We start from the raw sequence: 72,089 nt of genomic DNA, 5'->3' as shown, positions 1-72,089 counted from the left end.
AAACCTTGAAATCAGTGCCTAACTAGAAAAGAAAAAAAACTAGAGAAAATGTGACTGTTGTCTTCCCTTTTGTCAAAAAGGTAGGAAAACTTCAACACCCATAATCCACTGGCCAAACCCAGTCTGCTCTTGTTGGATAGGCGTGACAGCCTTGCTTGAGTAGGAAATACGACTTAGCAAACTTTTAGTCATAATGGTGTCGACTTGTAGGCTGCCGCTGTGTTTAGACTACCAGCAAAAATCTGAATTTTTGCATATCCCGAATATCTGATTCACATTTGGAGGTGGTTTGAAATGCGACTCCAGTCAAATTTTTACAAATTTATCTCAATCTGGATGCTCTGGCTGCTCAAATTGGATTTCAAGTTGTATTTTGCATCAATCTTACCACGACAGTGGCAGAAGTGCAGGGGACTCATTTATAAAGCGTGCGTACGCACAGATGTGATCTTAGAGCCAACACTTTATAAAAACCGTCTTTGACGTGGAAAAGTGCTTAGCGCAACGTCCATCCCGGTCTCACTCCCAACTCGTCACAAATTGATGCTTGGTCAGGACCCTTCGGCGTCACTTTTCAACGCACAGGGTGCCCTTTTAGCGTAATTTTTCTATGTGCAGTGTGCTCCATTGATTTATTTTATTTACGCTATACCAAACCCCGTCCCTAAACCTATCCATTTGTGTATTATATGATATAAAACACAGGCAGATCCAACTGCGCCATCCAGCTCGTCGGGAGCAGCTGGGGTTAGGTGTCTTGCTCATGGACACCTCGGCACTTGGTCAGGTGGAACCGGGGATCGAACCACCAACCTTCCAGTTTGTAGACAACCTACATAAGGTCCATGCACAGTGACTCAACAGTGCACTTATTTGGAAAGCTATTTTCAATTTCCTGTGAAGGATCCAGGTCGTTGTGGACAGTGGCTAAAGGCTGCAAAGAAACGTAAATATGGAGAGAACAATGCTGTGGAAAATCTACAATGTAAGCAGACCAAGCCTCAGAATCACCGCATACATGATCTTTGGTCAAGATCAATATCAAATTACATTTTAAACTGTGTCGTTGCTAATTCTGCAACGTTTCGTTATTAAATGAATCAGCTGCTTTGAACAAATTGGTTGAATAAATTATTCTGTGACTGTTAAATAATGTTAATGTTTTAATGTTAAATTAATCTGAACATTATTTATGCAGGTGTAATTGTACCAATTCAGATGCAACTACTGAGCCATGAATTTTATTGTTAGTGATTTGATTGGTAACAGCGCTAGTGCCTTACTATTCTAATTGTAATTATTTATTAAATAAAATACATTTCTCAGACAGTAGGTTTGAATCTTTTAGATGAATTTAAGGAGTGCGGGTCTGGTCTTGGTCTTATCTTGGTCTTGCCCTGCCTTACTCTTGCTCTTGTCTTGGTCTCAACCCCACAAAGTCTTGGTCTTGGCACACAATGGTCTTGGTCTCGACTTGGTCTCGTTTTAGGTGGTCTTGACTACAACACTAGTGTGATCTCTTGTTAAACCAACACAGAGCTAGGTTTTGGATAATGCTGCCAGGTCACACTAAAATACATGCTCAGCTGTGTTAAATTGTTTACATTTTATTAAACAAAGGTAACATGATTTCCCTAACTGCATGCCCTCTTTCTGTTTCTCTTTGTGTTTTCAGCATTTGAACAGAGTGTAGGGTTTATTTAACGGTACAAAATAATGTTTTCATTATCATATTCATATTCAAAACACAGGGAACTATGAGAAATAGTTTGGAAAGTTGCCCCCATTCCTCACATTCTTGAGGTCGTCCAGTGTACTGGTGTTATTGAGACAGATGACCTACACTCAATGGGCACTTTATTAGACACATCTTTCTGATACTGGGTATCAGCCTGATTTTTTTTGCTTGGCATGCATTCAACAAGGCAAGATTCCTTACATTCTGGCTCATGATAAACATCACAGAGTTACTGCAGATTTTTTGGCTGCACTTGTCAAAATAACAACAGGAACACAAGGAAAGGGAACAGAATGGAGTGAATTAGGATGCAATTCATATAACATTACACTGTGAATGTTTGTGATGTCCATTTGCTGTATCATATATCCGTGAGGATTCAGTGAGCAAAAAACTAAAAAACTAAAAAAAAAATGTTTTCAACCATGTTTGCGATATGGCTTTGCTCAGTTTGAAGCACATTGGTCACTTGCCACGGCATGAGACCCCACCTCACCCTCTGGATCCGAGGTTTTTTGTTTTGTTTTTTCCAAAAACTGTTAAACATTAACTCATGCAGGAAGGAAGCATGCACATCTACCAGCTTCCTCTGATTCTCCAGTGATGTATGTAATTGAGGCCAACAGCTGGACATTTTTAGGCTGAATTTTTTTTAGGCTGTTGCCTTCCTTCCTGCTTAAACCTGTCTGGTCATTCTCCTTTCAGACATTTCTCATTAACAAAGCATTTTCATCCACAGAAATGGAGCTCACTGTATATAATTGGTTTGTTTGTTAGTTATTGTGTTTTTCGCAGACTGATGTGCATGACAATTCCAGGAAGTCAGCACTACAATCACTGCAATATCAATTCAGTTGGATAATATTCTGTTTCTAAATCTGGTGTTAGGTTTTACCCCATCTGAACATCTTGACAATAGCTTGTTCCCTCATTCAATATTCCTTATATAGTAAACGCCCTATAAAATTTGAAGAATTCCAAAAGGTGGATCAATCTTTGAATTTTTACACATTTTTAGACGTTGACATAATTAGTGTGCACCAGAGAGGACTCTAAATGTTTGATCTGTTTGTCATGTTTGATATTATATAATAATAATTAATGTATGTACGTTAATTAGAAAACAACACATGAATAGATCATTTCATTTATTATGTTAGTATCTTGAAACAGTCTTTTCCAAGAGGTGTAGCATTTGAACAGAGAACATTAGACCATGAAGCACTTATAAAGTGACATAACATGATTCAACGATTAGACAAATATGTTACCTACAGATAATAACTGAATATTTACATAATCCACAAAACATCCAAAATATATTATCTCAGTAAATAAGTCAAGGAAAATAATGGTGAAATAAGTCAAGTCAAAGACTGCCAGTGTGAAATAAAGAGGTATATATATATATATATATATATATATATATATATATATATATATATATATATATATATATATATATATATATATATATATATATATATATATATATATATATATATATATATATATATATTAACTCATCTTTGCATTGTATTATAGGCAATACAGCATTGGCAAGTCTATATTTGTCGCATACCATAAATCAGAGTGCATTCTGAGTGTAAAAAGAATGAACAATATAGGGAATAAAACTGTTCCCTTGGAATTCGTACAGCACTACAAAATGGCTGACACCCAATATAGTGGGAAATAGGGAACAAATATGGATGCAGATTTAAAATATGCTTTAACAAACAAGTGCAGTGGCCACTAAGTGTCAACAGGAAGTTCTGTCTTATTCATTTCAACTGTAGACTAATGTTAGAATCATTGAACTTTAAGTTGCATGGATGTTCTCAAAGGTCCATTCTTAAAAGTACAAAGCACAAAGAGATACTACTGTGTTTTTGTTACATTCCATGACCAAGTGCCTCATCTTTATCCCTGAAACAGCCCCATTGTCTGGGACTCGACAAGATTCCCAAGATGAGCAGGTGAATAACAAGGTAGTGACAGCCGATTCAACTCATCACCTCATTATTGAGGCTCTGAAAGGTTCTTCTGGCTGTTGTTCATTGTGTTTCATACTAGACAACTCAACAAAGATGGCACAGTAAGTTAGTTCAGTGCATTTAAAAAAAACATTGAATATAGATACAAATACATTTGTAGTTTGTTATGGTTAATTAAAAAAAATACCCTGCAGCAGACACCAGTAGCACACTAATAAAAGTCTTAATAGAACATGAACTCATACATCATGTAAACACGTACTGAAATGCTTGCAAAAATATATTGAAACACTAAAGAGAATTTTTAATTATTAGTAATAACACTGTACTAATAACACCATTATCAATATACACACGGTTATGAACATACAGATGTGCTCATTAGTACTAATGTAATACTTGCAATTCTTCGAAACTGGTTGAAGAACCTGGGTATAGCAAAAGAGAGCACAGCAAACTAGGAAATACATTTGAATGGCAAAACAACAGAACTCACTGTACAGAAACACACATTGTCTTCTCTGCGTCATCACATTTTCTGTTCAAAAAGAGTGCGTTTGTTCACACGTAATCTCGTTTGTCAAAGCCACTGGGCGGTACAGAACGTGCAACGGAGTAAACCATCCTGCTGGGTGGACCGTACCTATTCTCCTCCTGTGGGGGACAGCTGCAGCAGAGAATGCCGCCGCCAAGGAGCAGAAGGGCACTAGATGCCCATCCCAGGTAAAGAGATGCACCTATCTCCCTTTTTTGTGCCTCCATGATCCCAGGGTTGTAGAAGGCTCTGATGATACTGTGAGCAGACCAACACACAGGGATCAAGTGCAGGACCGCAGCGCAGATGAAGGTGACTCCAGCGGTGATCATAACTCTGGATTTGGCACGCTCCTCTTCTAGGCATTTAGTGCACTTGGCCCCCAAAATAGAGAGCAGGAGTGCCAGGACTCCCATCAAAATGGCAATCACACACAGCGCCCGGGCTGCCTGCAGGTCTGAGCTGAGAGCCAGCATAGAGTCGTAGACTTTGCACTGCATCTGGCCAGTGCTTTGAACTACACAGCTCATCCAGATTCCTTCCCATATGGTCTGCGCCGTCACAATGTTCACCCCGATGAAAGCCGTGACCCTCCACATGGGTAAAGCGCAAGACACAATGCCCACAATCCAACCTAACACAGCTAGGGTGACCCCTAGTATCTCTAACCCCAGAGCTGCCATTCTGATCACTTAGTCTGGGAGAACGTGCTACGATATAAACTCACAAGCTCCATTCGCTAAGGAAAGGCTCTCGGCACAAGGAAGGCTTTATAATGACAACGATGAGGAAGGTGGAGTTATGCTGGAAAAAGTCTCGGGGGATTGGCTAAACTTTGTTGATTTTTGAGTGAGCTTAACCTTGGCTTGGAAACGAGTTTGTTTAATGATTTAGCTCTCTTCATCTGGTATTTCACACTCCGAGACCAAATGGTGGATAGATAACAAAAGCCCAGCGGGAACTAGTTAAAGGATAACCGACAAGACCACACGTTTGAACAAAAATTCCAATGGTATAAGATTAAAATGCGTGCTTGAAATGTGTAAGCAAGTATACCACAAGCATACGCTTTCTTCATTTTGGCAGAGGAAGTGAATTGATAATTCAACTTACAGGGAGCTGATTCATCAGGTTTCACTTGAGGAGGAGCAATAAAGTCAGCGAGAGTCAACAGCGACACAGGATCAGTGATGCATGAGAGCATGTCTTTAGTTGCTATCAGCAGTCCAGCATTCCTCAAGGCCACTCAATAACAGGGTCAATCTAATCTAAACAGCATCACAAATAGGCATATTCAACTCTCTCAAACACACGTTAAACACACACTCACACTCTAATCAGTCATGCATAGGTATGCAAAGTCTTGTGACCTTGCTTTAACCTTTGCAGTGGGTATTTATTTTGGAGCGTTTTACTAGGGAACAAGTGTGGGCATCTTTTTTGTGTGCAAAATTATGTCAATTCTATTACATCAAATGTGGGCTAAAATTGCTGTTGTTGCATGAAACAATAATTAATTCAGACATTTGTTTTACATCATCTATGTCAATGTCTCAACTTAAATGAGCAGGAAACAAAACACCATTATAGTACCTCGAATTATAATATTTAATGAGCTTCAAAAGAAGGTTAGCATAATAACCCACCGAATCTTTACATATTTTCCTAATTATCGAACACTTTGAGAAAGAATAATTATCTAGGCATCCTCTGAGCAATAAGGCAGGTGCTTTTATCTTTCCATAGCGGTCTCAGTTACGCTCTCCTGACTGAAGAATCAGGCACAAAGAGGTTTAGAGATTAACTAGAACAACCAGTGCATTGTGTCCATTCACAACTGGGCCGACATAGAGAGTATCATTTATATTGTGGTAGACCTTTAAGAGTAGGATTGATTTCAAATGATGATAAAGTGCAATCTTTTGCTAACATTCTTTGCTTCACTCACGTACTTTGTTTCTATAATTCCTCCATGATTTAATGTTATAAACTTTGATAGACTTTGAGGGAAGAAAGATAAAAAAGTAAAAAAAAACATGTATTGACGTTTTAGTATGGGGAACACATATTCACATATTTACTTTTAATTTCGACTTTTGCCTCAATAAGATCTAACTACCTTAATAGTTTTGTTTAGATATTGGGTAGGATTAAGGGATGTAGAATAAGTTATATGCAGAATAAAGCATTAATGTGTGCTTTATAAGTAGGCTACTAATAATCAGCCAATACGCAAGCTAATAAGCAACAAGTACAAAGTGAGAATTGTTCCCCATATCAAAGTGTTACCAAATTCTTTACTGTCAGATGTACACTTTAGTTTGTAGTCCAATTTAGCTAAATGGGCAAAATACTTTTTAATAAACAGATCAATGTCAGTCTGAATGGAAAAGCATCTATTCTAATGATTATTCACGTCTGGATCAAAAGACAAAATTACAAAATGAGTTCTTGCAACATTAATTAATACATTCAAGTGAAAACAAAACAATAATACAAATTTTGTATCTGCCATGCTGGTTATGCAAGATTCAGCATCAATCATGAATTTGTTGTTGACATTTGAATGCTTGTTGCTGTCATTTAGCAGACTTGTTGGCTTTTCTCTCAAAGTTCCTTCTTGTGCAAAGATTCAGACCCCTCAGACATAGTCTCTCCTGTCATATCCATTCACAGAGATGGATTTGACCCCTGAGTAGTCCACTCTTGCCGGCGTGGCATTGTTCTGTGCTTTTGAGGAGCAGGAACAAGACAAAATGGCTCCACCTAGGATCAGCAGGCAGGAGGCACCCCATCCGAAGTACAGCGAGTTCCCGAACTCCCTCTTTTGCGTCTCCTCTAGAAGCGGGTTGTGAAAATCCAGGATGATGCCATTAGCTGTCCAACAGACGGCCACTAGCAGCAGCAGCCCACATGTTATGAACGTGCCCCCAGCCGCCATCATGATGCGTGGCTTGCTTGCTGCATCTGATGCGCAGTTGGTGCACTTTGCCCCAGCCACTGCCAGAGCCATGCCCACCACACCGAGCAGAGTACTCACGACGGTGAGCGCGCGGCCAGCCTGCAGCTCATCTGGAAGCCCCAGCATGGAGTCGTACACTCGGCAGTGCATCTGTCCTGTGCTTTGCACCACGCAGCTCATCCACAAACCTTCCCACACAATCTGTGTGATGACGATGTTCTGGCCTATGTACGCCGCTACTCTCCACATGGGCAAACAGCAGGCAACCATAGCACCGAGCCACCCCGCCACGGTCAGGATCATCCCCAGGATCTCCAGGCCGGCTGAAGCCATTGTGCTTTGCTGCTCTGTGCAGTTTCACAGATTGTGCTGCTCAGTATCCAGGACTAAGCGTTGAAAATTAGCCCTGATATTAGAGCCGTCCTCGGACTTGAAGACTTGCTTCAATGAAGAAACGGTGAAAGAAAGAAAGGGGGAGAGAGAGAGAGAGAGAGAGAGAGGGAGAGAGAGAGAGAGAGAGAGAGATAAAGTTTCTACCTTCTTTATACTGCTAAGAGAAGATGGAAGGTGGAGTCTTAGATGGCATCATGTTTTGTGTGGTACAAGAGAGACTGGGGCTTTTAGCACTTTTCTTTTCTTGTAACGGCATTTGTATCAAATGCTTCATATCTGGGTTGTTCAATATTTCTGATCATGTTATGTAATTCTTTTGTCTTTAATGAAAGGAGAAATAGAAGAATATCAGCATGTAGCATGCCTGTCGTTAGTGAAAAAAGTCTTTGCTGCATTCAGTTGAAGATTCAAGATTCAAGATTCAAGAGTTTTATTTGTCACATACACAGTTATATACACAATATACAACTGGCAGTGTTGTTGAAGCAATAAGTATTGTATTCTTTATTAGAAATAAACTTTAAAACACACACACACACTCATGTTGGGTTTTCATGTTTTATGAGAACTTTCCATATAGACATAATGATTTTTATACCGTACAAACGGTTTATTATGTCCCCTTACACTAACCCTAACCATCACACAAAACTTTCTGTAGTTTTACATTCACTATAAACTCTTTTCCTCATTGGGATAAAAAAAATATATATATAAAAAAGACATAACATAACATATTTCTTTCTTGCTTACTTGTTCAGCCCCAGTAATTATATGGTTCAGGTTTCAGATTTTTTTTTGGTTCTTTTATCACCTGCATACCTTAAAAGTATACATTTTTGTCCCACATTAAAATGAAAGCACTATAGTGTCTCATGTGTCCATTTCTCCAGATAACCTTGAGATCTGCTGAATCACTGCTCTTTAAGAACGGACAATTCATCTCTTTGTCTTCAGGAGAAAGACACATAATCCAGCGGGATCTCAGAAGTAATCATAGGCATTCATACTGTACGTTGGGTTTTAGCACAGTTACATTTTTCATATATTGCTTAGACATGGAAAAATACATTATTAATGGACATTTACAGCATATATAATTTTGAGAGGACAGACAATGAGAGAAGCAATAGGGAAGTGGGATCAGATCAGGACCACAAGTGAGACATGGATAGTGCGCTATATGTGTGAGCACTGTCAACAAGGCTAAGGTCCTGACAAAAATATAACCATTTTATGTATCAACAACTTAGACACGTCAAGTCAAGTCACCTTTAGAGCACTTTATACTGCTTCAAAGCAGCTTAACAGTGATAATAGGAAATTAATGCAACAAAGTTTTGGCTGTTCATCAGCTCTAGAAGAAAGACATTGTCCAGCTAAAGCAAGTTTGTGATGGATTCATTTCTGTTGTAAATAATCATGTTATTAACTTAGGGGACGCTTTGACAAAACCGTTTTCAACTGAAAACAGAAAACTTTTAATGCATCCTGTCCATTATTTTACACAAAAACAGTGGCCTGAGAACACAAATAGGTTTCAAAGTGCAAGTTTGAAATGATACCGTTATCATCTCAGTGTAGACTTCAAAAACGTGAATCTGTGAAAACGGTGACAGCATGCTCATGCGTATTACATGCGTATTGAATGTGTATGTGCGGGCGCAGGCGTATAGTCTTTCTTTATTGGCAATTACTTGGCAGGCATGCATAATACAACATTTTTAGTCGTTTTTTAGTCATTTTTAGTCGTTTCCAATCATTGTGATAATGTTTTCATATCTACAGAGAAAAAACCTTTGTTGTGAAAAAAAAAAGAAACCTTTTGTTGTGTCGATGAGGCCTTCACAGGGTATACTGACATGGTCTCTGCTGATACTGCAGGGCTGCGTTGCAGTGATAAAGAGAAAAATAATGATTCAGTGATGCAAACAGTAGGGGTGAGCGGGGCACAACCTAACACAGCGTTAGTTGTAACACACATGGTTTAAAACTTTCCACACATGCCAGGATGAAGAAACGTAGTAAATTTACTAATTGCCACATTAACGCTATATATACAAAAAAAAATGCAAAAAATAAAAAAATCTTTGGAAGATTTCACTAAACATTTATTTAACCATAGCAAAAGTAAATTTCTTAAGTTTATTTTTCATCTCTGTTTTTTGTGTTTATTTAAAATAAGACAAATCTGATATTATTTTAATCTTAAATCTGTTATTTAACAGTTGAGATGGTTCTTTAATGCTGATCTAACAGCAGAAGACACAAGCCGCGGTTAAATCCCAGTTGCACAGGTGGAGTGTGTTGTCACACGGCGTTACAATGAGCCCCTATTAGAAATATGATATTATATTCTATACTTTTATGAATTCTTTTGAGAAACCCTGAGGAAAAAGGTGAACAAAGACTGAGAATCAATGTTCATAAATTATTAAGTATTATTATGTTTTTAACTATACAGCTGTATAGCTGTGTATTGAGATGTGTTTGTTGTCAAATTAAACAATTTCTTTATTTTAAATGATTAAAAAATGCCATTATTTTATATGAAAAAGTTAATCATTGTATTTTATTGAAAAAATATTGTACTTTTATTTTTTGATTAGATCAGATAATATTTTAAGCTGTCATTTGGTCATGTTACACATTGTGCCTCTCACATGTTACAATGTACCCCACCTATGGGGCATGTTGTCACATTTCACTTTCATTCTTTCGGGGTAAATCAAGAAAAAAGTATACACTAATGAAACAAAACCACATAATTGTACTAGATGTGTGAAATTAATGTGGGAAAAAATAAATACCCTGTGGATTTACACAAACTGAGAAAGTCAAAAAGTGTTAGGTCGTACCCTGCTCTCCCCTATTAAATTTTCGATGTAAAGCAGCTCTAAAAAGACAATAGTCATTATTCAGACATAAGACACTCTTAGCAATTCTCTGTGGCAGAATCAGAACATTCAGAGAAGAGAACAGGTCATTTTTTTACACTGTAGTCAATATACTGTAAAGTGGACTGGGGAAAAATTCACATTTATTTGTAAAGCGCTTTTCACAATACATATCGTTTCAAAGCAGCTTCACAGAAAATGCATGCGTCTACATTACTATTTAAAGTTATTTGTCCATGTTATGTATTTCAGAAATGCACATATACAAAGCACACAGATTACCTAAAAATCTATTATTGATCAATATAATAATCAAGGTTCAGAAATAAGTGAAATAAGAATACATGTTGTTAATGAGCAGGGTATAAAAGAAAACGAAATAAAGAAAAAACGTTCCTAACATATAGGGTGTGACGGTACACGTATTCGTACCGAACCGTTTCGTTACGGGGCTTTCGGTTCGGTGCACGCGTGTACCGAAACGGTTTCCGAATGCAATCTTTAACAGTTAACAGTCGGCTTGTTTTAAGCGCGGAACACACTTCAATCCTAGTTCCCACACCAACATATTAAGTAGTCAGTTAATTTGATCACGAAATTCAAATGATAAATGCCGCTTTGATGCTCTTTAATGTGATGTGACTGAATAGGCGCGTCAGTTCAAACGGCCTCGTTTAACACAAATTTAAAATGCTTGAACTTCTTTTACACACAAGCTCAACCAAGACCAAAACTATGAATTTTTACTGCCAAATTTACCAATGCTTTAACACTGTATGTCAGAACATATAACACCTTGTTCTAAACCTAACCTTATAGGCTAAAGCCAAGGTAATCAGCTGTTTATATTGAGAATTGAAACACAAATATATCCCCTGTATTTTATTCCATTGGTACTGATAAACAGCTGATTGAATTTGCGTAAATACGTATATAAATCCCATCTGATACCCATCTAGGAATTGTTCAGGTGTTGATGTTCTTTCAATCACATGACCATATGGTATACAGTAAAAGAAGACCTCTTTGGGCTTATCTTGTGTGAAAAAAGGAACAATATAAAGCAACACAAAGAAAGTCAGTAAAAGGCCTGCATGAGGGAGAGGAAGACGAGTACCAGGACAAGGGAGAGGAGTGGGACAAGGGCAAGGGAGAGGATTAGCAGGACAAGGGCAAGGTAGAATTAGGGTAACTGATGAAATAAGAGCTACTATCATAGACCATGTCATAAACCACAGGCTATAACACAGAGAGGCTGGTGAACGAGTACAGCCAAATCTCAGCCGGGACACAGTGGCATCCATTATCCAGATTTTTCAAGAAACCAACGGGTAGGACATTGTATAAGGGCTTCTCCTACTGCAAAATGTAAATACTTTTACCATGTATAACAGTGACTGTATGCCTCTGGTCCCTAACTGGATTTTGTCAATCTAAGGATTCAAATTCTACCTCCCTCAGGGGGCAGAGGAAAGCTCCTAAATGAAGAACAGGCATTCTATAAAGCTACTCTGAGATGGGTCATTCATTTTTTGTATTGAATTTCAGCAGCAAAAGAAACAAAATGCATGCATTTACTAAACCCAACAAAACAAAAATGTGGAGAGTCTTCAAAAGTCACACAATCTATGATCAATAAAATATACAGTCTATTGTATAAGGGCAGACCTGACACAAAAAATTATGCAGTTTCTGTAATTCCATCTAGTGTTAGTGTTTTATAACATTGCTATGATTGACTAAATGTTCCTGTTGGAAGAGAACATGTGTTAGGGTTTTGGTAGACATAGTGTGTTAGTTAATTATTGTATTTTGAAAATTAGTTTTGGAGTTTAGTTTACAATGTGTGATTTTGAGCATGAAATTAATCGTTTTGGCAGTGATGTAGGTGTGTTGGTGTGTTAAGAGTTTAGGAAATGTGTTAAAAGTATTGAAAAAATTGTCATAGCGATTGTAAAAAACTGTAAAACAGCTTGAGAATGTCATGCAGCATCACATGACCTCAGAAATCATTCAGTGTCCACAGCTGTTAGTTCACTAGCGAAATCAACTCTTTCACTAAACATATGACCTATATTAGCCTATATTTTCATTATATTTTACTTAACCTGTTACTCTTAACCTGTTACTGAAGTCTTGATTATTTAATCCATGTTCATGAAAATGACAGCCACTGTGTATAAATGATCATATTTCAACAACGAATTGGAGAAAAAACGTCTCGGTTATGTAAGGTAACCCTCGTTCCCTGAAGGAGGGAACGGAGACGTACGTCGGACGTACCGACGAATTGGGATCACTTCTGGGAGCCCCTATCAGCTTCGAGCTATCTAGAACCGGCCAATGAACAATTGCCGTGCGAGATTTGCATCTCGCGCTCCGCCCCGCGCCGCGGGTATAAACAGGAAGCGAGAGCGAATGCACGCTGTTTTTCACTGAGGAGCCAAACGTAGTGGCTCAACCTGCAGTGATGGTACAGCAACTGTGGCGACGGGACGTACGTCTCCGTTCCCTCCTTCAGGGAACGAGGGTTACCATACGTAACCGAGACGTTCCCGTTCAGTCGGTCACGTTCGACATATGTCGGACGTACCGATGAATAGGGATCCCCTATGGAAAACGCCATAGTTACTACCACTTCCAGCGCCCAGCGACGAGCCTCCGCGTCCCGTCCAGGGACCAGACATGGAGTTTCCAGAGGTCCGGACGCGGGTGCCATAGGGTGCCCCGTCTCTGAGTCAGGAGGTCCTGCCTCAGAGGAATGGGCCAGGGAGGTGCTGTCGCAAGGAGCACTAGTTCCGGGAACCAAGTCCGGTTGGGCCAATATGGAGCGACCAACAGGACCTGCTCCTCGTCCTCCCTGACTTTGAACAGTGTCTGCGCAAGAAGGCTCACTGGGGGAAACGCATACTTGCGTTCTTCCCGGGGCCAGCTGTGGGCCAGGGCATCCGACCCGAGGGTCCCCTCGGTCAAGGAATAAAACCACTGACAGTGGGTCGTCTCTGGGGAGGCAAACAGGTCTACCTGTGCGGCCCCGAAACGACTCCAGATTAGCTGGACCGCCTGGGGATGGAGTCGCCATTCTCCCGGAAGCACCTGCTTACGTGACAGCTCGTCGGCCGCACGATTGAGCAGGCCCGGAATGTGAACGGCACGAAGCGACCTCAGATGCTTCTGACTCCATAAGAGGAGATGGCGGGCGAGTTGCGACATGCGACGGGAGCGTAGACCACCCTGTTTGTTGATGTACGCTACGGCCGCAGTGTTGTCTGTCCGGACCAGAACGTGCTTGCCTCTGAGCGGCACTTTGAAGCGGCTGAGTGCAAGACGAACTGCTAACAACTCGAGGCAATTGATATGCCATTGCAGTTGAGGCCCCGTCCACAGACCCGAAACTGCAAGCCCGTTGTACGTGGCACCCCAACCCGTGGATGAGGCATCCGTGGAGACAACGGAGTGCCTGGACACTTGTTCTAGGGGAACTCCCGCCCGGAGAAACAGAGGATCCGGCCACGGGCCGAAGGTTTGGCGGCACCTCGGAGTCACTTGGACGCGGAGGGAACCGCTGTGCCACACCCATCTTGGGACTCGATCGTGTAGCCAGCATTGAAGCGGTCTCATATGAAGCAATCCGTGCGGCGTTACTGCGGCTGCGGATGCCATATGCCCCAGGAGCCTCTGAAAATGTTTCAGTGGTACCGCTGTCCTGCCTTTGAACGAATTCAAGCAGTTCAACACTGACTGGACGCGCTCCTCGGTGAGGCGCGCTGTCATGGCGACCGAGTCTATCTCCATACCGAGAAAAGAGATCCTCTGTGTGGGACAGAGTTTGCTCTTCTCCCAGTTGACCCGAAGTCCCAACTGGCTGAGGTGACTGGGCACCTTGTCCCTGTGTTCGCACAACTGCTCTCGCGACTGGGCAAGAATCAGCCAGTCGTCGAGATAGTTGAGGATGCGAACACCATGCTATCTCATGGGAGCAATGGCCGCCTCCGCAACCTTCGTAAAGACGCGGGGCGACAGGGACAGGCCGAAGGGTAAGACGCGGTACTGATATGCCCGTCCCTCGAACGCGAAGCGCAGAAAGGGCCGGTGTCGAGGGAGAATCGAGACATGAAAGTACGCGTCCTTCAGGTCGATCGCTGCAAACCAATCTCGGGGACGGATGCACCTGAAGATGCGCTTCTGCGTTAACATCGTGAACGGCAGCCTGTGAAGGGACCGGTTCAGGAATCGCAGGTCCAAGATCGGTCGTAACCCGCCGCCTTTCTTGGGTACAATGAAGTACGGGCTATAGAACCCGGACCTCATATCGGCTTGAGGGACCGGCTCTATCGCGTCCTTCGCCAGTAGGACAGCGATCTCCACCCTGAGCACGGGGGCGTTCGCCTCCACTACAGTCGTGAAGTGAACGCCCCTGAACTTGGGGGGACGCCGGGCGAACTGAATCGCATAGCCGAGTCTGATGGTATGAAGGAGCCACCGAGACGGGCTGGGAAGCGCTAGCCAGGCTCCCAGACTCCGAGCAAGGGGAATCATCGGCACCACAGACGTACCCGCAGCGAGGCGGAACGCATGGATCCGGCTCAGACGGCATGGGAGCGGCCCGAAGCGGGATCTGAGTGTGCTGTGCAACACTTACCTCCATCCGCGGAGGGGACGTGCGAGTGTGGGGAGGCCGCTTGTGTGCGTCCCGACAGCCGGCGTCCCCTGCTGGCGAAGGGAGAGGTACTTGAGGGTGGCGAGGCATGGGAGCGTCGACCACCGCCAAGCGTGCTCTCTTGGCACCCAGAGATATTGGAAACTGCTCTTTTATTGAAGTTTTGGGTGCCGCTGGCACTGGGGCCAGCGGCGGAACAGACAAACAAAAGATTTTCCCCCGGCCCTCCTCCGGGGGAAGGAGTGGTGCTGCAGCCATCTCCCTCAGAGCAGTTTCCTCCATCTCTGGGCGGCCCGTCTCAGGGTCGCTTGCGACGACGCTTGCCACCTGGCTTGGCAGCGGCCTGAGCGGGCTGGACATCCTTCCCACGGCCGGCCCCACGCCGCCGGCTGGTGGAAGGCTGCTGCGGTGCCTTGGCGGGGGCGGAGGCGGCGGAGGGTTGACGTCCTCGGCGACGAGTAGTCGGAGGCGCTGCCGCCGGCGGCGGGGTGGAGGCAGCAGTGGGCCGCCGGGGCAGGATGTGCTTTATCGCCTCCGTCTGCTTCTGGGCGGCCGAGAACTGTTGGGCAAAGCTCTCGACCGCGTCGCCGAATAACCCAGCTGACGAGATGGGGGAGTCCAGGAACCGATATTTATCGGTCTCCCTCATATCAGCCAGGTTAAGCCAGAGATGCCGCTCCTTGACCACAAGTGTGGACATCGCCTGACCGATGGAACAGGCGGTGACTTTCGTCGCCCGGAGGGCGAGGTCCGTCGCCGTCCGGAGCTCCCGGAGGAGCTCTGGGTCAGGCCTACCCTCGTGCATGTCAAGGAGTGCCTGGGCCTGGTGGACCTGCAGCAACGCCATGCCATGCAAGGCGGACGCAGGCTGTCCGCAAGCCTTGTAAGCCTTCCCGGTCAGACCGGAAGAGAACTTACAGGCCCGGGACGGGAGACGTGGGTCACCGCGCCAGTTAGAGGCGGTTCACTCTGCGGGTTTGCCCTAAACGTGATCCTCAGATCACCCTGGCCATCCAAAGAAGCAGGTCCACCCGGGTTAGGGGTAGACCTAGTTCGTGGGATGGGTAAGGGGACTCCCCCAGCCCGGAGGTAGGAGAGTCTCGATCTTAGCTCCGAGATAGTCATGTTCCCGCAGTGGGAACATGAACTATCCACAAACGCCGCCTCAGCGTGCTGTGTGCCCAAACACGTGAGACAGCGATTGTGACCGTCAGCAGGGGACAGGGAACGACCGCATCCAGAAACGCACGGGTGGTAAGACATCTTGAAAAAGACGGCACGTCACCCGTGAAGCTCTTTTGTGAGGAAAACGCTCTGTGCTGAAGCACTCAGGGGGAAACGCGACAGCGCACGGGATTATTAGTGCAGCCCGTGCCTGTACTCAGCAGGAAAAACGCCCTACCCAGACCAACAGGTGCTGTGATAACAGCAGTTTTTCTGCACTCAGAGGCAGCTCGATGAGTCCAGCGCGGATCCCGCTGAAACGTGCCGTTCCTCCAACACGCCTCCTCCTCTGGTTCTCCGGTGTCTGTAGACAGTCTTGCTGATAGCAGCGAAAAATACTCAGTCTTGAGTGAGTCCTTCATGTGCCGTTTGGCTCCGAAGTGAATGACAGCGTGCATTCGCTCTCGCTTCCTGTTTATACCCGCATGCGGGGCGGAGCGCGAGATGCAAATCTCGCACGCCAATTGTTCATTGGCCGGTTCTAGATAGCTCGAAGCTGATAGGGGCTCCCAGAAGTGATCCCAATTCGTCGGTACGTCCGACGTACGTCGAACGTGACCGACTGAATGGGAACTATTTTAGTTATTGCAAAAACTGCCTTATGTGAAGATGTTTGCGTACTGTGTTATTTGAGTGTGGATTATTAAATCTAAAAATTAATAGCAACTGAATTTAGACTAATAGTTTGGGCTCAGTTGTTAACATTTAATATTATAGTAATGTGCAAGTAAGGACTCCCTCTATAGTTTACCACATTATCTTCAATAACATTTTAGTTATAGTTTAATTCATTTAAGGACAGGCACTTTTTTTCAGTAAACTTCTGTTTCATAAAATAAATTAAAAGCAATTTTGTAAAACTGCTGTACCCAACCTGTACCGAACCTTGACTTCAAAACCGAGGTACGTAACGAACCGTCAATTTAGTGAACCGTTACACCCCTACTAAAATACAACATTTTATGTATAGAAGTAATTTCCATTACTATTTTTATATTTTGTAGAATTTCTGGACTACCACGTCCGGGTGGAAGAACTGCAAAATCAGTCCAGTTCAAAACAGTCAAGTCAATAATATTACTGAATAGACTGACTTTGTTAAATTACATATCGTTTGTTTTTACCCATTTACCTGAAATTACATTTTCAGGTAAACAGTTTCATTCTGTTCTGTTTGATTCATTTTGAGGGACTCCATCACAACCCAAGCCTAAAATTGAAAATCTTAAAATAAATTAAAATTTTGTCATAATTTAATCATTACTTAATCATTTAATTTAATTGTGCTTATGGGACAGAAAGTTACAAACACACCTTTAAAATCTCATGAACATAAACCATTCAATTTATGCATTATGCTTTAAGTATTCAGAAGTTGTAGCTCTGTGTGATAAAAAAAAAGACTGAACTCGGATTGCACGGATAATTGCATTTGCTGCAAACGCTGCATTCATTTAAACATTTAAAAATGACCAAGAGGGAGAATTTCAGCATTTAACATTTTATATTTGAGTTTTTTAAATATAATAAAATAGTGATTATACAAATATTTTTATTTGGAGTTAACAACATGAAAGCATGGATCCAGCAAGCTTTGTATAAACGGTTCTGGTGTAATGGTGTCATATTTACTTGGCACACTTTGGGCCCCTTAGTACCATTTGAGCATTGTGTGTAGTACCACAGTGCAAGTTAATTCACTTCTGGTCTTGAATGGCGTTCCCTTTCCGATGATGACTGTGTGACGGCTTGGGTTTGAATATCCTTAACCACTCCCCTCCAACCGTTAGTCTGCTGTGAGTGTGAGATGGAGAGGAGGAGCGCTGAAGTAAAACCCTGCCCTCTATTCAATATTACGTTTCGCTTGGAAATACGTCATAGCACTGAAATTAAATCAATTTTAACTTATGGTTCACTGGGACTTTAAACGCCCCAGTCTACCTGAGTATAGCTGCTGACCATGTCCTTTCCTTTATGACCACAGTATCATTCTGATGGCCTCATCCAGCAGGATAACGTGGCATGTAATAAAGCTCAAATCAACTCAAACTGGTTTCTTGAACATGATGATAAGTTCATTAAACTCAAATGACCCCCACAGTCTCCAGATCTCAATCCAATAGAGCGACTTGTGGATGTGGTTGGACGGAAGATTCACATCATGGGTGTGCATCCGCAGCAACTGAGTGATGCTATCATGTCAGAATGGACCAAAGTCTCTGAGGAATGTTTCCAGCATCTTGCTGAATCTATGCCATGAAGAATTAAGGCTGTTCAATTAAGGGTCCAACCCGGTACTAGCAAGGTGTACCTAATAAAGTGGCCGGTGAGTATACTGTAAATGCCATAGATAGAAACCCTATGGTTGCAAATTTATGTGGATATTTTCAAAACGTCACTGAAAAATATAATTTGAGAATCAATGTTGGAATTTATGGGCGGCCTAACATATGGAAATCATTTATGACCAAGATCCATGGCCATACAGTGCATTTAAAAAGCATTTCATACCTCATCTTAGCCAAACAGTTACAGTTTTTCTCAGTTGATTTGACACATTTCTCCAAACACAGTAATCTGAGCACTTTGTAATTGTCCTAAACAGGTTGTACATTTTCCTTAATTTCAAACAATTTACAATTCACATGCATCATTTTCTCAAAACACTGCACACAATTCTCAAATGTTTTCACAGTAGTCCATACAGCCAACCAAAACTTTACAGTAATATATCAGGGGAAAAATTGCAGCTCTTTTTATTGGTTTTACAAAAATCACAATCATTTGTGCCCCATTTTTCCAAACACAACAAACAAAACTTTGCACTTGGAATGTAGAGAACTGGTTGATCATTGGTTGAGCGAGCCCTTTACATTTCCCTTCATTACTGAAATTCTAAATTCTCCTCAGCAATTCATCAATTCAGGACACAAGTTTAATAGAAATGTACAGAAAATACCTGACGCATTTATGACAACTAGTTTAACCATTTTGCATTGAATGACTTATGCAAGGAACTAATGCCTATATGTTTTGAGATTAAGACTATTCAATGAGAACCCGTATAATACATTTTGATAAACATGAGATAAGCAATTGATAATGCAGAAAAAAGCAAAAAGTTGCACCTAATCATTGCATGAAATGAGAATTAGCTTTTATGATGTGACTTGATGATGTGGAGGTTGAACAAGTACTATTACTTGAAGAAAGTGTCTTCTAAAAACTGGCAGTAGGTTTGGGAGTTGATTTTGAGAATTTCCGTTGTGATCTGAGAAATGTACCAAAGCGACTGAGAAAAACTGTAAATATCTGCTGAGTTAGTAATACACACAACACAGGAAATGCAAATTTCCTAATTGTTTATCTCAATTAGAACCACTATAAAAGGGGAAAAGAAAAATGACAAAAAAGAGAAACTGAGAATGAGAATGGGAAAAGGAAGAGGTGTAAAGCTTGGAACATACTCTGCAAGAATAAAGAAATTTGTTCGTTTTCTCGAGGTGGCAAGAGCAAGAACAAAGTTCGTTCTGGCCAGGACATTCCATACCTCACGAGAAAAGCAGGTGCCGAACATCTCCGTTTCTCCGCATTAACCCCGCTCACTATAAAATTCTGACCAATCACACAATAGTTCTCGGACACCCACAAGAAAAAACTTCTGCTCAGACGATGTGTCGAGAACGAGCTGCGAGAACTCCCAAACCAGGGCTCCGAGAACAAAATGGCGTCATTTTGTTCTCGCAGCCCTGGGAGCGAGAACTTTTTTCTCTGTTCTCGTGGAGTATGTCGCAGCCTTAAGAGTGAGAGGTTTTGGAGAGGATAGAGGTAGGGTAATGGTGAGAGGGAGAGTAACAGTGGAAGAGGGGATGGAATAGATGAGGGGAAACGAATAGATGGTATAGGAAGAAGAGATGGAGCAAGAAGATCTGAGGATGTAGGAGAAGCAAGAAGAGCTGAGGATGTAGGAAGATGAGAAGAGGGAGAAGAGATGGCTGAGTGGAGGGCAATGGTTTTAGTGGAAAGAGCAAGAGAAGAAAATATAAGACATGGACAGAGAGGAAGGGGAGAGCAAGGTGAAAGAGGAGGGATGAGAGGACGGGTTTCAAATGAAATCAGAGCCACCCTAATAGACCATGTCATAAATGATGGTCTTTACTTGAGAGAAGCTGGACAGAGACTTCAGCCCAATAAAAATGAACAACGAGTGCTGCAATTTCAACTGCTGCTTTCTTGGGGCTGCACAACACAAAAAAAGCTCATACGTTGTTTTGTCTAATTCCACCATTCAGCACTGGTGCAAGAGTGGTTTGAGCATCACCCACATTTCAGGATGATGTTCCTTCCAGCATATTCTCCTCTTGGAGTTGGAAATGATTGCTGTAATATTCGTTCGTTTGCACACTGGCTAAACTAGCTTTCATTAAATGATTGACGCTCACACGAGGCATTCAGAACTTTTTGTTTATTTCGCCAACCTAGGTAATCCCAGTCTCGCGAGATCACCGGGATCTTGCCCGAGGGCTACGGTGTCCCTTTGGGGACATACAGTCAGTATGTTACATCTCCCTTCTTAAGAGAAAAATAGCATTAGCTAAACACACATAACATGAATTCAATGAACAGAACACTTATGCTTTATGCACGATAGAGAGTATGAAAAATACATTCTGTGGTCCTTAGTGCCATTGCTGTAATGTAAACAGGTACAGTCATCAGTTAAATGACATGAGCCATGGGTGTAAACAAGTCAATAGTGTTCTCATTATAAAGTAAGGCTTTCCTTTCTTGTAGGCTTTATGTGACTATTAGGTGGACTCTGTTTTCCCTTTTTTTTTTTTTTCAACAGTAAGTACTCAAATACAACAGTTTAACAAATTTTTTTTTTTCTTTTTTTTCAACAGTAAGTACTCAAATACAACAGTTTAACAAATTTTTTTTTTTTTTTTTTTTTTTTTTTGTGAGGGCAGCGATACGCCTACACCCTTTACATTATAAGTCGAGGACTTGTCTTGGCCTGGATATACGGCCAGACCTTGTTGTGTAGTTGGCCGGTTGTTGGTTTGTTGGTCGTGGGTGGTCTGCAATTTCAGGATGTGGTGATTGTGTGTTGTCGGTGTGTGTGTCTGTATGTTGTGTGTCTTTGGCGCCTTGGGCGTCTCTGCTTTCGCGGAGGTGCCAGCGGTTACGTCGGAGAGTCTGTCCGTCTCCTGTTTGTATGTGGTAGCTCTTGGGTGTGTGTGCATGTTGTGTTACCGTTGCAGGTCTCCAGGAGCCATCCTCCTGACGGAAACGGATGGGTGTGCCAACAGGTAGGTGGGGCAGTGGCTTGGTGCCTCTATTGAAGTAAACTTGTTGTCGGTGTTGGCATGCTTTTCGCCTGTCGTGAACGGCTTTCTGGGGCACTACCTGTGGTTGCAGATGCCTACTGGTCGCTGGAAGTATGGAGCGTAGTCGTCGGCTCATTAAAAGTTGTGCAGGTGATTGGTGGTTGTCCACTGGAGTGTTCCTGTATTCCAACAAGGCGAGGTAGTGGTCTGTGTTTCCGTCTTTTGCCTTGTCCAGGATGCGCTTCGCTGTCTGGACAGTTTTTTCAGCGAGGCCGTTACTCTGTGGGTAACGCGGACTTGTGGTGGTGTGGGTGAAGTGCCACGTGTTTGCGAAACGGCGGAACTCCTCAGAGCTGTAGCATGGTCCGTTGTCACTGATGACCGTCTCTGCGATGCCGTGACGAGCAAATGCAGACTTGAGTTTGGTGATTACTGCCAGTGAGGTGCAGCTCGTAAGCCGCTCCATTTCAAAGAATCTACTGTAGTAGTCTACAATAACGATGAAGTTTTGGGTGTTCCACGTGAAGAGGTCTGTACCCACGACTTGCCATGGTCTCTCAGGTATGTCGTGTGACCGCAAGGGTTCTTTGGGGTTGGCATCTCGTCGTTCCTGGCATATACTGCACTGCTCTACTGTCGCTTCTATCTGCTTGTCCATCCCGGGCCAGAACAGGAGGTCTCGCGCTCTGTGCTTGCTTTTCTCCACGCCCATGTGCCCTGCGTGTATGCGCTGAATCATGTCTCCTCTAAGGCTCTGTGGGACTATGATTTTCTCACCTTTGAATAGTATTCCTTCCATTTCGGAAATCTCATCTCTGTGATTCCAATATTCTTGGATGCTGGGCGGGCATTTCCTCCTTTCGTCAGGCCATCCGTTTTGTGTCGTTCTTCTGAGTTTGGTGAGCTGTATATCTTGTGCTGTAGCGTCTTTGATCTCCAGTAGTTTGCTGTCGCTTACTGGAACAGTACTTATGAGTGTGTGTACTTGGGCCTCCATGCTCTCCATGAGGCTGCTGTCTTGGTGCTCGATGGACTTCCGGGACAAGGTGTCGGCCACTGGGATGTCCTTTCCGGGGCGGTGGATGATGTGGATGTTGTACTTCTGTAGCTGTAATATCATCCTCTGTAGCCGCGGTGGTGCTGCAGCCACCGGTTTTCGGAGGATTGCTTCTAGAGGTTTGTGGTCCGATTCTACGATCACTTTTCGGCCGTACATGTACTCGTGGAAGCGCTTACATCCGAATAAAACTGCATACAGCTCCTTTTCTATCTGAGCGTAGTTCACTTCGGTGCTGTTGAGTGACTTGGACGCGTAGGCAATGGGTTTTTCATCCTGGAGCATGACAGCGCCGAGGCCACATTTTGATGCGTCTACTTGGAGTCTCAGTTCTTTCTGGGGGTCAAAGTACGCGAGCACGGGGTTGTGTTATCAGTTTTTTCGTCTGCGCGAATGCTTCGTCGTGGTTTTTGTCCCATAGGAATTCACTGTCCTGTTTCAGTAGTTGACGTAGTGGTGCATTTATCTCAGAGAGCCGTGGTGCGAATCTGGCCAAATAGTTAATCATCCCGAGGATGGTTTCCAACTCCCCTTTACTTGTGGGTGGCTGCATTTCTTGTATTGCTTTCACCTTCGCCGGGTCCGGCTTGACGCCTTCACTCGAGAGTGTGTGTCCGAAGTAACTGACCTCTGATACACTTATTTGGCATTTGTCGGGATTTAACCTTACCCCTCTTTCTCTTGTGCGTCGCAGCATGGCCCTGAGGTTATTGTCATGTTCAAGCTTTGTTTTGCCGAAGACAAGTATGTCATCGACAATGGCGGCTACCCCTGGGAGGCCTTCGTAAGTCTCGTCAACGCGCCTTTGGAATTCGTCTTGAGCTGAATTGATTCCGAACGGCAGCCTCAAGAACCTGTATCTGCCAAAGGGGGTGTTAAACGTTGTTAGCAGGGATGACTCTGTGCTCAGCTTTATGGCCCAATAGCCTGATCTGGCGTCAAGGACGCTGAAGTACTTTGCTCCAGCGAGCTTTGTGGTGACATCTTCTAAAGTTGGTAAGGGGTAGTGGGGCCTTTGTATTGCCTTATTGAGGTCTCTGGGATCCAGGCAGACTCTCAGCTTGCCAGTCTGGGGTTTTTCTACAACTACGAGGGCATTGACCCATTCTGTGGGCTCTGTCACTTTGCAGATCACGTTGCTCTCTTCCATCTTGTCAAGCTCCTTTTTTAGTCTGTCTCGCAGGGCGATTGGTACTCGTCGTGGGGGGTATACTACCGGTGTGGCGTACGGGTCGACATGGAGGTTGCACTCCCCTGGGAACTCTCCTATGCCCTGGAACACATCTGTGTATTCTCTAAGAAGGCTGTCTGTGTCTGTGCATGGCTTCATTTCATCCTCGGCCACAGCCAGTATCAGCTTAATTAGCTTAAGGTCTAGGCTAGCTCTCATTCCTAGAATGGGCGGTGCTTTAGTGTCTACTATGTAAAATTCCAGCACGATGGAGGTATTTTTGTACTTGCACTTCAGATGACAGGTGCCCTTCACTTTTAGGAACTCACCACCATAGCCGGAGATCTTTTGAGTGGCTTGTTTTATGGCAGTATCTCTAAACAGTCTTTCAAATACGTGTACAGGAATTGCATTGGTCTGTGCACCAGTGTCAATTTTGAATTTAATTTTCTGAGTTCCGATTTCGATATCAGCATAAGCTTGTTCGTTGCATTTTCCTGTATTTTCAGTTGTAAGACCATCAATAAAAAGTTCTACCTGCTCATCTTCGGTGTCTTCATCCACAGCGTGTATCACCTTTCTTGTATGGGTGTTTGTGTGTTGTTTTGATTTGCAGACTTTTGCAAAGTGGTTGAGTTTTCTGCATTTCATGCACTGCTTGCCTTTGGCTGGACAGGCGCCGTCTTTAGTAGTGTGCGGGCCTCCACATCGGTCACAATCTCTGTGTGCAGTGGCGAATTCTCTCGGCCTGGCTTTGTAGCTCGTGTGTGTTCGTCTGTGCTCCGGTTTTCTATTTATGGCGTGTACAGCGTCAGTATTGAGGTCTCTGCCTCCAATCATATCTTTGAGTTGGACTTGTGCTATCTCGTGTGAGCGCGCGATGTCGATGGCTTGATCTAACGTTAGCTCCGCGCCGTGGCTAAGCAACTTCTCCCGCACTCGCGGCGAGTTTGTAGCAAACACAATGCGGTCTCGTACCATCTCGTCGCTGTTGGGGTACCCACAGTCCTTAACTAACAGCTTTAGCTCCGTGACGAAGTGTTCAAAAGTTTCTCCATCTCCTTGCGTTTTCTCATGGAAACGATATCTTGCGTAGATCGGGTTAGACTTTGGTGTGAGATATGCGGTGTACTTATCGTAGTATGTTTTCAGTTTCTTTGCGTCTTCATCTGTTAGTGTCCATGTGTTGAAAACGTCCCGTCCTTTCTCCCCGATCCATAAAAGGAGGTAGCTGCATTTTTCTTGTTCTTGTTTTTCCCGTAAGGGTCCGGAAAATATTAGCTCTGCGTGCTGTTTGAAACGCCGCCATGCTTCCGGTAAATTAGCTGAATCCCAATCCATCTTGGGTGCTGGGACGCCGAAACTATCCATATTTGCGTATTAAATCCTCTACTCTGACACCATGTAATATTCGTTCGTTTGCACACTGGCTAAACTAGCTTTCATTAAATGATTGACGCTCACACGAGGCATTCAGAACTTTTTGTTTATTTCGCCAACCTAGGTAATCCCAGTCTCGCGAGATCACCGGGATCTTGCCCGAGGGCTACGGTGTCCCTTTGGGGACATACAGTCAGTATGTTACAATCGCAACGCTTACAACCAAGTAAGTCTTCTTCAAGTGATGGAAGAGGTCTGTGGAAAAGTTGAGGCACAAGGATGGATCCAGCATTCACAGCTTTTTCCCCCACGATGGATGACTTGTGAAAATATATGCTGAGATTCTTTGACCAGATGTAAATAAGAGGCAAGATCAATAAAGTTAATTGATTCAATGATTGCAGTAGATTTCTCTATTTATTTGGGGGAAGGGGCATGAAAACTCACCTAAACTGTCATGATCCTGCCGCCTTCTCCCTCTGCTGGACATTCTTAGACTCACGCCCTTCCTCCGGGCACACACACGCACACACTCACTAGGATTCACCTGCCCCTCATTACCTGTTGACATCACGCTCATTCTTTCCACACCTGTTCCCCTTTTCCTCCTGATTGGTTTCTCTACTTCTAGTCCTTGTTGATCCTTTGTTCTCCGGCAGATTATTAACTCTGTTTACAGATGTGTCAGAGCTGTTTTCACCTTCCCCTATTTTGTCTTGTCCTGTCTGGTCTTCTAGACCTTTATGTCTACAAGACCAGTTCATTTCGCTTGTGCTTAATTTGTGCTCTGCCCAGCTCGCCTGCCACTGATTACTACCATAATAATGAATACAAAAAACCTGCTCGACGATGACTTGGGCTGTATCCTTACGCCTGCTCATTACCGCCGCTTTGCATCTCCGGACCGGTCTGCCTATCCGGGTCTACAGCATCTTGAGTTGTTATTTGATGAAAGACTTTATGTTCATCGGCTTCAGCGGCCTTTTACTTATTTTCTATTAAAGAGACTAATTTACCTGCTTTCGCCTTTGGGTCCTCTCTCTCATCCCTGACAGATTAATATGGCCAACATGGACCCAGCAAAGGAGAACCCTTTTCAGACTGCTCTCAAGATGCAGGGGGCTATGCTGGGCAAGCACGAGGAGGAGTTGAACGCCGCCCGTCACACCGTTGAGACATTGGCCGTCCAGGTGACTGATCTGATCCCATTTCATCCCTTTACCTAAGCTTCCCTCCGCCAAGGAGACCGCCCAAGTCGTCGTCGAGAAGGTTTTTTGTATTCACGGTCTCCCCTCTGACATGGTCTCCGACCGGGGTCCCCAGTTTGCGTCGCAATTTTGGAAGGAGTTTTGTCGACTCATCGGTGCGTCCGCTAGCCTTTCCTCGGGTTTTCATCCCCAAACTAACGGCCAGGCCGAGTGGGCTAACCAGAATATCGGCCGCATCCTTCGCAGTCTTGCCTTCCGTAATCCTACTTGGGCCGAGCAGCTTCCTTGGGCTGAATACGCCCACAATTCGGCTCCATCCTCCGCCACCGGTCTTTCCCCGTTTCACTGCTGCTTAGGTTACCAGCCTCCCCTTTTTTCTGCTCAGGATTCTGAGTCAAACGTTCCAGCCGAATCCTTTATCCAACGCTGTAAACGCACCTGGAGAGGGGTGAGATCTGCCCTTCTAAAGTAATTTGTGCTCTGCCCAGCTCGCCTGCCGCTGATTACTACCATCGTAACTTTTGAGTAGGCCTACTCCACACAACGGCCGCCTGCTCATCACCGCCGCTTTGCATCTCCGGACCGGTCTGCCTATCCGGGTCTACAGCATCTTGAGTTGGTATTTGATGAAAGACTTTCTGTTCATCGGCTTCAGCGGCCGTTTACTTATTTTCTATTAAAGAGACTAATTTACCTGCTTTCACCTTTTGGGTCCTCTCTCTCATCCCTGACATAAACTCAGCATTAAAGATCTTGGAAGAACAATTAAGTATTTTCATTCATGTATTTGTGTATCTACAGCTGAATTTGTTATTAAATCAACAGAGAACACACTTGTAGTTTTGACGTTAGTATTTATTTTTGATAAATGCATTAGTTTTTTACGATTGCTTAAGCACAATTTTAAAAACAAGGCTCATTTTGTCGAAACACTACACACAATTCACACATCACACACACAAGTAGCCGAACACCTCAGTTCTTTTGCAAAATGAAACCCTTCTTTCAAAATGTTACACTAATTTAAAAAAAGCCAGGTCTGACACCGTATGGCACACACATGGTTCATTCAACCTGATTCTGTTCGATTCATTTACACACTGCTGTTCTCAATCTGAAACACTTGTAAAATGTCTACTTTTCTAATATAATCTGGGTTTGCTTTTTCTTTAGAGATATTGTTAGAGTATATGAATATATTGACCAAACAGTACACACAAGACCAGTACGGCATATTGATGAATATTTATTTCTCTCCACATTGTAAAATCATTCGATTCATGCATTTTCAAAGGTTTGTTTTTATATCTGCTGAGGTTGGGTTAGAGTTAGGGTTAGGGTCTCAATGTCAACCCATGGGTACTCAGTACTCATGGTCAACCAAGGTTGCCCAAATCGCATCTGATAAATTTGGTCCCCGTCTTTGTCCACATCCTACTCCAGGTCTACCTCTTCCTTCCCCCTGTTACCCTCTCTTCCCCCCCTTTCTCACCCTCTCTTCCCCTCTCTACCCCTCTCCCTCCACGGGCTCCCCCTCTCATCCTCACTCTTCCTCTTACTGTGACGTTGCCTTCCATTTTTGTTGAAGACAGGTGAACTTACCTGTTGCATTTTTATAGTGCTTAAACCTGATTGGTGTGTTTACAATTTAGCAATCATGTGTTTGTGCACCTGGTGGCTGTGTTTAACAGATTGGCTCATGGGTGTGGGAATTTGACAGTCAGTGCTTTGGAATTGCAAGGAAGTGACATCATGATATACTTCTGTGTCTGATGTATACAAGTTTGTTTAGTGTTTTGCAAATCATTGTGTGTAATGTTTTTCAAATAGTGTGAAGCCGACAATGTGCTTACAGTTGTGCAAATCTAGCCTTGAGGTTTTGCTAATTGTGGGAAAAGTTTAATTTTAGTGTGTAAGTAATCGTAAAAAACTGTAAGTCTTTTTTTGGTTCAGTGTTACACTAACTACAGACAGTACATACATAAGTGGGTTGTAACATATTTAAGAATATTGTTTTTTACAGACGCTAGGACACATTTCTCAATACTTAGGTCACTTTTGCAAAACTCTTCACACAGTTCTCCTAACCAACTTTCAGCTTGGCAAAGCAGTTCATTTCACATTCAAAATGCACTACAACTACCAAAACACTTTCAACTCAACTCATTCTTCCAGAACACTAGCAAAGGTTGACAGCCGACAAACACACTTTGTCACCCACAAAAAAATGACCTAAAAAACACTAACATGTAGCATTATACAATGTTTTCTTGTGTAAAACAAGGACACATCTCTGTTTATAATTCACTGCAATATGTTACTGGAATGAATCAGACCACCATCTACAATGAGAATCAGCTGTAGCTGGTCCAATTGTTTTTATAGCATTTAATTTTAAGATTTAAAATATGTCATTAAAATATTACTGTAGGAATGTAGCAAATTGCTGTCTTACTCAGTTTTGTATTATGTTATTGTTTTGAACATTTAGTAAAAAAAAAATTGAAAACAGTATGTAAGCATGTGCAAAGTGTACTAACACAATTGAAAATATGCTGAAATGTTTGAAAAAAGTGCACTTTTGATGATCTGTTGTGACATTAGCACTATAAGTTTTGAAAATGTACATATTGCTTGTGAAAATAGTACAAAGTGATTAAAAAACAATTGAAATGTAGATATAAGCCTATGAAAACCAAAGAGCTTTAGATTAAGAACATGTATTCAAAAATGTACGCCATTTGATGTAAATGTTTCATTCTGACATGCGTTTATGGCATTTTGAATGCAGTGTTACATTTTGAGGGAGATGTGAGGCATTGTGTTTGCAGATTTGGGAATTGTGTGTAGAGTTTTGAAAAAAGGAGACATGGTTTTAAAAACGTGTGTAAGCATTTGGAAAAAACTGTAACCTCAATCTTGCGCAAAAAAACATAATATAACACTTAATTTGGAAATAGAAATCCCAGCCCAGTTTCAGTTAAATTTAAGTTAATCTAAATTAAAAGAAACAAGTTCATAAAACTCAAAACCATGAAACCATTCAGATTACTTAATATGTGTTAGTTTTGAGAACTTAAAAGAAAAGTGAACTAATTGAAGTAATCTCTACTCAAACCAATGAATTATTATTTTGCACGATCGCATAATGTATTGTGTTAGTGTATTATTGTATTTTGGAAACTAGTGTTGGAGTTTAGTTTACAATGTGTGATTTTGAACATGAAATTAACCGTTTGCCAATTGTGTGTTGGTGTGTTAAGAGTTTAGAAAAAATATATTGATCGTAAAAAACTGTAAGACTAGTGAGGGATTTTATTCTGTACTGGTTTTGGTCACTTTAGATCAGTTCTCCAAGCGCATCCATCTATATTTGAAAAGATTCGCTTTTGTTATCAAGGCTAAAACACTGAGCACTGACTGCTCCCAGATTTCGAGTAACATCAAACTGATAAACCAGCAAATACATTTGTTTACTATTTATTTTACAAACAGTAATTCTTTTGGGAAGTCTTTGTGTACATGCTAATGTGTTGTGTTTTAGTTCTTGCATTTAGCTGATAGAGGGAGCTACTAGATAACGTCTGTTTGCTTGTTTGTATGGTTAGAGTCACTATACTTTTAAAGCTAACAATATTAATTTATTCTCTTGTATAAAGTTCTCTTGAGTGTATAGTGAATATTTGTTTTCATTTAGAATAGTTTTGTTAATCAAGGTGAAAATAAATGCAAATGCAAAGAACATATACATAAAACAACTCACATTTCACTTCAACAGTTTTGGTTTTGTGAGAACAATCTAACAGCAATGCTGACAACTTTAGCAATGAAAAATGTCTTAAAGTATTGTATAATTTTTTTACTTTAAAATTACTAGAAAAAATATTATATATATATATATATATATATATATATATATATATATATATATATATATATATATATATATAATACATATACATACTTGTCCAGTTGTGTACAGCATTCGGGACCTTGTGAGTGTTAAAAGTGCAAGGATTTGACTGCACTAGAGTGTGGGAATGTTTTGCTAAGCACAGACAGAAGAAATGAACAGGTGAGCTTTGAAACAGTATGACTGTCGCAGCTGATAAACAAGTAACATGAGATGTTTTTTTTACTGACTAGGTTGTTATGTTTACAACATTATGCAACCAGCATTTAAAGTCAGCACAGCATGAAAAATGGGCATTTTGTGACTTGTTAAACGGTCATATTTACTCTAGTGTGGGAGTGTGAACTTGTTCCACCATATAGTTTCTCAGAGGGTGTGTAGTCTAGAGTCGATATTAAATCTTATGAAAAATGTGACTCTGCCTAAATCTCCACAAAACTGCAAAAGTTCATACATTTCAAATGCAGTTAGTGTGAAATGAACTCTAAATGCAGTAAAATGCCAACAACTTTTATTCCTTTTCTCAGAAATTATGATTACAAGGCCAAATTATTTCACAAAATTTCAAAAAACAAACACATATATATATATATATATATATATATATATATATATATATATATATATATATATATATATATATATATATATATATATATATATATATATATATATATATATATATATATATATATAAAAAATTTTTGCCTAAAACTCAGTAGTTCAACTTGGTAATAGGAAAGATTGTTTACAGAAAAATAAATGTAATTCTTAATAGAAATCAAAACTGACTTGTGGTGTGGTGTGTGTGTAATGATATTTGCTATATGTGACCATGGAGCACAAAACCATAAAGTCGCACGGGTATATTTGTGGCAATAGCAACAATACATTGTATGGGTCAAAATTATAGATTTTTCTTTTATGCCAAAAATCATTAGGATATTAAGTAAAGATTATGTTCCATGAAAATATTTGGTCAATTTCCTACTGTAAATATATAAAACATTTATTATTATAGTAATATGCCTTGCTAAGGATTTCATTTGCACAACTTTAAAGGCGATTTTTCTCAATATTCAGATTTTTTTTGCACCCTCAGATTCCAGATTTTCAGTTGTAAAGTTGTATCTCTGCCAAAATATTCTCCTATCCTAACAAATGATGTATACATCTCAATAAAAATAAAAAAAATTACCTTTATGGCTGGTTTTGTGGTCCAGGGTCACATATAGCCTAATGGTTTGGCAGAAAAATTGAAAATAAGTTATTTGTATGTGTATGTATACATGTATTTATTTGCTTGCTTATTTGTTTACTAATGTGTGATTTTTGTTACAAGCCACATTGAAACTATATCGGATACCAGGAATAAATTATTTAATTAAATGTTTAATGCTTCATTTGCTGACTTTTCCTTTATCCCCTTTGCCATATCAAACCTGTCCATTGTTTCTCATTGTTTGTATTTTATTTGACTCTAAGCATTTGTAATTCTCTGGTCTTAATTACATCAAACGCAACTTCTAAAGGTAAAGAAAATGGACTTCTTATCCAAGAAAATCTAAGCTTTTATTTTCTGTTGAGCTTTACCAAGATGTGTAGTAGACCTCTGTTCTTTGTCTGGTCTAATATGTTAATTGTTTGGATACTCAGCAGTCTTTAATTATCTGGCTGGGTCAAGCATCAAGTGTTCTCAGTGTTGTGTGTTCTTGCTTGATCATTGGAAAGCAAAGCTGAGTCATCTGTCTTTTCATTCTTCTAGATCGCTATCACAGGTTTGGTCATCCATAGAAACTCTGTCTACCCGTCCCACGAGCCCGGGGGTGAAACTCTCTGATGTCACACACCCTCCCCCGTCACTCGGGAGGAAGAAACTATTAAAAGATTCATTAGTAATTACACAGGTGACTGTAAACAGAGTGTGGAGACAAATGACTCACTGCCGAAAGCAGAAGTAAAAACAGTACTCATCGCTGTGGAAATATATATATATTTTAATACTTACATAAATGAAATCTGTTTATTGCTTGGTAACACTTTACAATAAAGCTTGATTTGTTAACTACTTTAGTCAACATAAACGAACAATCAACAATCATTCTAGCATTCACAGTTTTAGTTAATCTAAACATAATACATTTAAGTTTAAAAGTTGTATCTGTTAAAGCTACACTGTGTGATATTTTCCCCCATCTAGCGGTTAAAGGGTATATGACCATCCAGTGAATATTAGTTTCTGTTCCTCTCAATTCCGATTTAGTTTTAACTCCTACGGTGGCCGATTTAGTCCAAGATTAACATGGCTTCCAGTTCGACCTCGTCCACATTCGACACGGTGCCATCGAGTGTTAAAACACGAAAGGCGAAGCTTGAATTTACGGGTATGTCCCTCTTTGGCTGATGTACTTTCAAGATGGAGGGGCAACATGGCGACCCGCATTCGAACCCTCACCCGTATGTATTTTCAATGGCATATTATAAACTTACGAGAATACTTTATTACTTGAAAGAAGTAAATATACATTAATGAGCACATATATTTTTGAAAGTGTTTTTAGCTAAGAATAAACTAAAAAAGTTACACAGTGTAGCTTTAACATTAATTCATGCTTTACAAACTATGATATGGATTACATTTGTACACATTCTGACAGAAGAGACTCTAAGGTCGACATTTTATGGAAATGTGCTTCTTACTATATAACAAAACTCATAGTATGAGCTATTTTCCAATGTGTGATAAACTCATTTGCCTAAAACTAGACCAACCAGTTCTCTGTGTAAATAAAACAATAGGTGCTTTGCTGATTTTGAGAGCATGTAGACACTTCTAACTCATGTGTCCACTGTCCATATAGGACAAACCCAATTGAATTAGCTAATTAGATTGGACGTTTGAACACTAATCAAATGTGATTCACCATTACCTGTTACCTAAATTACGGTCATATGATTATGATGACATGATCTTTGAATACCAATTTAATCAATTCTGATGTTTGTATTGAGATGTTCGATACTTCAAATAGAGGCTTTCATAGAATTCAAAATAACCCATCTGAGAAAGTAATCTTTGGCAGTCCATCTTTCCTCGATACCTTAATTGAAGACATTCCTTACCTGTGTGGAACCGTATCCTCTTTCTCCTTGCCAAGGGGATTTTAATGAGCTGCCATATAAAATAGAGCCATTCTTGTCCTTCTGGCCACCAAACAGAGCGTTCTTTCATTCATGAAATGATCAGTATCCCTGGGTCTATCCCTCTTTTTTCCCTCCGTTTTCTACACAGCGAACACCTGAGATTGATTTTCATCCCTTCACCATGTGCCTCTAATGTCTGTTCCCTGCAAACCCTTGGACAGCGAACACTTTTTAGCTCTTTTAACTGTATAGTGCTGCAGTGGCTTTAGGAAAGCTTCCACCTCTTTCTCTGGACATTGGAAACCAGGTCAGCATTCTACTGCATGCTTTTCTCCTTGTTTTTTTTACTAAAATGATCAAATATATTGAACGGGATGAAAGATTGTGGATCTTAAAGTAGTGGCCGTCTTAATCTTATCCAAGCAACTGTTTTCACCATTGACGTCTTTTTGTGAGATTGTGTAGGTGAGAGGGTGGCATGTAATATACTTTGCTCGAAATGACTCATTTCGCTAAACTCATTATTAAAACCGTCTGCGTATAATGGTCACGTAATTATCTCTAAGTAGTGATGAAATGTGTGATATCCTCCTCCTTCATCGGCAATTAGTGAAGACAAAAGGGAATCAATATTAAGCGTCTTGTGGGTGTGTGTTTTAGAGGGTAAATCAACATTTCAAAATCCTATAATACAATTTGTGCTCTTTTAAGCATTTAAACGAATTGCCCAGAGCTAATTATGTTACTTTGTCTTTCAAAAACCTTCACGCGCCTTGTGTTCTGTATTATATATTTGTGTCTGCCTTGCTTCTTTAGTCTTCATTTATGGATTACTCCTATTGTTGAACCATGAATCATGTTATTTTCTACAAAAACTATGAATAACTGTGAATTCATGATTCATAAAATGCCCTATTCAGCGAATAGAAATCCACCCAAATCCAAACACGAGTTAAGACTCGCCCCTGGGTTTTGCTTGAGTGATGACACCACAGGCCAGGGGGCAAATCATAGTGACGTGAGAGTGATTCTGTGCTGCCCCTCCTTGTTCCCCTTCGCATAAAAGGGCCCGCTTTATTCCCATGTTCACTAAACCAGCTCTACAGACAGAAGCATATTTTATCTTTCACTCTCTTTTACTTCAACGCACAGCATGGTATCAGCAGGGTTACAGATGGTGGGCATAGCCCTGGCCATCATTGGCTGGATCGGGGTAATTGTGGTTTGCGTTCTCCCTATGTGGCTCGTCACAGCTTTCATCGGACAGAATATAGTCACTGCGCAAATTACCTGGGAGGGAATCTGGATGAGCTGTGTGGTGCAGAGCACTGGCCAGATGCAGTGCAAAGTCTACGACTCCATGCTGGCTCTCAGCTCAGATCTACAGGCCGCCCGCGCCTTGTGTATCATCTCCATCCTGGTGGGTGTTGTGGGAATCCTCTTAGCGGCTGCTGGAGGGAAATGCACCAACTGCATTGAAGATGAGAGAGCCAAGGCCAAAGTTGGCATTATCGCAGGAGCTATCTTCATCGTCGCTGGAGTTCTGTGTTTGATTCCAGTCTGCTGGACCGCCAACACAATTGTAAGGGACTTCTACAACCCTTTAACCGTCAGTGCACAAAAGAGAGAGTTGGGCGCTTCATTGTTTATTGGGTGGGCCGCTTCGGCACTGCTGATCATTGGCGGCTCACTGCTTTGTGCAAATTGTCCTCCCCGAGATCAGTACACCACAAAGTACACTGCTCGGCCTGGAGGAGCCAAGGGGTATGTGTGAAGAGGAGCCAAGGAGCACCGCAAATACTGACATTCAAACGGCATCATTTTGTACCTTGGTCAGCTTTTGACCCGTGGTGTTACAATTGACCATGCATGCGAACGCTCTATCACTGACCAAATGGTTGAATTAGCTGTCAGCTGCCAAGACATGACAGGAATGGGGAAATACTAAGAGAATATCTGGTCACAGCGCTGAACAGAAAACAGAACGGGGACTGTAAATATCTCTTCTAAATTTTGCAGACTGGCTTCATACTCTGAGGAGGTGCTTAAACTGTTAAGGATTTATATAAAATGTAAATGTAATCATATTGTGTTTTAGAATTGTGAAAGTTTTTTTGTGATAAGCTACAAAACATTTCAACTATATGCATTGTGACAAATAAATTCTTTAAAAGCACTCCAATTAGTTTCTTGTGGTCCATTACACAGTCAAATGGTGATTTTTGCATATATGTCAATTATATGTTTAAATATGAAATGTTCTCTCTTTGTTTAGAAAGACGATTCTGTTCCCAATAAATTATCTACTACATAATTGGTTAATATTACTTTAAACTATTATATTACACACACACACACACACACACACACACACACACACACACACACACACACACACACTCAATTCAATTGTGCTTAATTGGCATGACAATTTTTACAATGTATTGTCAAAGCATCTCTAATTTTTACAGTGATTCATCGTACACTAGTCAAAAGTTTGGAAACTGTACTATTTTATTTGTTTTTGAAAGAAGTCTCTTCTGCTCACCAAAGCTGCATTTATTTGATCCAAAATACAGCACAAACAGTATTATTGTGAAATATTTTTACAATTTAAAATTACTTTTTTCTATTTTAAAATATTTTAAAATGCAATTTATTCCTGTGATCACAGATGAATTTATCATCATTACTCCAGTCTTCAGAGTCACATGATCCTTCAGAAATCATTCTAATATGCAGATTTGCTGCTCAAGAAACATGTATTATTATTATCAATGTTGAAAACAGTTGTGTACAATTTTTTTTCAGGATTATTTAATGAAAAGAAAGTTCAAAATAACAGCATTTATCAGAAATATAAAGCTTTTGCCACATTATAAATGTCTATCCTGTCACTTGATCAATTTAATGCATCCTTGCTGAATAAATGTATTCATTTCTTTAAGTTCTTTCCCAAAAAACAAAACAAAAAAAACCTTTTACCGACGGTAGTACTTTTGAACGGTAGTACAATGTTACAAAAGCTTTCTATTTCAGATAAATACTGTTCTTTTTAACTTTCTATTCATTAAAGAATCCTAAAAAAAAAAATGCTAAATTACATTTTAAAATATATTCAAATAGAAAACAGTTATTTTACAAAAATGTAATAATAATAATAATATTAATATTTTATTATTATTATTATTATTAAGTTGAAAAATCAATAAACCTTTAGAATTCTATGAGCAATTTAGAATTCAGCGCATGTATGAGTCTGTGTGTGTGTGTGTGTGTGTGTGTGTATGTGTGTGTGTGTGTGTGTGTGTGTGTGTGTGTGTGCGTGCGTGCGTGCGTGCGTGCGTGCGTGCGTGAGTGCGTGAGTGCGTGCGTGCGTGCATCACTTGATTGGTCGAATCCTCACCCGTATGACATCAAAGTACAATGAGAGCATACAACTCCTTATGCTTTTGAATCGCTCATGCGGTTTTTTGATATCATATGCTGATCGGTCTGCGCAGCGCAGATGCATCTCGAACAAGCCTGCACTCTAAAAAATGCTGGGTTAAAAACAACCCAAGTTGGGTTGAAAATGGACTAACTCAACTATTGGGTTGTTTTAACCCAGCAATTGGGTTGTTTTAAGCAAACATTTAACCCAACCGCTGGGTTAAAACGACCCATTCACTGGGTTAAAACAATCCAATTGCTGGGTCAAAACAACCCATTCACTGGGTTAAAACAACCCAATTCCTGGGTTAGTCCATTTTGAACCCAACTTGGGTTGTTTTTAACCCAGCATGTTTTAGAGTGTGGTGTGTTTGTGTTTCCCGCTGCCCTAGCACGGGCTCTGAACTAGCACCCGGTTCATTCTGGAGGAAAAGGGGTATGGCAGAACTCAGCATGCAGGGCTTCTGTTGGGGTTTTGTCCCATTTCTCAAATTCGTGATTTAGGAGAGGACCCCAAATTCCACTGCCATATAGTGCAATAGGTTCTATGGCTGATTGTTTTTTTAAATAGGATTGATTTTTTTTTTATGTCATAGAAAGCCCTTCTTGCTCTCTTTCAGTTCATTCACAGACAAGTTGAGGTTTCCGTTTGCCTTGAATTTCCACCCGAGGTATGTGTAGTTGGTGGCATGATCAATTTTGGTCATACCAAGGAAGAAATTTTGTCCCTGACATCTGGGTCTTTTCTGAAATGTTAGTGTTTTAATTGTGTTATGGTTGATAGTCAGGGCCCAGGTCTGACAGAACTGATGTAGACCCTCTTCTGTTGGAGACAGCAGCACCAGATCTGCATCTGCATACAGGAGGAACTTCATAGAGGAGTCATGCAGTGTGAGGCCAGGAGCTGCTGATTGTTCTAGGAGTTTCGCCAATTCATTGATGTAAATATTGAAGATGGTCTGAGATAGTTGGCAGCCCTGTCTCACACGTCAAGTCACCTTTAGCACTTTAGCACTATAGCACTTTATACAAAGCAGATTGTTTCAAAGCAGCTTCACGGTGTTAACAGGAAAATAATGCAACAGAATTTGATTCGGCTGTACAGCCGCTCTGGAGAAAACAGTGATGTCATCCAGATCAGTGCAATTATCATACAGTGACAATGTGGGCAGACCAGTTATATAGTTGAATATTTAGTGTCTAACTGAGCAAGCCAAAGCCAAAGGTGACAGAGGCGACAAGGAACCAAAACTCCATCAGGTGTTTTGGGAGAAACCAGGCTCAGTCAGGGGGCCAGTTCTCCTCTGGCCAATGAACAAACAGTGTATTATTATGATTCAGGCAACATTACAGGTCAGAAGTCATATTAGATCGGAATATTCAGAGTATTCGTCCAGTTCCATCTGATTGAAGTCATCACGCCGGAGACGGGTTTGTTGAGGATGTCATGTCGATGAAGCCTTCACAGGGGAGAGTCTAGTTGGCACGGTCTCTGCAGACACTTCAGGGCTGCGTTGTGGTCGCAGGCACAGGTCCACCATCTGATCTGGATCCGGCTGACTACAGTAAACGTATACATACACACACATGCCCACACACACACTCTCACTCTCGCTCACACAACACACGTTTGATTCCCTATATTATTTGACAAATAATAGTTGTATAATGCTGTATAAAAATTTTGAGATTTGCGATTATAGAAGTGTAGATTCTTTTCTGTAATGCTACGTTCACACCAAATGCGAATAGAGCATCAGGAGCGAGTGATTTCAATGTTAAGTCAATGGAAAGGTGCGCTGATGCGCGTCTGGAGGTCCTGCGGTGCGATAGACGTGTTTTGCGCGGCGCGATAGACGCGATTCCGCCTGATTCGCACGTCCAGTTTGCGCGCATGAGGCGAATTGGACGCAAATTGAGCGTCTTGCGCAATACGCGCGTTACACGCGAGTGGTGCTTTTGTGCATTCACGCGTTTGAAGCGAATTCGTGTCTGACGCCCGAGTTGAAAAACTTTGGCGTCAATTCAAGCTGCGTTAACCAATCAGAAGTCTGCTTGCTGCTGTCACGTGGCAAAGTGACGTGATGAGAAACCCTGCATAATTAAAAAATACTACTATTGTGTCGCAAAAGGTAGTTTTAAGACTTTTTCAGGAATGAAGTTGTTTAAAGCTCAAATCTGTGGTTTATTTATAAAGAGAGTGCCTATTTAAAAAAAATGATCTTGCGTTGTGAGATCCAGGCGATCACCGGTCGCTCAGCGCTCTTTAACCCCGGCGAGAACAGCCTTTCCTCGGCTAGTCCTTCTGACGTTTGCTGCTGGCTCTGATGTCCTGTAGTGGTTTGTCTTGTGTGGATCTAACAGGCGATCTTTGGTGTCATGAATATATATCGTTTTCTATATAATCTATAATTTGTTGTCTGCCAAATCGTTTTGACTGAGGGCAAAGATAATTTTCATAACTTTATTTTTTAAGGATATTTAAATATACATGCAGTTAAGATAATGTAGGAGTTACCTGAACCACATTTGTGTGGCTATTAATGTTTAATATATATTTTTAATGAAAATGTAAAGAGGCAGAGTGGTGTTTTATGACACATTTCTCCTGGAGCGCTATTTGCGTTTGGTGCGTCTATTTTGCATCAAACGCTCGATTTATACGAGTCCACAGCGAATTGGGCGCGCGAATGGATTCAAAATGTTCAAGCGTCCAACTAGACGCAGTAGACGATTTTGACGCTCTATTCACGTTTGGTGTTAACGCAGCATAATGAAGCTCCATAAGTTTTAAATATGGAATCTTTTTGTCTGGAAATTAACAATGGAAATGTGGAATAGAGTTTTGTAGCTGTTACGCTATTAAATGTCTACACAGAAAATTTATTTAAAAAAATAAACCTACCAAGTAAATGGAGTAAAAGTTTACAGTAACTGATCCCAGTCTCCTGTATCTAACCAGGAGCAGAAAAAAATAAAATATTGTTTCAACATATCAAAATAATTACGATTCACACAAATTTTGGCATCCTTGGTGGGATAGCACACTCTAAAAATGTTGGGTTGTTTTAACCCATTTTTAGGTCAAATATAGACCCAACCGTTTGTTTTATTACATTTTTAACCCCAACGGTTGGGTTTGTGCTTATTTGACACAAACATGGGTTGAAACAACCCAGCATTTTTAGAGTACAGATGTGATCATGTACATAAATCATTAAAAAAAAAAGTTGTTTCCCTGTTACAATCATGGCTAGGTTTAGGGTTTCGATAAGGAACGTTATGGTTAGTGTGCGTTTTCAACGCTATCTCACAACCAATACGAACATATTTGTACGACCTCACTCGTATGAATTCGTAAGATTTGTCTAAACCGCAGTGACGGGTAGGTTTAGGGACAGGGTTAGGGGTAGGTCATTCGTTTCAATTGGGCAACTCGTCAAATACATACGAATTGACGTGAGATCGGATTGGCATTTTGTTTACAATTTCTTGCAATTTTGTTTGTTGTATCATCTACATATCATAAAAAATTGTAAAGAGAGTATACAATAAATATTTTCAACCATAATCACCCATCTAATGGCCATATCTTTTCACAGTTCCTTTGAGCAGTGCAAGGTCATTTTGAAATGTTATTTTTTAACTGACCTTGAAGGACCTCGAAGTTCTGCTGTGCTTTGCCAGTTTCTCTTGTTTTGTGTTTATAGTGTAAGCAGCCAAATGCGAAGTCATGTGGGCTCTCCATAGAAATCATCAGCTCAGGACAAACAAACTCCGCCTTTTCAGACTTTTCCTATAAAGAGCAAACATGTCTGGTTTGCACACTTTTGGCTACTTTACCACTGTAAAGGCAGGCTTGTGATTTAAAATGGTCTCCCAAGGACTCCAGATTATGGGCATGGCCACAGCCATGCTGGGTTGGCTGGGGGTCATTGTCGTGTGTGCTTTGCCCCAGTGGAGGGTGTCTGCATTTATTGGAGCCAACATTGTCACAGCACAGACCATCTGGGAGGGCATGTGGATGAACTGTGTGGTGCAGAGCACTGGACAAATGCAGTGTAAAGTCTATGACTCCATGCTGGCACTCAGTTCTGACCTTCAAGCGGGCCGGGCCATGATCATCATCTCCATTTTGACGGGACTCTTTGGAATCATAATTTCTATGGCTGGTGGGAAGTGCACCAACTGTATTGAGGACCCCGGGTCTAAAGCAAAGGCATGCATCATTGCAGGGATTCTCTTCCTCGTCTCTGGACTTCTTTGTCTGATCCCAGTGTCGTGGTCAGCAAACACGATCATCCAGAACTTCTATAATCCACTGATGGTGGAGGCCCAGCGAAGAGAGTTGGGTGCAGCTCTGTATATCGGCTGGGGATCTGCTGGGTTGCTCTTACTGGGAGGAGGAATACTTTGTTGGAGCTGCCCACCGAAGCACGAACGCATCTACAACCCCAAGTTCTCCGCTGTGAGGTCCAGTTCTACTAGAGAATTTGTCTGAGATGCAGAACCCATATGACAGGCCTTAAAATGCACACTCAAGTAACTGCAGATCGAATTACTGTATGTCAACAATTAATCTGTAGAATTACTTTTTACATGTAATAGTGTAACATTTCCCTTCTTCCTAGCAATACATTTCTTCTGAAAATAGATGAAGTATGCCACTACATATATCACCTAGTACTTTCCTGTAAAATGAAAGTACTTTACTTCTTTATGTGGGTATTCCAGTAGCTCAAACAATAGAGCAAAGTGCTAGCAGCATCTGATGGGTTTGATTCTCTGGAAATGCTTGAACCGCTATAATGTATACCTTAATAAATGCAATGCAAGTCCCTTTGGATAGTTGGTCAAATGCATAAATGTATATATTGCAGCTTTTACGTTGGGAATATAAATAGGTTTATTTATTTAAAAATGTCTACAATAATACCTTTTGTATTTATTCTATAATTTGTCATGTGTATTGTGTTTTTTTGTCATAATGTACTAGCATCAATAAATAAGAATGCTTCCCAAGTCTTCAGATTGTGATGTAGGGTATAAATTAAAGCATATATCATATAGTTCATAAGCTCTTGGGCAACAGAACACTTCCAACATACTTTTACAATGTTTTCTCTAAAAAATAAATAAGTTTAAATCTGATGGCAAATTCTGAAGCCTAATCATCAAAATATCAGAATATTTCTCTCTTGGCTCTGTTTAAATATTTAGCATATGATGTATGCACTGGCCTCTTTAATATAGTATTTTTAAGTGACATGTTCCACATTCATTGGACTGGCGTTGCTCTGTGAAACAGTTGTAACTGCATATTATTAGTGAGATTGTAATTTCAGTAATGGAAACTCAAGGCTTGGAATATTCTGTAATATGTGTTATAACTTTTCTACCCAAAATAAAGTGTAAACATTGCAAAAACAATCTGTTACTTTGTCTGTTAAACACTGCTTAAGCTCAAGACAAAATTTCTTTTCTTTTTTTTTTTTTTTTTACATTTTATTAAAACATGTACTGTAATAATGTACTGTTTTTGTTTTGTTTTGTTTTGTTTTTTACAGCATTTCACCTCTTTCAAATATATATTTCATTTTAAATAGTGTGTTAAAAAGCAGTATTCATTCATTTGTAATTAATTTCCACTCATCTGCACTGTCAAAAAAATTAAAACCTCTCCAACTTAAACATTTCTAGTGGCTAAATTGAATTTCTGTGAATTGAATTTTAGCAATTGTGGAACAGTCTGTTAACAGAAATAATATGTTGAGCCAATGGAAAAATGTAGTTTACCAAACCATGTCCAATTAAATATTTAAAATTGTAGTAGCAATTGTATTTCTCACTGTCCCAAAAGAAAAACCACTTATGAAAAACATACATTAAGCAAAATGCAGAGCAAAGACAAGAGGTTGACATTTTATCACATCACTTTAAAAACAAATCAATTCCAACACAGGATATTTGGTGGAAATACCTTATTTTAAATCAGGAAAAACACTGAATACATTCAAGAAATCTTCTGCATAACAGGATTGATGTGGTGAAGAAAACTTTCAAAAACGGCACTGCATGGGTTAAAAATGGCAAAGTTCCCCTGCATCACATCTGGCAAGTGACAGAGCAGAAGTTCAGTCAGGACCACTTAAGTCAAAAATACCATAGACAAACTTTTAGTAAATTTCTTATTGGTATATTTTGCAAAAGTTACATTTGGCGGTATGGCTCTGTTCTAAATTCCCCATCCTTATCATGAGCTCCATGAAGAGCCAAGACAGGGAACAGCAGCAGCTTCAGGGCACAACCTCCCATTTTAAACTGGGAGGATAGCGTAAATCCCCCCATTGAGAACAGAGCATGCATCAATGACAACAGAATGGCATTAAGTTAAACACAAGTTTAAGGAGGAGGGGTTAAGAAGAAGCAGTGTGGAAGCAGGCAGACTGAACCGCTCAAACTCTCAAAGTTGACAATTGAGTGCATAGGAATCGGATCAGCTGATATGGGCGGGGTTGGAATTGCCAATCAGGTGATAGCGGAGCTTGACTATGTTTTCCGGCTGAACTAACGCAAAATGCTTGATTTATGTCTGATTTAATTTTTAGACTTGTGTCAGTAGATGTAAAAAACAGGGAAAACACAATGTTATTATACAAAATGCCTTTTAAACTTTATACCGGGTCCTAAAGCAAAACTTTGGAGAATCATTTCAGTGCTCAATACTCACCATAATGTCTTGAAACTTGTGACGATGTATGCCTGTATTCTTTTGGGAATGTTTGTTTCGTTCTCCAGCACCGGCTGGCTCGGCGCATTTTGTGCATGCATACACAGTTTTTTGGATGTTCACTTCGACTTGATAGATTGACTGAGCACAATTAAATATGTTTGGTGAATATAAATTAAGCTTTAATTAGTACAATGCATCTTTTTACATGGGGGTAATTTTTGGAAGTAATTTATTGAGCCAATATGTAATTGTCAGTTTTCACAATTTTTCAAAATGTGAGTGTGAGGACATATCTTTGACACAAGAGAGACAAGACTGAAATTGTTTTGAAAGCAGCTATATGCGTCTTCACTGAAAACACTGAGGCTGCATATTTTAAGGATCTTGTTCAGCAGGATTTAACAAACAGCTCTGCAAGGCTCCTCCCAAACGAGGATCTGCGTCAAACAGGCCATCACTTCCTGCTTGTTTCTCAGACACAGATGGATTACGACCAGACCCACAGCTGCTTTTGATTGCGACAAAACCATGGGAAGGATTGCTAAAGAGATTGCTGGCCAGACCCTGTGCTTTATTGGTTTTTTTGGTATATGTGTCTGTTGTGGTATTCCCATGTGGCGTGTCACCACGTACATTGGTGCCAACATTGTCACGGGCCAGATTGTCTGGGACGGCTTGTGGATGAACTGTGTAATGCAGAGCACAGGACAGATGCAATGTAAAGTCACAGACTCAATAATGCGACTGACCCAGGACTTGCAAGCGGCACGTGCGCTGACCATCATCGCAATAGTGATCGGCGCCATTGGAATGCTCTTGACGTTCGTGGGTGGCCAGTGCAGTAGCTGTCTGAAGAAAGAGTCCTCCATGGCCAAAGTGCTGATCCTGGGTGGCATCCTCTGCATTATAGCTGGAGTCGCCTGTCTTATTCCGGTCTGCTGGTCCTCGGCTGTCACCATCTCAGATTTCCAGAATGTTCTCACAATCGAGACACAAAAGAGAGAGCTTGGGTCATCCATATACATTGGCTGGGGCGCCTCAGCTCTTCTTCTGTTTGGAGGGATCATCCTGTGTACTTCCTGTCCACCGAGAGAAGATATGTATCCAAATTACCCAGGCATGTACCCCTACCAAGGACCTATGTATGGGCCTCCTGGAACTTACATGCCTGCCAACACATATGCACCTAATGCAGCATATGCTGGAAGTTACCTTCCTAACAAACCTTATCCAGCCCCAGCTTACTCATCTGTTCCGGGACAATATCTTTAGCTAATGGACCATTTTTTTTGACTGACACCTTCCAGAACAGTGCTCCTCAATATTTTTGAATGAAATCTGTACTTAATTCAGTGTTTGATTGAATAAAATGTATATATCCAACAACAACAACTCTATTTAGTAACTTGCTTGCAGTGTCTTATTCTTCGCTACCCTGTGAATGGAGATAAAACTTGTTTGTCCACTTCCTCCACTCATTCCAGTTGTTCTAAAATGTTGTATTGCTAATTGCCATATGAATGTATGTTTCAACACAGTAGGTGAAATTTGTCGGTACTGTTGTGTTGTTCACTTTTTGTAAATCAATCCTTTTCTTATGTTTTTATTTTTATTTTTAAGAATCTGTACATTTGATTGCGTCTCCACAGAGGAATGTTTTGACAATGAAGCTTCTGATTTTTATAAATTATCAATAAACTTAAAAATTGTCAATAAACAATTTTCTGGATTATTATAAATGATCTGATATTGTCATTTATGAATTTATCCATCATTAGTTGATTAATTGAAACTTGAGCAATAAACCTTTTTCGCCCAGCTGCCAACCAGTTAAAAATGAGAAAATATGATTAAAAAGCCCCATTAGTTTTCAGAGAAGCGTTGATGTAATTGTTTTGTGAATTCTACTTGGAAAGTACCAGGAATGCTATCACGAAACAGGAAATGACCGCATTTGTTAAGTGTAGCATTGGCTTCGTTTTTAACATTAGTAAGAAAAGAAAGCAAACTGAAAAATAATATTCAAGAAGCGTTTAATTCGTCCTGCCATCAAAACACAAATAGCTCTATTTTTAGTGTCACATTTTTTTGTTTTGTTTGGAGTCTCAACAAGGCTTGCGGATGATACCTACCCAATCGTTTCGGTTAATGACTTGGCCATTTGTATTTGTGACATTGCTATTGTTCAGTTCCTTGTCAATGCGCATCTCATCGAAACTAGCCACTGTATCAACATTCCCTTCTGAGGAATCTGGTCAGGCTTGAAAATTCACCTTAACCTGGTTTCAGGTCCATCCAACTTGGACTCCTCCCTTCAGAGAGAAAATCTTAAAACTCTGAAGGTTAGGGCTAGAAGCCATTTCTACGATAAGGAGAGGAGTGAACTCTTTCAACCCAACGAAGCCAAGCAAACGAGAAGAAATGGTGTCTATGTGTCGACAGATGCTGGGCATGTCCCTGGGCATTATTGGGTTCATCGGAGCTATTGTGATTTGTGCTCTTCCTATGTGGAAAGTGACAGCATTCATTGGAGCCAATATTGTGACTGCGCAGACCATCTGGGAGGGCTTGTGGATGAACTGTGTGATCCAAAGCACAGGACAAATGCAGTGCAAAATCTACGACTCTCTCTTGGCCTTACCTCAGGACTTGCAGGCTGCTCGGGCTCTTGTGGTCATCGCCATTGTTGTGAGCATCTTTGGGATCATCCTTGGGATTGCCGGTGGGAAATGTACCAGCTTTGTCGAGGGTGAAAGCACAAAGGTCAAGGTGGCTATCGCTAGTGGTGTAATCTTCATCATTGCTGGAGTGCTGGTTCTGGTTCCCGTCTGTTGGTCAGCTAACACCATCGTCAGGGATTTCTACAATCCCTTGCTCACAGATGCCCAAAGAAGGGAGATTGGGGCTTCTCTCTATCTTGGATGGGGTGCAGCTGCACTGCTGATCCTGGGAGGAGGTATACTGTGTAGCTCCTGCCCACCTAAGGAAGACAACTATGGCGCCAAGTACTCTCAGCCACGGTCCGTTGCCACCAGCAAAGCCTACGTCTGAAAGAGATCAAGCACACAAAGACTTTTTACTTGCAAAGACTCTTTTTTTTCTGTAAAACCTCTTTATTCCCACCTGTGGACTTTTTCCCCCGAGGAGAAACAGTAGAAGAACAATGTCTGATATGACATATAGTTTATTTACTGAGTTTTTATTGCTGTGATTATATACTGATCACTGAAAGAGAAAAATGTGCATGTATAATGTGATGAGAGGAATTGAACTCAGTGAAGCAGATCTGTTTTTTTTTATAAACAATCCATTCTTGCAATTTATGTTTAATATGACAATAGGAATAGTTTCATTAATCAGAAAATTAAAGATATCTAACTGTTAATAAAGTACAATGTCTACGATTTTTTTGTTACATAAATTAGCATTTTTGCACAGATGTCTTGATCATTACATTTTTTCTTACTATTTTGTTATAAAAATAAATGGTTCTTTATTGATACTGCATTGACATCATCTCATAATAATAGTTTGACAATACTGAATATTCTCACATTAAAGAAAACATTTCAAGCAAATTTTCCTATATCAGCCATTTTGGAAGTCGCCCATTTAGAATTTTGTTGTAAAATTCTGTATTTTATGAACACATTAGCATATCATTATGAAACTTGGTATCGGTCATCAGCGCCATGCCCTGAAAGAGCCTGAGAAGTTTTGGGTCAGCGCCACCTAGTGGTAAAAAAATCTATATATACATGCTTATAACTTTGGATGTGGTTGACTTTTTTTTTACAGCAATCGTCTGGGTAGATTCCTGAATCCTTGCCGAATTCAACGATACCAAACATGCTATGTTTCGCTTTATGGTTTGTCCAACGTTGTGATTTAGCGTTAAATTTTTTTTTTTCAAAAATCTAATATTATTCCAATCGATTAATTGCACCACTTGGTGGTGCTATAATTGAATAAAACACTGAAATCAGCACTTACTACAGTACAGTATTTTGTTGTAAAATGCTATATTTTACGAATGCCTTAGCATACCATTACGAAACTCTGTATGTGTAATCAGGACCATGCCCTGAAGTTTTGAAACAGCACCACCCTTTGGTCAAATTTTATGATGAAATTTCAAAAAAAATATGTTTGATTAAGTTTGCTTATTTTAATGAAACTTGGCCTTGAGTAATACCGAGAACAATGATACAAATTATGCCATATTTGGTCGAATTTTCTTTCCGCCATTTTGGATTTCTTTGAAAACCTACTTTTTCGCTGGTCTGAATTTCACCAAAATTGGCCCAGATCATCTTCAGACCATGCCAATAAAAAGTAATTCAAAAGTTTTTCAATAGGGAAAGCCATTCTAAAATTATACATCAATGAAATTGTAGGCATGCTAACCAAGCTGATACTGAGGCTGTATGTCTGTAACACTTTAGCATATTGCCACCAAACTGTGTGTGTCATTGTCACCTCACACTGACCACACTAAAATAATTTGATAAAAGCGCCACCAATTGGTCAAAAGGGAAAAAGCAAGCTAATCATATTACAAGTGATATTACATATGTACATATTTGTGATATTTCTGCCATTTTGACAAAATAATTTACAATGTCTGTAATTACTCATTGTTGCATTTTTTCTGAAGCAGCGTTGCAGACGATGTTGGACATGGGAATATCCCAAATGAAATGTCCCACTTCAGACCTCAGTAAGTTTCAGGCAATCAGAGGTCACATTCACGTTGACCACATGATTTTGCCACCACACAATGAGAGAATATCACGTTTTTTTTATCAACTACGGCAAAAATGTTAGCAACATAAAATCGCTTTGAAAACAGTAGACGAAAAACAAAAACGAAGGCATATTACCGGAACCGGCACAAGCTCAACTGCCGCTCTCTAGGCAAAACAGTCGCAGTCCTCACAATTAAACATGATCTTTGAGATGCAAACGAAAGACTGTGGTCCATCTACATCTACACTGATATGATGACGATACTATGTTAAAATTGCTGAGCACCACAATATGGAACACAACCTTGTTTTTCACAATGTAAATTCAAACATAAAAATGGAAGGTCCAAAACTGATTCAAATGTAACACACCAAAATGGCTGAAGACACAACTAAAACAGAAACAATTCACAACCTAGATAGAACTATTGCAGAGTCAATGTCAAAATGCAGAATCGAAAGTTTTTCTGTATCATAAAACATAAGAAACAACAACAACAACAAAACAACAATGTATGATTGTCCAAATATTGTGGCTATTCTGTCAAAATCCAGTCAAAATAGCTCCCATATTGACTGGTACTGTGATTTGATTTGTCCTTTTAACTCCACTGCAACCAGGCCTGGATTGAGAACATGTAGGGCCCTGGGGCTATAACAAACCTAAGGGCCAAAGTAGCCGATCTTGGTGCACAACGTTTTCTACCACAGAAATAATTCGTATTTTTAAAAAACTAAATCGTCAAATCGTCATGTGCATTTTAAGATGGTTGAAGGTTTAAAAAATACAAAATAAAAGTTTTTAAAACCATGTTATTGGGCAGTAGATTATCTGTAATACCTGCTCTCTCCTCATTTCATCATTCTCTCATTTCCATCACTCTTTCTTTTGCCCGGTCTCTTCCCCTCAAAAAGCTGAGCTCTTGCTCTTGATAGTCTTTTCATTTTCGTTTGTGTCGGTGAAAAAAAGTAAAGGAGTTAACTGATATTTAGCCTATATTTTATAAAGCATTTTCTAAGTTAATTCACTGAAGGCTACAAACGCTAGGTAAATACGTTTAATAAATTAATTCACAATATGTACACACACATTCATCATCTTATGCCTAATCTGATGAAATTATTTTACAAAATTTGTTACACCTCTGAAAAATACCGAGGTCTAGACCACGGCGACCTCATAGCTGACTATGGCCATGATTACAGTCGTGTAGGCAGCCTATAGTTTACCTCAACACTTCCGTTCACATGGTCGGAGCTAGAGGTCTGGTTCAGCTAGTTTCGCCACAGAGCCTTTACTGTACACATGATGTTGCGCTTGTATCAAATTCAAATGGATAAAGCGGATGCCTGGCGCTCGTTATCACTTCAATAGAGCGGCGAAAGCGCCAACAGAGTTTGTCAGCGATGGTGAGACGGCTCGACTGCTGGATCTATTTATTTATCTGAGGTGCCGGAATGCAGTCCCGGACCGTTCCGGCCCACTTTAACCCCTGGTTATATAATTATACAGTAACGGTAGGCCTATAAAATATGGACATGGGGGCCCACATCTGGTGCCATGCACCTAATAGGGATTTCTTGCAAAATAACTAAACAGACAAATACATAAATGCGAGTAAAGGTTATTCGTTTTACTTATTTAATATACAAAGTTGTATATAAAATATTATATAAAAATGGCATTAAGCGATTAATAACTTCGTTTACAGTCATCAAGCAATTATGCAAGACAAACAAATAAAATAACAACAAAAGACAAGAAATTGATAAAATGATAAAATAAACTTTTTTTTTAGCAATATAGTAGGCCTAGAATGTCTTTCCAGTCAGTCTGATGTTTAACAGCTGAGATATATATTCAGAAATGAAAATGATTGCAGTCAAATGCAGGGACTTTGAGCGCATAATCATTTGGGCGGTGCGCTGGTATACAGCGAAAATATTGGGGCACGGCATCCCATCATCTTGTTAAAGAACGTTTTGATAGACTTTCCCAATTTTCCCGGCCTTCCTTTCCTTTTCATGACGTTACTGGTACCCAGATTTTTTTTTCTGACATTTTCAGTCAGTTTCACTTCCACTGTAACTTTGCTTCTAACTTCAACTGTTCTCGGAGCAGCCTCAACTGTGATTGTTTTTTTCTGTTTACTAGCTGGGGTCGGACTCGCGGTTATTGGGTTTCTCTGCTGTTTTCGGCTGATTAAACTGAAATAATTAATACCCATCAGACTAAACCATTTTTAGGGAGGGGGAGAGAGGAGATTTGGAATACTTCTTTAGCTAAATTGCATGTTTTTGTTCGTTCATCGTTTTCATTGAACTATCAGGCATAAAAATGTATATTTTATAATGATTCATAAGAGTAGAGGACTATATAGCATAACTACTGAATTTAGTATATAATTGTCCCCACCTTTCACCCCACTAGTGACGACCCCCCTGCCCCTGAGTATAGTAGCGGTGAAGCGACCGTGCACAAGCAATGTTCGTGCACCCAAAATCCTGTCACTTGCGCATTCACAGCTCTACGTGGTTATAAATATTATTAATATCAATATATGGCATCCCAGCAAACATTGTTCCGACGGCAACGACGTGTCCCTAGCCAAAAATAGGACGGCTTAAATCGGGAAAAAATGCATTCAGATACGTTCAACGTATGTTCGTTCAACTTTCATTTTGGAACTTTCATATTTTTCAACCATGACAGGACGTGTCGGAGGGATGTCTTTTCAGCGGTCATTAAACATCCAAACGTTTGCTGGGATAGGCTATATAAATATTACGCACACAATAAGGTGAGCCACATAACTTTTCCCCTGCTTTCTCTCATAAGCCTACCTTTCAGAATTGGGTGTTGGGCTTTAAAATCGTTAGCCATCACCTGCTGTATTTAGTCATCTTTTGTAATCATGTACAGATGTGGGGCGGGATGGGGTGGGAGTGGTAGGATAATAGGCTACGCGCTGGCCCTGCATATTACATAAACTTAATGTCTAATGTTAAAGATTATTATTACGTTTATGCTCATTGGAAGCAGGACTTGCCGACATCTTAAAAGTGACGTTGTGCTGCGTTCCAGGCAGGTTTTTGAGTCCGTAAGTTACAACTTCAAACCACGACTCACGACTTAGTAGCGTCCTAGGCAAAGTCATGCTAAACTGCCTGAGCGCAAGGAATTGTGGTAGCTAGATGTAAACAAAGCATGGCGGACCGTACCGGGCTTATGCTCATTTACAATCATTTATATCGCCAAAAGTGCTTGCTCCTTGCTTATTTCGCGGAAACGAAGGAGAAAAAATGGCACATACGGAAATACCTTTTATTTTACGTTATTTGTATATTTGTTTCATAAACACTGCATCCGTTAGCCTGGCTCCGCCCTCCTACGTACTTCCGCTCAATTTTAATTTTCCTTCAGTACTCCGTCTGGGACTGCGGTATATTCCTAGGTTTTCTCCGAACACATTTTTACCGGCCCAGAGGGAGTGGCTGAGAACGATGACGTTGATGTTGTTTGCTAGTTTGAGTTGTAGTTCAGTAATGGCGGCGGAGAAAGATGCGAGCAAAGCCATTCATTCTGTTGTGGCACCGCTGAATATCCAGAAGTAAAAGCCGGAGCAAAAATATTCTTTGCTGAGTTTTGTTGGTGGCAATGATGTTGTGTCCTGGGAAAAGTACGATTTTCCAGCTCGCTCGAATGCACAAGGTTTTATCACTGAGGTGGCTGCACATTTATTTTTATGGACTTCCATGTGAGGAATAAAGGCGAATGGCGTATGACATACGTCACAACTAAATGTTAGTGATTGGTTATGGCAGATCCGAGTGGCCCTTGCCAGATCCAATAGTTTTAAACTTCAACAGAGTACCCGTCTTCAAGGAAGTAAACACTTGTCAATGGAGAGTGGCCAGACTCTCTGTACAAAGGAAATGTACGAGAGTCTGGTAGGACCAGGCTACGCATCCGTAGAGGCTGCCACACTCTCAGAAAAGAAGGTACAGTGGAGGTACACTTTTGTTCCTTGGGGAACAACATTCAGACATTCTGAATTTTGATTTTTAAATACATTCTAGGGAGAAATAAGTTTAGATCCACACAGATACCAAGAATCAGCATATGAATCTCAACAATGGTGACATACTTAATGCTGCAATGCATGCTGGGAGCCATGAGTTTTATACTGTGGTGGCTTAGTAGGGCTTGAGCTAAACTTTGCAGGACATCAGCTCTCTAGGACCGAACTTGCCTATCCCTGACTTAGAGGTACAAAAATGTACCCTTGAGGGTACCACCCCAGTGACGGCCACTTGTATCTTAAAAGGTACAATTTTGTACTCTTATTTTTGAGGATGCAGTGTTGTTTTGTGGGCTATGTGACTGGGAGCTCGTAACTGGGAGTACATTGATCTAATACGAGTTCACGGGTTGGGAAGTCACGGGTTTGACTGGCGTTCCAATGCACTTTCACGGAAAAGGCTGGAAAAACACGGGTTACGGGTTGCCTGGAACGCGGCATTATTTCCTTGAAGAAGGTGGGAAAAATCCAAATTCCAATCTTTCTTGAATTAAGCAATAGTTCACTTGGTTGTATCTGATGCTGCCCAACAGGAAATCAGCCATCTTAGATGGAATGTGCGATTTATACTGTTTTGATGGTCTTACCAGGGCAAAAAACTTATGAAAGTTAACAGATAAATTTGTCTTAGGACATCTTTTGATTTGATCATTTTTATGTTTTAAATACTCTTCCTGGGGGATTCTTGTGACTGCCATCAGACATATGTAAAATCATGCCAAGACACATGCCAATGTGATAAAGTAACATAAGAAAATTGTAAACAGGAAGTGTCTCAAATCTTCTGCGTACATTGTGTGATTTACATTAAACGATTCAAATGTAATCTTTGCAACCTTTAACTCTTTACATTTAAAAAACATTTTATTCTAGCTTCACACATCAACACTTATCAACACTGTTATGTGAGTACGTTTCATTTAAAAAAGCAACATTTTAACAAAAAGACCGGAACATGCATCCGGATCAGTTTCAGAACAATGATTAAAACACAGATGGAGTAGATCGAGTCCATCAACACCTTCAAAGCTTCAGTCATTTCCAGTTTTGATCTATATGCTGTGTAATGTTTGATGATTGAGTTGTTTTGCATGTGCGTAAGCAATGCTTCTATTGCTTGTTTCTGCTTCTTCTTCACCCGAGTTTTGATCCAGAGATTCTGTACCCTTTCAGAAAATGCATAATAACAGCCCCTACTGTATAACAATGAAAAAACGGATAGCCGGATAATTCAGTCAATGGCAGGGAAAAATAGTAATGTAGATTTGAAGTAAAATCCTATGTACATTACCAGTATTTACACTAAATCAATATTTTCAAACATTGTAGTCTAAGTTTATAAGACTGTATGTAAAACTATGTGAAAAATATATTTAATTGGCTGCTCAATCAAAACTACAAGCCAAGTACACTAAGAATACTTAATTATACTTTTAATTATATCTTGATCAAAAGATTGAATACTAATAAATGTATAGGCCAAATATACTTATAGTTTATTCAACTATATAAGTCAAGTCATTAAGTGCAAATTTAAGTATATTTCTGAGAAGAACATAAAAAGTAGACTGAAAGTATATTTTCTTATTTTTAGTTTATAAGAAGGATACTATTAACACACTTGAATAAACTTATTTTTCATAAGGGTTATTTATTAAATAAAATTGGTGTAAAAGCACTGGATCACTAAATTACTATAAAGGGTTATGGTTGATATAAACCCAATCCTTTCAGCTGATGCCTGGTTTATTTGTATTGTAATCATGTGCGCATCTCACTGAAATGAACTTTATCCACATTCCCTGCTGTGGAGTCTGATCAGGTTTAACCTGGTTTCAGGTCCATCCAACTTGGACTCCTCCCTTTGGAGAAAATCTTAAAACTATAAAGGTTAGGAACAAAAGACATTTCTATGATAAAGAGAGGAACGAATACTTTCAAGCCAACGAAGCCAAGCAAACGAGAAGAAATGGTGTCTATGTGTCGACAGACCCTGGGCATGTCCCTGGGCATTATTGGGTTCATCGGAGCTATTGTGATTTGTGCTCTTCCTATGTGGAAAGTGACAGCATTCATTGGTTCCAATATTGTGACGGCGCAGATCTTCTGGGAGGGCTTGTGGATGAACTGTGTGGTACAAAGCACAGGACAAATGCAGTGCAAAATCTACGACTCTCTCTTGGCCTTACCTCAGGACTTGCAGGCTGCTCGGGCTCTCGTAATCATCTCCATAATTGTGTGTGTCCTTGGGATCATCCTTGGGATTGCCGGTGGAAAATGTACCAGCTTTGTCGAGGGTGAAAGCACAAAGGTCAAGGTGGCTATCGCTAGTGGTGTAGTCTTCATCATTGCTGGAGTGCTGGTTCTGGTCCCCGTCTGTTGGTCAGCTAACACCATCATCAGGGATTTCTACAATCCCTTGCTCACAGATTCCCAAAGAAGGGAGATTGGGGCTTCTCTCTATATTGGATTTGGTGCAGCTGCACTGCTGATCCTGGGAGGAGGTATAATGTGTAGCTCCTGCCCACCTAAGGAAGACAACTATGGCGCCAAGTACTCTCAGCCGCCACGGTCCGTTGCCACCAGCAAAGCCTACGTCTGAAAGAGATCAAGCACACAAAGACTTTTTACTATCAAAGACAATTTTTTTTTATTATTTTTTTTTGTAAAACCTCTTTATTCCCACCTGTGGACTTTTTCCCCCGAGGAGAAACAGTAGACGGACAGTGTCTGATATGACATATAGTTTATTTACTGAGTTTTTGTGCTGTGATTATATTCATATCACTGAAAGAGAAAAAATATGCATGTATAATGTGATGAGTGGAATTGAACTCAGTGAAGCAGATCTGTTTTTTTTATAAACAAGACATTCTTGTAATTATTGTTTTATTAATCAGAAAATGAAAGATATCTTACTGTTAATAAAATACAATGTCTATGGTTTTAAAAAATGTGACTTAATCATATCAAGTTTTTTTAGTTAGCATTTTTTGCACAATGATCATTAAATTTGTCTTATTTTGTTATTAAAATAAATGGTTCTGTAAAACAACATATTGATACTGCATTGACAACATTTCATTATAATAGCTTGGCATTACTGAATATTCTCACATATAAGAATACAATACATGTTAAAAAACTGATGTTGGCAAATGTTGGAAAGATCCTCATTGCAAAAGACATCAACATTTTGCTGTAAAAGAAAACAATGAACAACTATAAGGCATGTTCAGTCTGTTTCTAATTAATTTGTTTCATACATAACATGAAGTGAAGGAAAAATCTATTGTTTATTGGATGAATAGATATTACATGATATTCTGTCACTTTATTGTGCTCCAGGCATTTGTGCCCGCAGCAAATCAGCAAGTGGTCCTAATAAGCTGTGGGAACAGTGCGTTTATTAGAATTGTGTTTTGAAACATTCATATTTTATGGCAATGATAGAGCTATGTCAACACTTTAACATTTAATTGGTTTTGTTTTTGTTAAAATGATGCTGCTCAGTGGAGATAGAGCACCTACTGATGGATAGAAATCATTTTGCAATATTAACCAGTAAGCTAAAAACAACTTGTGTATTAAATAAAATGAGTGTAAAAGCACTATATCACTAAATCACTCTAAAGGCTTGTGGTTGATATCCAAAGGCTTTTTGATCGATGTCTTCATTTGTATTTGAACCAAGTCATCAACCCATAATTCCTTGTTGATGTGCATCTCACAGAAACCGGCTGTATCCACATTCCCTGTGTGGAATCTGGTCAGGTTTAACCTGGTATCAGGTCCATCTGACTTGGACCACTCCCTTCTGAGAAAAACTTAAAACAGGTTAGGACCTGAAGTCATTTACAATTAACAGAGGAGCAAACAAGAAAATAAAGCCAAGCAAATTCTCAGAACGTCCCCGTTGGTGTCAAGGACGTCGCCTGGTAAAGTTCCCAAAATGTTTCGAGACGGTCACGATGTGGAGTTTTTTAAAGGGTTGGGGAACGTTTTTTCGCGGACCTTCACAGAACATTCAGGATGTTTTCGGAACGTTTAGGGGACCATATTTTATTTGAAAATGTTACGTTCTCAGAAGGTCCCCCCTGGGGAGTTCTTTTAAGGGTTGGGACGTTATTTGGCAGACCTTCAGGGAACATTCAGGACGTTCTGGGAATGTTTAGGGGACCATTACTATAGGACATTCTCTTCTAGTCTACACTACATTCCCATAACTTTTGCAGGACCTTTAAGGGACTAGATTGCTCAAAGATGGATGAATACCAACTCTTTGTGATCCAACTTCATATCTTACATGTTCTGAATATGAAGTTGTACAAACAGTTGGTATTAATACATCTTTGAGAAGCAACTTCTGTGCAAATCCTGTGTTTTTTACTGACCCTCATTTGCAAAGCAGCCCAGTGTACATTGATTCACACAAACATGTACTAAAAACATTCAGTAAACGTGATGGAAGGACCTAAATAGGACCAAAAAATTACATTCTAGGTTGGTCCTGCAAACGTTATGGGAATGTAGCATAGGGACCACTGCACTGAACAAGATATGTTGCAGCGAAGTCCAGAATGAAACATCCCCATCTGACTAACAGGGAACCATATGGGAACGTTCTGTTAATGTCCCAAATGTCCTCTTTATAACGTTGCAGTGTGACCATAGAATAACCAAAATGTTATAATATGACCAAGGATATGTTCTATAAATATGTTCTATATCTATATTTTCCCATATGTTCTAATGCCCTATACATTTTGGGATTTTCATCACCTTTAGCGAACTTTTAGGGAATGTTTCGCAAGGTTGCGAGAATGTCCCCTCCTACGTGGGATGTGCCTAGCCATTATTGGTGTCTTGGAGCTTATTATGATTTGTGCTCTTCCTATGTGGAAGGTGACAGCATTCATCGGAGCCAATATTGTCACTGCGCAGACCATCTGGGAGGGCTTGTGGATGAACTGTGTTATACAAAGTGCAGGACAAATGCAATGACTCACTCTTGGACTTGTAGGCTGCTTGGGCACTTGTGATTATCACTATCATTGTCTGCATAGATGCCAATTTATGTTTCTGCCGTTGGTTGCCCACACTCCAGTGCGCATCTGTGTTTGCTCTCTAAAGAGCATACCAGATGTAGATGTGGGCAGACACTATGTGGCAGAAGGTAGGGGAAAACGGGGCACAACCTAACGCGGGGTTAGTTGTAACGCGCATGTTTTAACCCTTTCCACACATGCCAGGATGACAAAACTTAGTGTATTTACTAGTTGCCATATCAACATTATTTAGAGAAAAATTAGCGCCAAAATTAAAAAATCTCTGGAAGATATCACTGAACATGTATTTAACCATAGCAAAAGTAAATTTCTTACTTAAGTTTAGTTTTCATCTCTGTAATATGTGTTTATTTAAAATAAATCAAATCTGATATCCGATATTATTTTAATCTTATATCTGTTATTTAACAGTTGAGATGGTTCTTTAATGCTGATCTAACAGCAGAAGACACGAGCCGCGGGTTAAAACCTTTGAAACAATCTGCTTTGTATAAAGCGCTATATAAATAAAGGTGACTTGTGAAATTGAATTGACTGCCAAAAAATAAAATGATGCTGCTCAGTAGAGAAAGTGTACCCAGTGGTGGATGGAAATAATTGTGCAATATTACACTAAACAAAATGCTTGGTTAAAAATAACCCAAGTTGGGTTGAAAATGGACTAACCCAGCAATTGGGTTGTTTTAACCCAGCGGTTGGGTTAAATGTTTGCTTAAAACAACCCAATTGCTGGGTTAGTCCATTTTCGACCCAACCTGGGTTATTTTTAACCCAGCATTTTTTATAGTGTAGCCAGCACACGTATTTATTAAATAAAATGAGTGTTAAAATCTATTTTTTTAATCTGTAACCATACCTAAATAAACGTTTTTCAGCTCTTCTAAGGAAGGCAATGGCCATGTTTACATGCAGAAGAATATTATGTTATTAATCAGAATTTGGTCAAATTCTGATTATGGATCTAGGTCATAAACAGTTGCTATGGAGAATATATTGTTGATGGGCCCTTTTGAGACCTCCAGGGCATGCTTACATCATAATGCATCCCTGAGATTGTGCATAACCTTTGGTAAATTAGCTCATTCAAAGAAAGGAGGTTTGGCACAGCAAAAGTTGTTTTGCTGAAACTGGTTTCAAGTCCTCCCAAACTGGTTAGACAACTAGCAATGGCATTTGTCTGAATATTAACAACAGGATGTGGGTCACGGTACTTTTCCAAAAATGTTTCTATTTTAAGATTAAATACTACATTTAAAATGGATTTATAAAATGGATAAACCAACACAGAGTTCAACCTGTATAAAGCTTTCATATTATCATGAGGCTTCTAAACATGTTTACCGAGTTCACACTACACTCTTAGAAACAAAAAGTACAGTGGAGGTACAATTGTGTTCCTTGAAGAACAAAACGTATAACTGTACCTTTAAAGGTACACAATTGGTCCTTAGGGTAAAATTAAACAATTGGCAGGCAAGTTCGGTCCTAGTGAGTCACTGTCCTGCAGAGTTTGACTCCAACCCTGAAAGACATCTATAGAAGCTCTTATTGAGAATTAACAGAGGTTTAGATGTTGGTTTTATTGAAAATATTTGGTCACCATTACGGTGATCAGTGTCGTCTTTAGTTGGGCAGTTTGACTCTTAGATTTGTATGCGAGTTTGTGGTTTTTGTTACAGTGTTAACAAAACACATAATCTGTTCAAATCAAAATAAGCCATAAACAAAAATTGTCATGAAGAAAAATTGTTGACTAAACTCATCACTGACTAAAAATATAAATAATATTCACCAACAATACTTCTTGCCACAGATCAGGCATTCTGAGTTTTGATTTTTAAATACATTCTAGGGAGAAAAAAGTTTAGACGCACACAGATATCAAGAATCAGCATATGAATCTCAACAATGGTGACATACTTAATGCTGCAATGCATGCTGGGAGTCATGAGTTTTATACTGTGGTGGCTTAGTAGGGTTGGAGCTAAACTCTGCAGGACATCAGCTCTCTAGGACTGAACTTGCCTACCCCTGACTTAGAGGTACAAAAATTTACCCTTAAGGGTACCACCCCAGTGACGGACACTTGTACCTTAAAAGGTACAATTTTGTACTCTTTTTTTTTGAGAGTGTAACAAATAATCAGATACGATAAAATGTATGCGTATTAGGCGGGCTGTCCGAGGGGAGGGCTCAGAGCTCGAAATTTTGGCCTGAACCCAGAGTACTTCCCCCAAATCTTCTGATTAGAATAGTTAACCAAGCAAGTGTGATCAGACTGGGTGGTGGTGAGTCAGCTATAGGCCTCATCTCGTACTGATTGGATAGGCAATGTGTTCCTCCCAAATTTTGTTTTTAAAACATAATTTATTCAAATTAGCGTTATTCCTCCCTTTTAGGAACAAAAAAAGTAACGTAAACCGTGACACAATGTGACGCAAGGCGCAACATATGTGTTTGTTGCTAGTTTCAACCCAACAGTTATCATTTTCATGTCAAGCTGTTCAAATAGCAAAATCACTTGCACCCATGGGTGTGCTGGTCTGAAAACCAGGTGTGTTCAGGCGCATTGTTGGCGTTTTGCTATTTTGAGGAAATTAAATCTTTAGAGCAGGTTTTTGTTGGTCAATGGTGCAGTCGATTTCAGTTCCCCAAAATAGCAATACACCAAAAATGCACCTGATGGTTTTCAGACCATCCCGATTTTTGTGTTATTTAAAGGACATGTTAGTAACATGCGCCTATAGGCGGGTACACAATGTGCGTACACTCTGCTTATTACACACACAGGGACCCACAGCAGCACACAAACATTTTTAAATATTAAAAATAAAAGGATTCCTTTCTGAAGTAGCGTTCAGTCTTTCTGCTCGCAAATTCCTCCATGTAGTGAATCCACCATTGTGCGAGTGCAACTGGCTTTTAAAGGGAATGGGAGATGAGACTCTGATTGGTTTATTGCACGTTACGCCCAAAACACACCCATGACTCATTAGAAGATGAGGTACAACCCTTTTGTTCTATGCATACTTTTTGAATCTCACAATTCTGCTATTTCCTCAGTTTGTGCAGATTCACATTTGGAATAGCAATTTTTTTTTTTTTTACCTCATACATATTGGTTTAGTTTTTGGAAAGCAAATCCAAAAGACTGAAGCTGATATTGAGATGGCGTCTATGGGCATGCACTTACTGGGTTGCATCCTGGCTCTGTTTGGCTGGATTGGAGTAAAAATGTCATAATTGGTAGCAATTTTGACCTCTCTGATTTTCTGGGAGAGAATCTGGATGAGCTGTGTGGTGGAGAGTACCGGACAGATGCAGTGTAAAATCTATGGCTCCATGCTTACCCTGAGCCCTGATCTGCCCATGTCCTGATGGTCTTTTCCATCATGGTTGGCATCGCTGGGATTCCTGTTGCACTTGTCTCAGGGAAATGAACCAACTTCGTAGTTGAGGAACAAGGAAAAGTTAAAGCATATATTGCTGCTGGGGACGGCTCTGGTCACCTCTGGACTTCTATGTCTTATCACTGTGTCTTGGACCGCTGTCATTATAATAACTGACTCCTACAACCTCTTGTTACTAGATTCTCAGTGTAGGGAGATGGGGGATTCATTCGACCTCGGCTGGGGCACAGGGCTCCTTCTGGTGCTGAGAGATGGGCTGCATTGCAGTTTTTGCCTACCAAAAAAGAACCCCTCAGCATCTGTCATATATAATCCTGTAAAGATGTCAAAGCCATTCAGTGGGAATGGCACTCTTCCTGGCCACGCAGCGCCAGTCCCATGGTCTCCAACTCCTCCTTCCAAGACCTACATCTAGACTACATTTTGTTGTGTATTTTGACACTACAAAATAGAGTAGGTGAAATTCTTAGAGCACTTTTACCTGTTGAATTCTCTTGTACAAAAGCACTTGTTTTTCACTAATGATACACAGTTTTATATGACGAAACCATGTTGGCTAAATTGTTCTTGCCATTTGTTCTCATTCTGTTTATTTGTGCGTGCCAGAGGAACATACTTTACACAACACTAGGAAAACCTGCTGTTCAGGAACACCCATAGTTTCCACTAGTCAATTGAACATACTACGTGTATTTTGAGAACAAGATGCATAGCTATTGTTTTTGTTCTGCTTGACAAACTGTATGAAAAATACAGGTTCTAGGGGAAATAAATGAGTTCACGGTCCTTTTTACTGTGGGTTTAGTTTACTGTACTTTATTGATTATGAAAAAATTATTTGTATTTCACTTTTTATTTTATTATGTGTTTCTTCTTCTGAGAGGCACTTAACAAAGAATTATAAATGTGAATGAGCAATTTGACTTAAATGCTTCTTTATATTTTTGATACATTTATCAAGTTAAAATAAACTGAGTATAGGAGTTTCAGTTAAACTGAAAACCCGTTCTCCCAGAATTAACCTTTGGTACAGGCCTCTTATTACATGGTTCTCAGGCTCACATACACAAACATCCTGAATTTCCTTACAATGAGACCTTGTTCTTATTTATGCCCTCTTCAGTGGGCCAGAGTCACGGTGTTATTTCAGATAACCACTACAAGGAAGTGTCATGTATTCTTTTACGCAACACCCATACACCCAGACTCTTTTATGTCAGAAAACGTGCGTTGCATTCTTAGAAATGTAAACAAGTGATGTCAAAGACAGAGATAAAAGTATGACAACCACCCCTTAACCAGCTCTCAGTTGAGAAATCTATTTCTCACAGTTAGTATCGGTTTCATTCAAAATCCAAACACAACCGTCTTAGTTGAGCAAATTCACCTGCATTTTGTAGTCTACTGCCCCCTAGCGAGAGAAAATCATTCATATACTACTTTATTAGAACTAAATCTGTTTCACCATTAAAACATTTATATTACAAAAACACTGATTAAAAACAAGAATTGAAGTTTTTTTTTTCTGTTTTATGTCATCCACAGCCCCCTCCATGGCTCTACAGGTCTTGGGAATCACTCTTTCAATGATCGGCTTTGCAGGAACTATTATCATCTGTGCTCTGCCCATGTGGAAGGTGACCGCCTTTATCGGCACAAACATTGTGGTGGCACAGGTATTCTGGGAAGGATTGTGGATGACTTGCGTGTACGAGCGCATTGGGCAGATGCAGTGTAAACTGTACGATGCCCTGCTGGATTTGGATCCTTCCCTACAGGCAGCGCGTGGGCTAGTGGTGACCACCATGGCTTTGGCCTGCTTGGCTTTCCTCATTTTTCTGGTTGGGGCTGATTGTACCAACTGCCTCAGTAACCCACGCGCCAAAGCACGGATTGTGGTGGTATCTGGGATTACCTTTATGCTTTCTGGACTGACTACTGTGGTGCCTGTGTCCTGGACGGCCGACTCCATTATAAGAGACTTCCATAATCCCATAGTGCATGAGGCATTAAAGAGAGAGATGGGGGCAGCCCTGTATGTGGGCTGGTTAACAGCGGGGTTTCTGTTTGTTGGTGGAGCAGTTCTCTGCACCAGCTGCCCACCGGAGCGGGACAACTATTCACCTAGATACACCTTAACAAAATCTGACACTCACAGTGGCTATGCCATAAAGAACTATGTCTGATATAAAGCACATGCCACTGAGTAATGCGGACACACTGGTCAAATGCAAAAGCGATTCATCATAATGTACAAGTGTTAAATGGAAAACTACATCAGACCCTAAATAATTTACTTGGCTTCCGAACTTATGCTGATTTGAAAAGCTCTCTTTTTGACCAAATAAAGGAATTAACCTTTTTTGATTTTCATATATTTGATCTTCTTTAAATTAAATTAATAAAAAGTTCAACCTTAAACCTTAGGGCTTAAACCTCATGCAGTTTTAACTGAAAGCAACTTGCACTAACATATCTCAAAATATGTCAGTGCCATTGTTTGTCTCAAAATGCACACAAGTATGTTTTTTTTCTAAGGCATGTTTATAAATGTTACTTAAAGGGTTAGTTCACCCAAAAATGAAAATTCTGTCATTAATGACTTACCCTCATGTCGTTCGACACCCGTCAGACCTCCGTTCATCTTCAGACACAAATGAAGATATTTTAGTGTAAATCTGATGGCTCTGAAAGGCCTCCATTGGCACAATGGCACTTTACACTCTCAAGACCCTTAAAAGGCACTAAAGACATCGTTACAAAGTCCATCTCACTACAGTGGTTCTAAAATAACTTTATGAATCTGCGAGAATAGTTTATGTGCGCAAAAAAACCCTAAATAACGACTTACATAGTGATGACGATTTCAAAACACGGCATCATGAAGCTTCGAAGCGTTATGAATCAGTGAGTCGAATCATGATTCGGATGGCGTGTCAAACCGCCAAACTGCTGAAATTTGGCGATTCAAACTGCTGAATCGACTCACTGATTCATAACGCTTCGAAGCTTCATGAGGCCGTGTTTTGAAATCGTCATCACTATGTAAGTCGTTATTTAGGGTTTTTTTGCGCCTTTCAGAGCCATCAGATTTCAACTAAAATATCTTCATTTCTGTTCCGAAGATGAACGGAGGTCTGACGGGTGTCGAACGACATGAGGGTAAGTAATTAATGACAGAATTTTCATTTTTGGGTGAACTAACCCTTTAAATGTCCTAACTGAACAAACACCTAAGCCTAGCTTAGTCTCAGCCCAACAACATTTCAGCTTGTCTCCAGTGTTTGAATATATTGTGTTTGTGTTCAGGTTTCACCTTCTGCACTGTACTATCTAACAAGTTAGACTTACTTAAAAAAAAAAAAGCATGCAAACAGATTGCCTTAAAAAAGCAAGTAAAGTGTAATAGAAATAGTAGGTTGTACTGACAAATGCTTAGTTAGTATAGTTCACTTACACAAGAGTTCTAGTAACTAAAAAAGAACTGAGAGTACTTGATAATTTACTTTAAATAAAATTCAGTTGTTACCATTGTTGTGTTTTGATGCTGAATGTTGAAGTCTGTGTGTGACTCAAGCATGGGTAATTACAAGATATTGTCCAAATATAGAGGGATTATATCAACCCAATTAAGTTTCACATGGTGTTTATGACATAATGTTAGCAATAAAATTTTAAAATGTCATTATTTGACATGATATATAGTTACATTATACAGCGTATATATGTATATAATTAACTACATTCCTTTGAAATCAAATAATTGTGATTTGTGATTGCATTGCTGCATCATTACAATACGCAAGTGCCCAACCAAAGGGAACATTGATCACCATAATGGTGAGTGCAAACAAAAACATTTTAGAAAAATCAACATCAGTTTATGAAGTCAGTTTATGTGATGTTCTCTCAAATTTTTCAGTTTTATGACAAATTAACATTCAAGATGACTGGGAAATCAGTGAGTGACATTAAGAAAAAGTAAACTAAAAAGTGTTAGAATCACTGTTGGATTTTACAGTGTGCAGGGACTATGCAGTAAACATCCCCATCAGAATAGTAGAATAGAAATCAAAGGAGAGTCCCCGTGAAGATACACAAACAAATGTGCGTATCTTTGTGAGTGTGTGAGTGAGTGAGAAGACTGCTGTGTTTAATAATAGGTGTTCTGCTTTGTATAGGGAATGAAACAAATAATTTCAAATAATAAGGTTGTGCTAAAAAATAATCCTTATCTGTCACACTGACCACTGGCCTGTAAATTGTCTGTAATGCTCTATTTTTATCTCAGTATCAGTATAATAATTAATTAACAATATTAATTAACCAAATGTAATGAACATTATCCTATGAATTAAGTGTATTTCAAACTTCATTTTTCTGCCACAAATCTACAAATTAAAGTTAGTTTAAAACCTACATAGTTGTGAACGTAAATGTGGTGGGTTTTAAGAATAACAGTTTACCTTTTATACATGCAATTATTTTGTTAATCAAACTAAATTGATATTTATACCTACCCAAAATAAAAAATATATATTCTAACTTCACAACATGGTCTCATTGTTTTTATCTAGCTCTATGTCCAAACTTAAACATTTTTTAACATAATCAATTAAACAGGCAGAAAAGTACAGACAATAACTTTATCACACAGAGAGTACACTTAATTCATTAATATTTTTCTGTCAATAGTGTGCCAAACAAAAACTTTGAAGACTGAAGAATAACTGTTATCTAAAGGTATGGACTTTTTGTGTTCGTAATATGTTATTAACAATAATAATAATAATGTTAGTTAAAACCCATTGGCAGTGTGGAACTGATCCACTAGGTCTATAGAGGATCTGTTGATGCTTAGAAAAGAGAGTGAAGAAGAGCAGTAAAAGTTCAAGTTGAATGGGGTGACTGGGGTGGGGATGGTTGCAACATCTTCTGCATCTGCATCTTGGAGTTCTTTTAAGCCAGTCCGTTCAAAATGTGATTCAAACTAGTTACATGTGTCTGCTATTAAATGATGTAGATGTTATCTTTGCAGCACAAATAGAAAGAAGTTTCAAACACGACGAATGAACTGTTACAATTCACCATTGTCACCATTAGTTGTAAGTAACACCCTGAGTCGAGGTGTAAGATTATGATATCCAACGGGGTTATTATGGATTATGACAGCTTTTTTTTCAACACTGATTGTTCAACATAATTGGTGTGCGTGTGTGTGTGTGTGTGTGTGTGTGTGTAAGCATTTCATACTAATTGGCATACAAATTTCAATATGTTTAATCAGTTTCAATATTAACCCCATCAATCCACCTGTATGTTACATTAGCATCACTATAAATTGATAATTTTCTTCTAACTTATCCCTATCCTACTTTTTATCCTACTTACCTCACATGGACACAGTCAAAATGCATCAGCTGCCCTCAGATATTCTGTAAGTTATTTTTCTTGTTCATCAGTGAAGACTTTCTTTCCACCATGGTAGCCTACTCTCATGGATACCTTGATCCCTTCTCTTCCAATACTTCCTTCTTTTTACAGAATCTGTACATGGCAAATGCCAATTTTGCCACAGATCTCACAGACTCTCCCTGCTCTTTTACATCATCCGATGCGTCAAAATGCTGAGAAACACCCCTCAGTTTGACTTTCTCTTACAAGACCTAGGCATACTGAAATTCGAAGAAAACATAAACACAACAAAAAATTTGCTTGGATTGTAACATGTTTCATTGACGTTACAACTAACCCAGAGTCTTGTTGTTACAACTAACCCAAAGTCAACTTACAGCTAACAGCCAAAACATTAGCACTAACAACTTGCAGGAAAATGTGATGTCCTTACATGAATGCACCACAAGATGGAACTCAAACTTCTTGAGTTAGATGTGTGAAGAGGAGAGAAGAGAGAGAGAATGCTGAGCACGTGTGTGCATGTTCAAAAGAGTTATTAAAATTTGGGAATATGCTTTCTGTGCTTCTTGTCTACATTAAGACAAAAATATCCACAAATACACACACACACACAAATATAATTTAACTTAAATTAGTTTAAAGCAGGCATTGCCGTCCCAAAAATAAATTTAAGTAGGCCTAATGCTTAAAAGTTACCTTTCAAAACATTCTTACCTCAAAATTAGTTCTAAAACCTGCTGTGTCTGCCACAGGGCTCTATTTCCTATCTGAATTAGCCTAAACACTAGTTTCCTAGTTAAAAAATTGGACATGAATGTCCTCTCGAGTCAAAATTTGAATGCGATGAACTCGTGATCACAACCTCAGAAGTGGGAAGTAGGTCATTTCCGATGGCACGTCAAGGCGGCATAAGGACTAAACTGAGCATGTGTGAAGTGAATCAGGTGATTTGAAACTCCTGATAAATTGCCAACTGACCTGTGTTACAACCCTCCCCGTTCTCCCCCTACGTCATCTCTACTGTTTTGTTTGCTACCGAACACCACAGACTTTTTTCATGGACAACATTTTCCCAAAAAGTTTTTGACCAAAACTTTTATTAACCTCTGGCATGAACAGAGTTTCCTGCAAAACAATCAGCAACACAAATCTAAGTAATACGTTGTTTCTACAAGTGTCTCTTAAGTTTCTGGAGTTGTTTTGCACTAGAGAACTAAACCATGTCAGTACTGATGTGCAAGCGCTCCACGACTCCCTATTCATGTCTCATCGTGTGAGAAAACAGAGGAATTTGTTATGAAACCATGGCAAAAACACAAAGGGATCCTCCACGTTTCAACCACAGCGTGTCTCTCCGCCCACAGCTGGAATGCAGTACAGCTGGTTTCCGTGCTATGGGACATAGTTCTGCTCCACGGTCCTGAATAAACACAGACATGGATATAAAATTTGAATTTGCTAGTTTCGGGCTGGCCAGTGCAGGCTGGTTTTGCACGATCCTTACAAGATTTCTACCCATGTGGAAAGTAAGTGGAACGGTGGAAAACACCACAACAACACTGCCATTGTACTGGGATGGAGTGTGGTTAAACTGGCAACACCACACAACTGGCAGACTTCACTGCACCTTCTATCAGTCTCTCCTGTCTCTGACTGAACATTTTACCAGCTGGAAAATACTCGTCATCACATCTATAGGAATGGGAGCTATTGGCGTGGCAGTTTACGCTATTGGGTGGATACGTTATCCTAAGAACATATGGTGTAAAGCTGCCTCCGGGCCATCGTTTATTGTAAGTGGACTGCCTTTACTGGTGGTGGTCTCCTGGACTACACATTTAACCGATTCGAATGCTGCCTTTTTTACACGGGAATGGGGAGCAGCGATCATCACTGGCTGGATGGGAATAGTGTTGCTTGAGGTGGGTGGAGGAGTGCTAAGCATTATTTGCTGTCGAGCAGTCCAGAAGCAGAGACAGGATGCAAGACAAGCGCAGACTTCAGAGCCAGGGGTTCAGTATCCGCTCCACACCATTCACAGTACCGCATTTATACAAAGCCCCCTTACCGGATGACTTTATTCATGGACTGATTTAGTAGACTGGGTATGTCTGTTGTTGCTTGTTGCTCTAATCATTAATCAGACATTTCAAAAGATCTACGTTCAACTTGTGAACACTTATTGGTCGTATATATTTAATGTTAGACAAAGACAACTCTGCTCTGGTTCATGATTCTGTGTTTGACAACTGACACTTTTAATGTTTTTCTCCTTCTTGATGATCACCCCATGATCAGATCTGCACAAAATTGGTAGATTCATTAAAAAGATTTTGTAATCTCCTCTCTCTTTCTTTTTTCCATGTAAACGTTCTTCTTCTTCTTCTTTGTCTTCTTCTTTTTCTTCTGATATTTGCAGCAGACTAGATGCATCAGAGGTGCAATTGCTGCCCTCCTCAGTTCTTCTGAGGGACTAATATCCTTACATAAAGTCCCGTTCGATGCAAAACAACTTTTATTCTCTCAGTCTTTATTACTAAGAATGTATTTTAATGAATAATTTGTAACTCCAGATTCCAACAACTCTGAATGAATGAAGAGATTTCTTTCTGTACAAGGATTGACACATTCCATTAATATATAGGGCACACAGTTTCTGCTTCTCCACATGTGCATCTGCCATCTGGAAGCTTTCCAGATACTGACAGCCCATAATTTAATGCACAATTCCCCAATCTTAGTCTAGTAATAACCTCACTATCCCTCCTTCCCAATCTTATATTTCTTGAATATTTCACTGTTGGCTGAGGTGAAAAATGTCTGCCTTTATTTCCCTCTTCCCATTCTTTCTGCCATAGTTTTGTTGTTCCTTGCTGGATAATATTTTTACACTCAACACTTTCTTACACTTCCAATTCAACTTCACTATATTCCCCATTTGAATCACTCTATTTAATGCTACTACTATTTCTACTATTAAATCTGATCTAGCCTCACTCTTCCTTCTCTTTATTTCAATTAGAGCTGCAGTCGAGTCTGAACATATTACAAAGGACCCATAAATATTATGACTGACACCTGTAACAGTAGTTATGACTGACATGTGAATGCATTTTTCTCAATATGCAAACTGTTAACTGTTCAGCACGGTTTCATTATAAATGGTGATTCTCTCTAAGGTGGACACCCAACTTAATATATTATATGAACCATCTGAATCTAACCATGTCAACACATGGAAAAGTCAGCACGGCTGCTTATTATCATGTTAAATATGGTGCCTTTAGCCTCAAGAGCATCGGCACCTTTTACCCCAAATACCATACTTTTATATAATTAACGTTATTGAAAAACTGAACGAAAGAAAACGAGCTTGAATGAAACTGAAAATTATTAGGAAGACCTTTGTCTCAAAACATATTCAATAATTTTAGAGATTCACTTTTGCTACTTAAATTCACAACATTTAAAGGTAGGGTAGGGTAAGATTTGGTTAAAAAACTTTTTTTCCAAATTTGTTTAAACTTTCTTTATATATTATCAATACATAATTAAAATGTAAGTACTCTGAAAAAGAAAGTATAAAAATTGAGTGTCTGTAGACCTCTCACGACTGTTTTAAAGACAGCTCATTATTTCCATTCACTCCACCTTCTCCCTTCTGGGCTCTTTCCAAAGCCACGCCCCCAAAACACATGAACGCGCTACGCGACCGCGATCAGCTGAAAGACGCATCATTTACCTGAGGCGAGCGAATCATGTCAGAATCACATGTAATAAAAAATATAACTTTATCATTATGAATATAAACAAATAAGATGTCTTTTAGTACTCACTCTCAAGCTAGAATAACGATACTGGTAAAGTTTAAAATACACACACAACACAGTGTCTACGACACACACAGATACAAGATAAAAACATCAGTAAACATAGGTAGAGTATATAAAAACAAACCGCGGAAATAAACGTGCAGGTAAAGTTCCCGGTGAACATGGTAAAAGAGTTTAGACAGAGGGTAGTAGCTAAAGCTAACTTAGTTAAAAAAAAAAGTTCCTGGATGCGGTGAACTAGCTTTTACGCATGCATTTTGTTATCTAAAGTTACATTTTGCGAAATTCAACACGACAGCGATCAACTTGAGCTAAGTATATTGAGTATTTATCATCTCTACTAATGGCTCGCTAAGTGTATAACATTGTAACTTTATGCTAAGTAATGTTATGTTAGCTATATTAGGCAGCTACGTGTGCTAGTGAGACATGCTTCATGAAAACATAAACCAAAAAAATGTATAATCAAAATGAAAGATTAGGCTACCTGTCCAGCAGAAATACAGCCTCATGAACTCCTCAAATCAAACGGGTGCGTCAGGGTTGCCAGGTTTTCACAACAAAATCCGCCCAATTGCTACTCAAAACTAGCCCAAAACAAGCCCAATCGTGTTTCTCCGGTAAAAATTGTGTTTGGGGGGTAAAATATGTGTCTTTTTGGTAGGGCTGCCTGCTAAAATTCGCAAATCCTGGGGCAAAATATCACATAATTGGGGTCGCTTCAACCCGCGGACATGAAAAACAGCCGCGGCAACAGTGTTTGAAGTAGCCCGACTTTGGCAACACTGGGGTGCATGTGGGCAGATCCTGGAGCAAAAGCGGCGGTTGCCATGGTAGCGAGAGAGAGTGACAGGCGCCCAAGCCAATCACTTGTTTCGGCCCGAACGAAAATAATGAGCGGTGTTTATTGCAGATTAAAAAGTCTAGAGTCACTCGATTTTTATCCTCTCTTTTTCAGAGTACTTACATTTTAATTATGTATTGACATATAAAGACAGTTTAAACAAATTTGGACAAAAGTGTTTTAGATCATTCTTACCTACCTTTAACGCAGAATCAACTTTGCGTTGCTGCCTGTTATCACGTCAAGGATCATCCAAATTTCCACCTGCATCTTGTAAAGCGGATGTTTTGTAAAGTGCTGCGGGAAGTTTTTGGGCCATCTAGTGGTTTAGAGGAAAATCAAATCAAAGGAGCCTTTAACCTACATTGCATGCTTTAACAGCATTGTTCAACATTCATAAGATAACTTACTTTTGACACTTTATTGATCTAATTATTATTGCTCTATTGTTATTATATGTATTTTAAGTTTGAGCTCCCTTTTCATGTGTTTAATGACTCTTATTTTGAAGTATTGTTTTGTTCCCATTGTTCCTTTGTTCTGACTTCATGTGTTTAGTTCCTGTTTACTTTGTTTCATTGCCTTTTTTGAATGCTTTATTATCGACACATAGCATGTACTGTACAAGAGTAACTTCCATATTAGAGCAGAAGTACATATTACATGCTTCACAATACCATGGAAAAAATCATAAAAAGAAAAGAGAAAAGAGAAAAGGAAAAGAAAAAGGAAAATAACAGAGAAGGGTCCATATTGTTGAATAGGAACAAGTAGATTCTTTTTATATGAAAATGTTAAATTAAGAACACATTTGTCACAGTGTGTTATGGTTTGTTTCTTGTTTATGTTTCATGTTCTTAGTTTGTCATGTTCACTACTGTCTTGTTTCCTGGTTTGTCATGTGATTTCTA

General features: G+C 40.0%; 9 protein-coding genes across 9 annotated transcripts; 7 read left to right on the top strand and 2 right to left on the bottom strand.

Annotated features, from left to right (window-relative positions):
• Nucleotides 1-4,296: 4,296 nt before the first annotated feature.
• Nucleotides 4,297-4,953, bottom strand: LOC307130147 (claudin-4-like; the record flags this gene model as incomplete). Its single annotated transcript, XM_079823058.1, has 1 exon — nt 4,297-4,953. One exon carries the CDS (start codon nt 4,951-4,953, stop codon nt 4,297-4,299), a length of 657 nt encoding a protein of 218 aa, XP_079679184.1.
• Nucleotides 4,954-6,911: 1,958 nt separating this feature from the next.
• Nucleotides 6,912-7,565, bottom strand: LOC307130148 (claudin-9; the record flags this gene model as incomplete). Its single annotated transcript, XM_079823059.1, has 1 exon — nt 6,912-7,565. The coding sequence occupies one exon, from the start codon at nt 7,563-7,565 to the stop codon at nt 6,912-6,914; it is 654 nt and encodes a 217-aa protein (XP_079679185.1).
• A 27,197-nt stretch (nt 7,566-34,762) lies between these two features.
• On the top strand, nt 34,763-35,383 carry cldna (claudin a; the record flags this gene model as incomplete). The annotated part of the gene is made up of 1 exon (XM_079823066.1): nt 34,763-35,383. The coding sequence occupies one exon, from the start codon at nt 34,763-34,765 to the stop codon at nt 35,381-35,383; it is 621 nt and encodes a 206-aa protein (XP_079679192.1).
• Nucleotides 35,384-40,912: 5,529 nt separating this feature from the next.
• Nucleotides 40,913-42,730, top strand: LOC307130152 (claudin-4-like; the record flags this gene model as incomplete). Its single annotated transcript, XM_079823063.1, has 1 exon — nt 40,913-42,730. The coding sequence occupies one exon, from the start codon at nt 40,913-40,915 to the stop codon at nt 41,540-41,542; it is 630 nt and encodes a 209-aa protein (XP_079679189.1). The 3' UTR covers nt 41,543-42,730.
• Nucleotides 42,731-44,254: 1,524 nt separating this feature from the next.
• On the top strand, nt 44,255-46,825 carry LOC307130153 (claudin-4-like; the record flags this gene model as incomplete). Its single annotated transcript, XM_079823064.1, has 1 exon — nt 44,255-46,825. The coding sequence occupies exon 1, from the start codon at nt 46,196-46,198 to the stop codon at nt 46,823-46,825; it is 630 nt and encodes a 209-aa protein (XP_079679190.1). The 5' UTR covers nt 44,255-46,195.
• Nucleotides 44,255-47,273, top strand: cldnf (claudin f). The gene has a single exon (XM_079823055.1). The coding sequence runs from the start codon at nt 44,303-44,305 to the stop codon at nt 45,044-45,046; it is 744 nt and encodes a 247-aa protein (XP_079679181.1). The 5' UTR covers nt 44,255-44,302; the 3' UTR covers nt 45,047-47,273.
• A 7,243-nt stretch (nt 47,274-54,516) lies between these two features.
• LOC307130146 (claudin-4-like) lies at nt 54,517-56,224 on the top strand (the record flags this gene model as incomplete). The annotated part of the gene is made up of 1 exon (XM_079823057.1): nt 54,517-56,224. One exon carries the CDS (start codon nt 54,517-54,519, stop codon nt 55,204-55,206), a length of 690 nt encoding a protein of 229 aa, XP_079679183.1. The 3' UTR covers nt 55,207-56,224.
• Nucleotides 56,225-62,636: 6,412 nt separating this feature from the next.
• On the top strand, nt 62,637-63,269 carry cldnj (claudin j; the record flags this gene model as incomplete). The annotated part of the gene is made up of 1 exon (XM_079823062.1): nt 62,637-63,269. One exon carries the CDS (start codon nt 62,637-62,639, stop codon nt 63,267-63,269), a length of 633 nt encoding a protein of 210 aa, XP_079679188.1.
• Nucleotides 63,270-67,937: 4,668 nt separating this feature from the next.
• Nucleotides 67,938-68,681, top strand: LOC307130150 (claudin-4-like; the record flags this gene model as incomplete). Its single annotated transcript, XM_079823061.1, has 1 exon — nt 67,938-68,681. The coding sequence occupies one exon, from the start codon at nt 67,938-67,940 to the stop codon at nt 68,574-68,576; it is 639 nt and encodes a 212-aa protein (XP_079679187.1). The 3' UTR covers nt 68,577-68,681.
• Between the last annotated feature and the right edge of the window lie 3,408 nt (nt 68,682-72,089).

This window comes from Gobio gobio (genome assembly GCF_949357685.1).
Source record: "Gobio gobio genome assembly, chromosome: 8".
Lineage (NCBI taxonomy): Eukaryota > Metazoa > Chordata > Actinopteri > Cypriniformes > Gobionidae > Gobio > Gobio gobio.
The sequence above is the reverse complement of the archived record's forward strand: the minus strand, read 5'-3'. Positions and strand labels throughout refer to the sequence as shown.

Coding starts and splice junctions, on each gene's coding strand:
- cldnf (XM_079823055.1), top strand. CDS start 44,303: ATGGGAAGGATTGCTAAAGAGATTGCTGGCCAGACCCTGTGCTTTATT.